Consider the following 60,948-nt stretch of genomic DNA (forward strand, 5'->3'; position numbering starts at 1 on the left):
GCGGTTCTCACCCGTCAGTGGGGCTCCTGCCCCTTTTCTAACACTATAAAGAAAACCACATGGAAAGTGGAGTGGACAGTAATTAAAAGCTGATTAACATGTGGTCTAATTTTTTTTTAAGATTTTATTTATTTATTTGACAGACAGAGATCACAAGTAGGCAGAGAGGCAGGCAGAGAGAGAGAGGAGGAAGCAGGCTCCCTGTTGAGCAGAGAGCCCGACGCAGGGCTCGATCCCAGGACCCCGAGATCATGACCTGAGCCGAAGGCAGAGGCTTAACCCACGGAGCCCCCCAGGCGCCCCTAACATGTGGTCTAATTAAGTGCACTAAGGAGAGGTCTGAGCGGTCTGCAATAGGCAAGGTTGTACGGGAAAGAATTCTCCTTCATCAGAGCCCGTGGAGCTCAGAATGCTCAAGTGTGACTTCTCCTCAGACCCAGGTCAAATGGCCGCAGCATTGCTGGTGAAGGAAACGCCAGCCAACAGCCAAAGCGTGCTCCCTGGGAACCCGAAGGTCGGCCTGTCCCCGGAGCAACCACAGAGGTCCGTAGCCGAGGCTGCTCTAACTCCCCCGGGAAGCGGCATGGAGGAACCAGCCTGGAGCTTCTCATCGGTCACGGAAGCAAGCACTGGCCCTTGGGCCTCCAGCTTTAAAGGGAAGGTTGAGGGGCGCCTGGGTGGTTCAGTGGGTTAAGTCTCTGCCTTCGGCTCAGGTCATGATCCCGGGGTCCTGGGATTGGGCCCCGCGTCAGGCTCTCTGCTCAGTGGGGAGCCTGCTTCCTCCTTTTCTCTGCCTGTCTCTCTGCCTGCTTGTGCTTCTGTCAAATAAATAAATAAAATCTTAAAAAAAATAAATAAAGGGAAGGTTGATTTCAGGAAAGAAAAGAAGAATCTGAAAGATATTCCTTCACCTGGATATCCACTAACTCAGCCAGCGGAGGCTGACTTGGGGAAATTCTCGGGAATCTTTAGAACCATTTCCTTCCTCTAGCGAATGCAGAAGACATACAACAAAGATCCCCAAAGATCCAAGTATAAAAAGAGGCACAGGAGAGGACGTTTGCCGTCAATAGTCACTGGAAAGGAGAAACTGGAAACTCAATTTTCCATGAAAAAAGCAAAAACAAAAACAACCGGTTCAATAAACTATATCCATACCACGTAGTTCTAAGTAACCATCAATAACGAGGACATGTGTATCGACTGGAGAAGACCAAGATGTCATTAAAAAGGCAGGCTGCAGAAAAGGCCCAGGATGACGTCACTGAGGTTTCTGCAAGGTCGCCAACAGTATGTGTTTTCATGCAATCTTGCAATAGGAAATGTAGATCAGGTACTCGTGTTTTCCCTGTACAATTTCCAACCAGCTCTTGACAGCCTTAAAGTGCCATCGGCCGACTGGGAAGAGGTAGTGACCACACAGAACCCCAGTCCCTCTGTTCTTTCCTCTCCCTGTTCCGTCTCCTTGGTTAGTCTACTTCGCAAAGTCGATGCATGATTCATCCGTGTCCCTGAACAAAGAGCGAGTGTTTATTAAGCACGTGCCATTACGTACACACTCAGTGTTTGGGAGCGAAAGGAATGCTCTGGGAATTAGCAGCAATGGGGAGCAAGGTTTGGGGGGGCAGCACAGGGGAACCCGTCAAAAGACTCCGTAACGGGCCAGGTGTTCCTCGTCCTGTTCAAAGCCATTTGGGGCCTCCCCAAAACCTGTAAAATAAAGGACAAATTCCTGAGCTTAATATCCAAGACTGTCCACAGTCCGGCCTCCAACATTATTTGTCTGATCTCTTCTACTGCTTCCTCCCATCGGAAGGCTCCCGTCCAGTCCGGCTTTACTCGGGGCCCTGACCACTGTTCACAGTTACTTTTCCATTCGACCTTCCCAAATGTTGCCTCATTCGAAAATAGACTCCAGGTTGTTGTTTAATGGGTGTAGAGATAGTTCTGGAAGACGGAGAGTTCTGGAAGTTGGCTGCCCAAGTGTGAATGAAGTCAACACCGTTCAACTGGACAGTCATAGATGGTTACGGTGGGGGGTGCCTGGGCGGCTTGGTCCACTGGGCGTCTGCCTTCGGCTCAGGTCATGATCCCAGGATCCTGGGATTGAGACCCGCATCCGCTTCTCCCTCTCCCACTCCCTCTGCTTGTGGTCCCTCTCTCGCTGTGTCTCTGTCAAATAAATAAAATTGTAAAGAAAAAAAACAGACTCCAGTGGTAGTCCCCCCGTTCTCTCTCACCCAGCCCTCTCTCTCCTCCGAACTCCTAGAGCTCTCATCTTTACAACTCATGGCTTTCGACCATGCACAATCTTACAGGTGTTTCATAACTATTTGTCTTCTCATCTCTCCCCGCCAGTTTGATCGCATGCATTTTTTTAAAGAATTTTTTTTAATTTATTTATTTGACAGACAGACATCACAAGGAGGCAGAGAGGCAGGCGGCGGGGGGGGGGGGGGGCGGGTGTGACAGGCTCCCCGCTGAGCAGAGTTTCCCGATGCGGGGCTCAATCCCAGGACTCTGGGATCATGACCTGAGCCCAAGGCAGAGGCTTTAACCCACTGAGCCACCCAGGGGCCCCTGGTCGCACACGTTGTAGCAGCGGTGGATAAACATCCGAGACGAAATGCCTGGGCTCAGGACAAAAATCAAAGCAGCGGGGAAAATAACAAACCACAGTGACTGTTTTCATGTTAAAAATATTTATTTTTCTAAAAGATCACACAAAAGTTGAGAAGAGAAAGGATGACTAGCCTACATCAAAATCGGGGCTGGAAGGACGAAGAGCTGCCTAAAGAAGCTGGTGGCTGAGCAAACTGCAGAGATCAGGGTAGCCGCGGGCTGTCGGGACCCGCAGCCTGGGTCAGCCACACTCATGGGCACCACCGGCCCGCGGCGGGGCCAGCACGGCGGCTGGCTCCCACGGTTCCTCCTGGTCGGGAAGGGAGAAGCAGGAGCTCACTCCTTAGACATGTTCTTGATGGTCTTGTGCTCCTTCATGGCCTTTTCCCAATCGGTCCCGTTGAACTCCTCGATGACCACACTCCGCACGGTGCCCTCATCCAGGCAATGGGGAGCGATTCCTGGGGGAGGAGACACAGAGAAAGGTCCGGGGTGTGAACGAGAGCGGGTACTGGCCTGGCTCGCAGACAAACCCATACCCGCGAGCACCAGCGGCGATCACTGTTCAAGCTTATGACCCTGCGACGGCAGCCTCCCGGTTCCCTTTCCTTCCTGGCTTGTGGGGAGGGTCAGACTTCCTAAGCCGGGGATGCCAGGGCTGGAGAGCACTCGGTACCACGCTGAGAGCACACAGTACCAAGATCCAAGCCTAGAACAACCTCAGACTGGCATTGTGACGAGTTCACCGGCCCTGTCCAGGGTTTTGATAAAACTTTCTAAGTACTAAACACCTGCCCGGCTTTATAGGATTTTCTGCTTTCCAAAAGCCTTTCTTGAGTCTTAAGGCAGGCAGGAAGGCCTCTCCACGTGGCGGATGAGGAACCCAGAGGAGCTGCTAAAGAAATGGGGAGGGGGATGGGGGCGCTTGGCTGGCTCAGGCCACGGAGCACGCAACTCTTGATCTCAGGGTCGTGAGTTCAAGTCCTACGCTGGTTGTAGAGACTGCTTTAAAAAATTTTGGGGGGACACCTGGGTGGCTCAGTTGGTTACACGTCTGCCTTCAGCTCAGGTCATGATCCTGGGGTCCTGGGATCGAGTCCGGCATCGGGCTCCCTGCTCAGCGGGGAATCTGCTTCTCCCTCTGCCTGCGGCTCCCCCTGCTTGTGCTCTGTCTCTGACAATAAACATATAAAATCTTTAAAAAAAAAAAAAAAAGAAGCAGGATTTCTCGACTATCTCTTTTCACACCGCAACTGGTGTCATTCTGAACAACCATCTCGGGGCTGTTTACTGGACTGAGATCCAAGTTGGACCTGATGAGGAGGGGCTTGGGGATTCTCACTGTTTACGTTTTAAGCAAACTGAAAAAAAAATTTTTTTAAATGGAATCTTTTTTCACACCATTGTCAGTTCTCCCCACTCTCTGAACCAACCTCGGGGTGAAAATCCCCTCCCCCGCCACCCTGCCCCTCCCCCCTAAGCAGGCCCCTCCCCTCTCCTCCATCATGTCTACCCCCATCATGGTCCCCCCATGGTCCCCCCCAGGGACCAGCAAATGAAGACAGGATCTGGATGGGTGACCAGAGCCAATCTTCTAACCCATCTGGAAAAGAGCGTTGCTGAATAGCCATGTGCTTCTGAGACCCCCAGTCCACGGGCCCGGCCAAGCAAGAGGCAAGCGGGATAGGCCAGCGCCCAGCCTAGCAACTGGCAAATGAACCCAGGGCAGCCGCAGGTGTCCCCGTGTCCCCCCACGGCACGGGCAGCCGGCTTCCTTCACTCACCGAAGCCTCCGGGGTTGGAGCGCGGAGTGTAGAAACTCTGGACGCCGCATCTCTTACAGAAGGTGTGCTGAGCTTTGTGTGTGTTGAACGTGTAAGTGGTTATGCTCTCGGCTCCCTGCGGGGGATCGGGCGAAAGAGATGTTCCCTTTTGCAAAGAAATTCTTTCTCTTTTCTTTTTCTTTTTTTTTCATAAAAAAATCCAGTCTTTTCAAAGGCTCCATGGGGAGGGGACGCCCTTCTGCAGGGCTCTCCGGGTTATGAGGACATGTCCAGTCTCCCACGCAGACAGAGGCATCGCAAGGACAGGGACCCGCCCACACTGCCCAGAGCCACCTCAGGCCGGAGCACAGAGGCCCGGGGTTTGTCTTAGTCAAGTGCACACAGGACAACTCAGCCTCCAGCTGTCTCAGCTCCGTGGCAAGGCAGCGCGCCCTGTCCACGCCAGGGAGTGAAAAGGAAAACGCCTGCCTCCTAGGCCTCAGAGGGGAGACTGACCCTGGCGATGGTCTCTTCATGTCCCCGAACAGCCCTGCCCAGGATCTGAAGACAACTATTGACTGGACTTGAATTCACGTTACAAAGGACAAACAAGGAAAACAGTATTTGCTAGACCGGCGCCTGCGTGGCACAGGTCGCAATCTCAGGGTCCTGGGATCAGGCCCTGCATCGGGCTCCCTGCTCGGCGGGAGGCCTGCTTCTCCCTCTCCCACTCCCCCTGCTTCTGTTCCCTCTCCCGCTCTCTCTGTCAAATAAATAAATAAAATCTTTAAAAAAAAAAAAAGAATATTTGCCAGACATCACGGTCACAAGGCTCATTTCCTTAATGGAGAAGATAAATGGGAACCTGGGCAAAATGACAGAGAAGAAGGAAAACAAGTCACTCTTTCACCTACGAAATGAGAGGCACACCCAGAAACGGCAATGAGGTTTTTTTTCTCACTGTCAGGAGGACACAAATAAAAAACAGTGGGACAAACAATACGCTCTCCAATACCGTAGGAACATAAACTGGTAGAATTCGGCAACATCTACCAGCGTTTGAAAATGTACACCTCCTTTAACACGGCAATTCCACTTCTAGGAGTTTATCCTACGATCAAACCTCATACGTGTCCAGTGACATGAATACAGATATTCCAGCACTGTTCAGAACAAGGCTAAAGATTGGGAAAAACTGGAAACAGCCATCAATAGAAGACTGGTCAACGCAATGGTGGGCACTCACGAAACTGGGACACTCTGAAACTTTTAAAAAGATTGAGACAGTTCGGGGCGCCTGGTGGCTCAGTCTGGTGAGCGCCCGACTCTTGGTTTCGGCTCAGGTCATGACTCAGGGTCGTGAGATCAAACCCCATGTCGGGCTCCACGCACAGTGCGGAGTCTGCTTGACATTCTCTCTCGCTCTCCTGCCCCGTCCAACTTGCTCTCTCTAAAAATAAATAAAATCTTTTCTTTTTCTCGCGGTCCCCCTCCCAGACGCAGAGAATCTGGAGCGGGGCCCCTAACACGCCGTCCACGTGATCATGCACTCACTGAAGGTCTAGAGCCACTCTAAAATAAATCGCGATTATCTATTTTCTCTCCATCTCCGTGTCCACCACCCGAGTCCACGTTCCCATCGCCTGTCACCTGGCCACCCCAGCAACCTCCTAGCCGCCTACCTGTCTCCGTGGCTACCTCCCCACACTGCAGCCAAGCCAGCTTTTAAAACGCTAAAGCAGGGGCACCTGGGTGGCTCAGTGGGTTAAAGCCTCTGCCTTCAGCTCAGGTCATGATCTCGGGGTCCTGGGATCAAGCCCCGTGTCGGGCTCTCTGCTCAGCAGGGAGCCTGCTTCCTCCTCTCTCTGCCTGCCTCTCTGCCTACTTGGGATCTCTGTCTGTCAAATAAATAAATAAAATCTTTAAAAAAAAAAAAAGCTAAAAAAACAAAAACACATAAAAACACCCCTTCGACAGGCTGGGGCCACGGACGGTGCCGTACGGCACCAGGAGAATGTACTGATGAGCAGGCCCAAGGAGGGAAAAATGGGAAAAAAGTACCAATTCCGAGACCCAAGAGCTGAAGGCTGTACGTGGTGGCACCTTCAGGAACCATCGGTCGTCACGGGCGCTCGGGGCGAAGCTGGACTGGGTCACAGCCTCTAGCACGCTTCTGAGCAGAACACACCGGCATCCTCTGGCTTTATGGGGAATATGGGGCCAGCGTGCGGCCCAAGGGTCCCCCTCGTCTGCCAGGCACCCACACAAAGGATCAACAGGCAGACGATCAAGAAAAGGAGACGAGGTGGCCCCAAGTGTCCAGGATTCAATCTCACTCAGTAGGAGAGACCAGGACTCACGCCTTCCTTCACTCAGTTAGGGGCTAACCTGCGAGGCCGGGAGCTGGTCAGACGCGACAGAAGACGGCACTCGGAGACCGCAGCGATTTCACGGAGGAGACAGACGTGGAAACACAGCATCACAGCAAGGGCACAGCGAAGCGCGTCGCGCCACAGTGGGGGCCCGGGGAACCCACCATAGACCAGCCCGCCCCATATTAGCGACAGTGTACCAAAAGCCTTTTCTTTTTTCGATTTTATTCATTTGTCAGAGACAGCGAGAGCACAAGCAGGGGGAGCAGCAGAGGGAGAAGCAGGCTCCCCGCTGAGTAGGGAGCAGGATGCGAGGCTGGATCCCAGGACCCCAGGATCACAATTCAAGACAAAGGAAGACGCTTCACCGACTGGGCCACCCAGGCGCCCCCAAAGCTTGTATTCTTTGACCAGCAATTTTATTTCTAAAAAAATTGACCCGAACGAAATAACTTCTAAATTATTAGAGATTTATGCACAGAGAGATTCATCGCAGTGTTTTTTATAATTGGGGAAAAAAATGGCACCCGACCTAGAAGTTCAAACAGAGCAAACTGCTTCTGGTCCATTCACATGAGAAAATATGCTAAAAAAAAAAAATGCTGCAAGTACAGGAATAAGAGCATAAATAAATTAGGAAATGATGGTGCAGGAGGAAGATCTGGGGACTGAGGGACAACGGAGGGAAGGTTCCCTTTTGCACCTTTCAAAATCTGTGCCAAGCACAAGAAAACTCCCCGGAATAATAAAGTTACGATTTTTTTAATCAGCAAGACCCATCAATATGCTGCCTATGAGAGATTCACTGCAGACCTAAAGACAGATGCAGACGGAAAGTAAAGGGATGGAAAAACACTGACCGTGCAAATGGAGGCAAAAGGAAAGCGGGGAGAGCAAAGCTGACATCAGACCAAACAGACCTGAAAACAAATACCGTTAAGGAGAGACGAAGGACGCTACGTAAGGACAAGGGAACAATCCGACAAGAGGATGTAACGGGGGCGCCCGGGTGGCTCAGTGGGTTAAGCGTCTGCCTTCAGCTCAGGTCATGATCTCAGGGTCCTGGGATCGAGCCCCGCATCAGGCTCTCCGCTCAGCAGGGAGCTTGCTCCCCCCGCCCCCCCACCGCCTGCTGCTCTGGTTACTTGTGCTCTCTCTCTGTCAAATAAATAAATAAAATCTTAAAAAAAAAAAAAAAAAGAGGATGTAACAGTTGTAAATAATGCACCCAAAGTGGGGGCACCTAGATCCATCAGGCAACCATTAAGAAAACTCAAGAAACAGACAGTAATACAGTAACACCAGGGTGCGTTAACCCCTACTTCCATCGATGGGTAGATCACCCAGACAGAAAATCAACAAGGAAACAGGAGCTTTGAAACGTAATTTGAGCTAACTGCAGTGAGTCTACCACCGCACCTCGATTCTCTTCTACGGATCCACATCTCTCTCTGACCAAGTGACCACTCCCTCGATGACCATGTCCACGGAAGAAGCTTCCATACCGAGTGCAGTTAGTTTCTCCCACTTCATTGTTCTCCGCGGACATTAATTTAGCTATTTGGGGGCCTGTGTATTTCCAAATGAATTTTACAGTAATCTTGGGGCACCTGGATGGCTCAGTCGGTTAAGCAACTGGCTCTTGGTTTCAGCTCAGGTCATGATCTCAGGGTCATGGGATCGAGCTCCACCTCGGGCTCCACGCTCAGCAGGGAGCCCTGCTTGAGATTCCCTCCCTCTCCCTCTCTCTCAAATAAATAAATAATAAGTCTTTAAAAAAAATGTATAGTAATCTTGTATATGTCTACAAAAGCCTTCCTGGGATTTTGGTAGAAATTGTATTAAACCCATAAACAGTTTGGGGGGAACAAACATCAATACTGTGTTGGGTTCCCAGTCTATAGACACATGGTATCTATCCACTCATTAAGTTCTTCTTCAGTAACTTCCTCGGCTTCCCGTAATATTCAGTACAGAGATCAAGGACATGTTTTGTTAGTTGAACACCTACGTATTTAATTTTCTTTGCATTTCTTGAAATGGTACAATGGTAGGATGCCTGGGTGGCTGTCATTAACCATCTGCCTTCGGCTCAGGTCATGATCCCAGAGTCCTGGGATCGAGCCCCACATCGGGGTCCCTGCTTGGCGGGAAGCCTACTTCTCCCTCTCCCACTCCCCCTGCTTGTGTTTCCTCTCTCGCTGTCTATCAAATAAATAAATAAAATCTTTAAAAAAAAAAAAAAAAAAAAAAACAAAGAAAGAAATGGCACCACGGTTTTAATCTCAGTTTCTTAGTATTCATTATTGGCATTAGACATGCACTTGATTTTTAAAAATTGAGATATAATTCACATGCCATGAAATTCACCATTTTAATGCCAGACCAGTGGGGATGGGGGCAAAATGGGTGAAGGAGATCAAAAGGTATAAACTTTCAGTTATAAAATGGCATGGAGGGGTGCCTGGGTGGCTCAGTCAGTTAAGTGTCTGCCTTAGGCTCAGGTCATGATCCCAGGGTCCTGGGAGCCAGTCCCACATCAGAATCCTTACTCAGTAGGGAGCCTGCTTCTCCCTCTCCCTCTGCCCTCCCCCCACTTGTGTGCTCTCTTCCGCTAGCTCTTTCTCTCAAATAAATAAAGTCTTTAAAAATAAAATGGGTGGGTGCCTGGGTGGCTCAGTGGGTTAAGCCTCTGCCTTCGGCTCGGGTCATGATCTCAGGGTCCTGGGATCGAGCCCCAGATTGGGCTCTGTGCTGGGTGGGGATCCTACTCCCCCCTCTCTCTCTGCCTGCCTCTCTGCCTGCTTGTGATCTCATTCTCTGTCAAATAAATAAATAAAATCTAAAAAAAAAAAAGTCCTCATCACAAGAAAAAAAATTATTTTATAATTAATTACATTTGGTATCAAACTAGACTTAATTGTGCTGATCATTTTGTAATATATACAATATTGAATCATTTTGATGTACCCCTAAGACTAGTAATGTTACATGTCAGCTGCACCTCAAGAAAATTTTGAATTCACCATTAAAAAGATTTTAAGTCATATATTCTTCATTGGGAAATAATAAAAGTCGGTCATAGAACAGAACGAAAGACAAAATCCTACTCTGATAATGACATATACAATGTCATCATTATTATTATTTAGCTGCATTTACCAGGTAGAAAATAATGCACAAGGATAGATACCCAAATAAATCAGTGGTTACTTTTGGTAGATTGGATTTGAGTGATCATATTATTTTTTGATTGTCTTTTGATGTTTCCACAGTACTATCAAATATGCCTCGAAAACATATAGGGGGGGAAATAACATGACCTTGCAGAAACACGCATGAAACCCGGATGACAAGGACAATCGAGGAAGAGGTCCCGCTCTGCTCCCTGCCGCCTGCACACACACAGGCCCTCTCCCCCGCCCCGGGGCACCTGCCAGAAGCCAGGGACTCCTCCCGCCTGCTCTCAGCACTAACCTTCAGGAGCTTGAAGCGAGAAGCCGGGACAATGAAGTGTCTATTCTGTTTCTTCTTGCAAATGCTGCAGCTACAAAAGACAGAGGAATTCCAAGGCTGTGAACAGCATCAAAAGCTCCAATGGGGCCCCGCCCAGCCTGTCTGGAGAGGCGGCCCACTGCGGAGGGGAAGCCCCTTTTGGCGCCATTTGGGGAAGGGGGAGCCCAGGTGGATGGACAGGCGAAGCCACGCAGCCCTGGGAAAACCATCGCAACCACATCCCTGCTGCCCCCCCCCTCCCCAGTTTATCACAGCGAAGGGAACTGCTGGATTCTTACAAAACAAGGATCAGGCACAGCTACGGTCTGAGGCCTCTGGGATACCCACACCAAAACGCACAAGGAAGCTTCCGTTGTTTCCCGCTTCCCACCTCCGTAATCACAGAAAGCCGAGCTCCGAGTCACATGGGCCCTCCAAATTATCACTTTTGGGATGAAATCTAAACCCCCTTCTCAGGCCGCCTTGACCAAAATTCCCGACTTCATACAGAGTTCTCTAACAGGACTGGATCCTGGTGAATCGTGAGTCGTATGCTAACTATTGGTTCAGAAGTCACTGTCCTTGTTCTATCACAACGCCTGGGAAAGCGCTCAAAGGCAACCCTCCACAGATCCTGGCAGAACCATCTGCCTCATCCAGAACAGAGCCAGAGGGCCTGGAACATGGTAAGCTCCCCGGGATGCACACCCTCCGCTCATTTCCCCTTTACCTGCGCCCAACTCTGGATCCCTAGGAAGACTGTGTCCACCCAAGGCTTCCCGTTCAGTACCCAGACTGACCTATGTCCAGCGACCACCACTCCCCGTCAACCCACCAACGGTATGGTCTGGGGTGACGCTGAGTGGCAGAAGCTGGGGGACCCTACTCTGCGTCCCCGGGGGGGCCTCTGCTGTAGAAATGCTCTCTTTCACACACACACACACACACACACACACAGCAGGCCAAGTTATTTTTAGCCCCCCCCCCAATGTTTTAAAAAATCTTATTACTGAACACATCCAGCACATACAAAAGGAGGGGGAAAAAAAGAACAATGAACACTTATGTCCCTGTCACCTGACGCCAACAATGATCAGCTCCCCGATGCTGTTTCACCGGTACCCTGACTCCCAGATGCTGCTTGAGGCGACCCTGTTTGAACTAAGAAGTCCTTCCCAGCAACTTGGGGAGAGAAACACTCACTTGCAGTCGAAGATGTGCAAGTCGGCCGAGGCCCAGACTTCGAAGCGAACAGCTCCACAGTGGCAACCTCCCGTGTGTTTCACCAGGCCCTGGTACTCGCTAAATGAAACCCAGAAGAAAAAAAAAAATCAGAAAGATAAGCATTTCTGAACATTCGGGCAGGACCTCGGCGCCCGGCTCCTGCTTCTTCTCTCCCTCCTTGTTAGAAGGAAGCAAGATGGGACCAAAGTCTTGTCTATACGACAGCCCCTTCCACGTATTTCGCTTCAGAGGCGGGACTGGCAATTAAATAAATAATAGAAATAAATAAAAGAAAGGATTCAGAGCCTTTTCTCTGACCTCTCTTTTTTCTATTTCTCATATTCCGTTAAGTGGTGAGAAAGAAAACATGCCAGAGACATGGGAAATGGGAGTTGGATGAAGGACCTAAGCCTACGACTTACACGTTGCAATTTACATGTCAAAAACCGACTCAGAGGTTTTCGGAGCTAGGCACAGGAGAGCGAGCAGTAAACAGGGCACAGCACACGTGGTTCCTGGCCTTACCAACCTCATGCAGTCACCAAACAAATGACCCAAGCAATCTTTAAGGGACTGTGATAAAGGCAGCGCAGGCTGTTATGAAAAAGTAAGACAAGGGGCCCTGAGTCTGGTGGTTTGGAAAAGCCTTCTGAGAAAGGCTCTTGGAATTTTGCTATATTCCCCTCCAGGATTCTGCATAAACAAGGCTCTTTACAGAGCGATACGCACACATTACACGCTATTTTAATCCTCTTAAAACATATAAGCCAGACCCTTAGTGGAACATTATTAAGTTTGAAAAATGTCAAACTGACCTCCAAAAGGGCTGAAGCTTCTCAGTAATGAGAGAACATTTCACCGCACCCGCTCAAGCAATGATTACCAGAAAAATAGCTTGAAGCCAATTTAATTTGCATTTTTTGGATTATTAAGACTGAATGTTTTTCCCCGTTTCCTTCCAAGTTGAATCGGTTTCCTTGATGTATTTAAAATCTTTTCTGCATACACAAATAATGCTCGTTGTAAAAAAAAATTAGAACATTACAATATTTGATGATGTTAAAAAGGAAAGTCTCTGATAATCTTAACACCCGGAGGGATCCACAGTTAACTACTACCTATATAATCCTCCAGACTTCTTTCTATACAATAACAACAACAAAAACAGTGCAGAGTTATACATTCTTTTTGCATAGAAGTTGAGCGAGTGAGCTCTGGTTGGTTATTTAAATAAATGTATGCACTCACGCCAATCTGATAGGTTCAAAAGAAAATCTTGTCTTTTATCATATAAAATGTGTTTTATCATGTAAAAATCTCTTTCTTGACCATTTATCAAGTTTGTTTTAAAGTCGGAATTTACTTCAAATTCGAGTTTTACATTTCTGAGAATCTTTATACCACCTACAACTGGCGGCTCACCACAGAGGCTCAAACATATTTAATGATGAATATAAAAAAACGTTCAGCCCCTACCCCAAGATAAATCAGAAAGTGAAGCTCACAGGAAACCAAGTATTCTATCTCCGAGAAGACTCATCCTAAGAGAACTTCTTCCGGATTAAGGACAAAGGAACGTTTTTGCTCGAGAAGAGGAGTTACCCTCAGGTTGTTATGCAAGTGTTGGGTTATCCTCGGGTTTTTTTGTTTTTTTCCTGTGGTTTTGATCGCCCTTTGGAATTCACAAAAGAATGGGCGCAGAGATAGATTATTGGGGCACTAAAATATTTCTCTGTAGCACAACTGTTCCACAGGGCAGGGATCTAGATGCTGTCACATGTGGAGAAAAGAGGGCGGCCCTTGCCAGAGTTAATAGCTCATTTCGAACATCCCGCAGACACCCTGAAATCCTCCCCTGGCCATCTAAGATCTGGATGGAGGTCCTTCTCCGGCAGGAGCACAGCTGGGGGCGAAGGAAGGCGAGCCACCCCGGAGCACCACCCGGCAGAGAACCGAGGCCTCCCCTCCCCCTGCCCCGGGTACCGCGCCGCGGCTCCGAGCACCGAGCATCTCTGCGCGCGCTTCTCCCGGGACCGCTGCCCCCTCCCCCGCACTCCCGCTCCCCCCGAGGGAGCGCCGGGAACAATAACCGGATCTCGCCTCCCGGTGGGTCCAAAACTACTGGAGCTTTTCTCCCCCTCTCGCCACCTCGCCCTCCCACCCACTCTGCACAAGAACACGTGCGCAAATATAAAAAGCGACTCAGGTAGGCGCAAAGTCGAGGGGTTTGGCTTCCGCTCACTGAGAAAGGCCCCCGCGCCCTCGGCGCGCCCGGAGGAGGGACAGCGTCCCAAGCACGATGGCTGTCCCCGGGACAGACCCTTTGTGTCCCAGGACGCGGCGCGGCTCTCCACACGCTCCCGGGGCGCAGCGCCCTGTCCGGTCCAGGGCCGCACCAAGCCGAGGCACGCGGCCGCGCGAATGAGGGGCGCGCCCGGGGCGCCCGCGGGGCCACGCGTCGGGCCCGTGCGGGAAAGAAGCGGAGTGGGAAAGCCGGCCCGGCCCGCGCGACAGCCGCTCCCGCACCGAGGGGGCCCGCGTGGCGCCGGCTCCCGCGCCCGGCCGCACTCACAAGGTGTCCAGCAGCAGCTTGGCGGCGCCCTCGAAGGTGAGCCTCTGCCGCTTCTGGAACGTCTCCCAGCGCTCCCGCTGGTCGCCCAGGTCGGGCAGAGCGGCGGCCGCGGGGGCGGGGGGCGGCGGCGGCGGCGGCAGCTCGGGTGGCGGCTGCCCGGGGCCCGCCTCCTGGGCCCGCGGCGACGACTGCCTCGGCCGCCTCTTCGCCGACGGCTGCCTCGCCGCCGCCCGGCTGGCGCCCCCGGCCTGACCCGTGGAGCGCCGGGCGCGGCTGGCGCTGGAGGCCGAGGGGGCGGCCGCGGGGGCCCCGGCGGTCCCGGAGGCCCCGGGCCGCTTCTGCCCGCGTGGCTTGGCCGCCGCGCTGCTCCTCGCCCGCCGCATGGCTCCCGCAGCCGGGCGCGCAGGCCTCAGCGCCCGCGCGTCCCCGCCGCCCCGCGCGCGCCCCCGAGCCGCCCCGCGCGCGCCCCCGCCCGCCAGCCAACCGGCCCGCCCAGGGGGCGCTGCACCCGCGCCCGCCGCACCTGGCTGCCGCCGGGCTGCGAACAACAGACCCAGCTCGCCCGCGCGCGCGCGTCTCGGGGCCTGCACCTGCCCGCTGCGCCGCGCAGGCCTGCCGGGACCGCGCCTCCGGCCCCCGCTCCCGACACCCAGAGCCCACGGGCACCTGCGGAGGCGCCTCCGTCGCCTCTGAATCCAGAGCGCTTCTTCCTACCTTCCTGGTCTGCGGAGCCCAGGGTCAGCCCTGATTTCACAGCCGCACCCCGAGCGGCCAGGCTGGGTTAACTTCGTCTCCAAGACGAGGGCAGGACCTACCTTAGGGGAGCCGTCGTGCCCCTGAAGTGTACGAACGTGCGTGAAAGGCCAGGCACCTGCTCTCTGCCACACACGTGGCAGCTGAAATCTGCTGTACCTCTTGGTCTCTCTTACCAGATCATAAAACCGTGGCTTGAGGATTTCCATGTCCAACAGATTCTTTAACATGTAAGAAATGAAAGAACCTCACCAAGTTCCATTGCTATGGGAACGCAGCACGGAAGTTTCGAGACAAAAATCACAAGAACGGCTGATGGAACCCAGGTATTTTCAAAACCTGTTCGTTGCTCTATGTTATTCGTACCTTCAAAGAAATCACATTTTCTTTTATTTGCTTTTCTACTGTTTCATTTTATGCTTCCTTACTTTCAACTTTCCTCTATTTAAACGCTATTTTTGCTTATCTTATTGGTTTAATAGTTTATTGGATTAAGTACACTTTCTTTATTTTTAGTATTTTTTTTGGTAATCACAGGATTAATGAGTATGGATCTTCCTCTGAGTATGGCTAAAGCTGTGTCCATTAGTGTTTCATATGAATTGTTTTTTCTTAAAAATTTCTAGACGATCTGTAGTTTGTTTTTCCTGTTTTCTTTATTGAAGGTGTAGACAGTTTACATAAAGCAAAATGCATGTTTTTAAAAAGATTTTATTTATTTATTTGACAGACACAGTGAGAGAGGGAACACAAGCAGGGGGAGTGGGAGAAGGGGAAGCAGGGCCCCCACTGAGCAGGGAGCCAGATGCAGGGCTTGATCTCGGGGTCCTGGGATCAGGACCTGAGCTGAAGGCAGACACTTAACGACTGAGCCACCCAGGTGCCCCAAAATGCACATTTTTAAAAATTTGAGAGCGAATGAGAAAGAGTGGGGGGGGGGAGGGGCAGCAGAAGAAGCAGACTCCCTGCTGAGCAGAGAGGCCAACTCAGGGTTCTATCCCAGACCCAGAGATCAGGACCAAAGCCCCGCAAATGCCCCCAAACACGCATGTTTTGAAAGCAAAGCCTGTGTAGCCACCACCAGTTCAAACCTAGAACGTTGCCAGGGCTCCAGAGAAAACAGGATCACTATCCTGACTTCTATCCTATAGGCTAATTTTACCTATTTTTGAACTTTATTTAAAAACAGCTTGGGGCACCTGGGTGGCTCAGTGGATTAAGCTGCTGCCTTAGGCTCAGGTCATGATCCCAGGGCCCCGCCTCAGGCTCTCTGCTCAGCAGGGAGCCTGCTTCCTCCTCTCTCTCTGCCTGCTTCTCTGCCTACTTGTGATCGCTCTCTCTGTCAAATAAATAAATAAAAAATCTTTAAAAAAAAATAGAAAAAAAAATAAAAACAGCTTGTTGGGCGCCTGGGTGGCTCAGTGGGTTAAGCCTCTTCCTTCCGCTCGGGTCATGATCTCAGGGTTCTGGGATCAAGGCCACATCGGGCTCTCTGCTCAGCGGGGAGCCTGCTTCCCGCCCCCCTCTGCCTGCCTCTCCGCCTACTTGTGATCTCTGTCTGTCAAATAAATAAATAAAATCTTTTTAAAAAATAAAAATAAACAGCTTATTTGGGTGTGCCTGGGTGGCTCAGTTAAGTGTCTGCCTTTGGCTCAGGTCATGATCCCAGGGTTTGGGGATCTCTCTTGACTCTCTCGACTTTCTGCTGGGGGTGGGGAGCCTGCTTCTCCCTCTGCCTCTGTCTCTCATGAATAAATAAAAATAAAATCCTTTAAAAAAAGCTCGTTTCACATCTTTCACTCAGCATAATGTTCTTGAGACATCCCTATTGTTCTGTGTGCCGATTGTTTCTTAGTCACTATGTAATATTTGATTAATAAATACAAACAGTTTATTCTCCTGTTGAGGGACATTTGGGTTGTTTCCAGCTTGGGGACAACTATGAATAAAGCTGCTGTTTACTTTCGTGTAGAAGTCTTTTTGTGAACTCATTCCAGTATACACTCGGGAGTAGAGCTGCTGGGTCACGGATTATATTTGTATAAGGATCGCCCAACAGTTTTGCACAGTGCCTGTACCATTTTATACTCGGCTAGCAATGGGTGTGTGAGTGGTGGTTGCGCCACACCCTCGCAACACTGGGCATCGTCAGTCTTTTTAAGATGTTACTTATTTATTTTTTTATTTGTGGGAGAGCGAGCAGAAGCAGCAGGAGCGGCAGGCAGAGGGAGAAGCGGCAGGCAGAGGGAGAAGCGGCAGGCAGAGGGAGAAGCGGCAGGCAGAGGGAGAAGCGGCAGGCAGAGGGAGAAGCGGCAGGCAGAGGGAGAAGCAGGCTCTCCCCACTGAGCAGGGATCCCGATGTGAGACTCTATCCCGGGATCATGACTTGAGCCAAAGGCAGACACTTAACCGACTGAGCCACCCGCGCACCCCTTGTCAGACTTTTTAAGTGTAGCCTTTCTGCTGTGTGTCTAGTGATATCTCCTTGTGGTATTCTTTGCATGTCCTTGACCTGTAGAGACGTGAAGCTTGGGATAGCTTCTTTTGTAAAGTGCCTGTTGACAGACACTCCTCTGAGAATTAGCCCATTTTATAACCTGGGTTGTTTGATACATAGGAATTTTTCATGTCTGGATAAGAGGTCTTTGCCATACGTATATATTTAGAATATACACTCCCAGTTGTGGCTTTCCTTTTCCCTCTAATATCTTTTGATGAGTGGAGATGTTTTTATTTTAGGTTAGTGTTTTTCATGTCACATTAAAAGGAAAAATCTCCTACCCCAAAGGTCATGAAGAATTTCTCTTATATTTTCTTCTAGAAGCTTTTGTACTTAAGTGTATGATCTATCTCAAATTAATTTTTGTATCTAGTGTGAGGCAGAGGCCAGATTCATCTTACTTTCATATAGATATCCAGTAGATACCTACTTACCTTTTCTTACACTGACCACTCTGTCTTATTTAGCTTGCTTAGTCTTGGAATCCCAGTAAGCCCTCCAGATTTGTTCTTCTTTGAGATTGCCTTAGACTTTCTAAGTCCTGTGCGTTTTCTTTTTTTCTTTTTTTTTCCAAACCTTAAGCTTTTTTTTTTTTTTTTTTGGAAGATTTTATTTATTCGTTTGTCAGAGAGAGCCCAAGAGCACAAGCAGGGAGAGCGGCAGGTAGAGACAAAGGGAGAAACAGACTCCCCACTGAGGAGGGAGCCCGATGCAGAACTTGATCCCAGAATCTTGGGATCATGACCTGAGCCCAAGGCAGATGCTTAACCAACTGAGCCACTCAGGCACTCACCACAGTCCCAGTCCTGTGCATTTCCAGATAAAGTACAGAACCAGCTGTGAGGGGCGCCTGGGTGGCTCAGCTGAAGGCAGGTGAGCAGCTGCCTCCAGCTCAGGTCATGATCCTGGAGTCCAGGGATCAAGTCTCGCATCGGGCTCCCTGCTCAGTGGGGAGTCTGTTTCTCCCTCTGCCACTCACCCAGTCTCATGCTCTCGCTCTCTTTCTCTCTCAAATAAATAAATAAAATCTTAAAAAAAAAGAATCAGCTGTTAATTTCTAGAAAAAAATCTGCTTGATACTCTGCTATCAACCATACTCCTATGAAAATCACTCAATTCTTTAAATATTCCTAACTTTGTTCCTTTAATTTTTATTCTCTCACTACTACTCATCTGGAGGGAGACCAACTGCCTTTCCTATTATTTTAATCACTCCCTGATTGAATCAAGTCTGCTTCATTCCTAGAGTCAGACTGTCCCAGGCACACATCTTAAAAAAAAAAAAAAAAAAAAAAAAAGATTTTATTTACTTATTTAAGAGAGAGAGCGAGCAGGAGGAGGGCCAAAGGGAGAGGTAGAGAAACAGATTCCCTGCTGAGCAGGCAGCCTGACGCAGGGCTCCATCCGAGGACCCTAAGATCACGACCTGAGCCTAAACCAAGAATCTGATGCTCAAAAAACGGAGTCACCCAGGCACCCCCGGGCGTACACCTGCTTATTTTTTTAAGGATTTTATTTATTTATTTGAGAGAGAGAACATGAGGTGGACGGCGCAGAGGGAGAGAGAGAAACCGACTCCCCACTACGCAGGGAGTGGGTCGCTGGGCTCGATCCCAGGACCCTGAGATCATGACCTAAGCTAAAGGCAGAGGCTTTAACCCACTGAGCCGCCCAAGTGCCCCTATATATTTGAATATCAAAAAAAGAAAAGGGCCACCTGGGTGGAGGTTAAGACAGTTAAGCGTCTGCCTTTGGCTCAGGTCATGATCCCAGAGTCCTGGGGTCGAGCTCCACGCTCATGAGGGAGTCTGCTTCTCCCTCTCCCTCTGCCTGCCACTGCCCTTGCTTGTGCTCTCTCTCTCTGTAAAAGGGTATAAGTAAGGGCGCCTGGGTGGCTCAGTTGGTTAAGCATCTGCCTTAGGCTCAGGTCATGATCCTGGGATGGCTCCCTGCTCAGCAAGGAGTCGGCTTCTCCCTCTCCCTCTGTCCCTCCTCCCACTCTCTCAAATAAATAAAAATATTTTTTAAAAAGAGAATAAAATAAAGAGAATAAAAATAAAAATATTTTTTAAAAAGAGCCTGGGTGGCTCAGTGAGTTAAGCCTCTGCCTTCGGCTCAGGTCATGATTTCGAGGTCCTGGATCAAGCCCTGCATTGCGCTCTCTGCTGGGCAGGGAGCTTGCTTTCTCCTCTCTCTCTGCCTGCCTCTCTGCCTACTTGTGATCTCTCTCTATCAAATAAATAAAATCTTTAAGAGAGAGATAAATAAAATAAAATCTTAAAAAAGAAAAAAATAAGGAAAAAGCCTGCTGGGATCCAGGATTGAAACTGCATTGAATCTCCAGACCAACACGGAAAGAACTGACTTCTTATCAACACTGTCTTCCAGTCCATAAGAGTATGTCTCCATTTATGAGAGTAAAGATACTTACTTAATTTCTGTCGACAATGTTTTGTAGTAGATTTAATACATCTGTTGCTAAATGTGTTCATAAATATTTTGATACTGTTACAAATGGTCTTTAAAAATTTCATTCTCCAGGGGCACCTGAGTGGCTCAGTGGGTTAAGCCTCTGCCTTCGGCTCAGGTCATGATCTCAGGGTCCTGGGATCGAGCCCCGCATCGGGCTCTCTGCTCAGCGGGGAGCCTGCTTCCCCCTCTCTCAGCGGGGAGCCTGCTTCCCCCTCTCTCTCTGCCTGCCTCTCTGCCTACTTGTGATCTATCTGTCAAAAAAATAAAATCTTTAAAAAAAATTTTTTTCAAAAAAAAAATTCATTCTCCAATAGTTTGTTGCCAATATATAGAAAACAGTTGGGTTTTGGTATACCGACCTTGCATCCACTGACTTTGCTAAATTCACGTATTTGCCCTAATAATTTCGATTATCTCTTAGATCTGAGAAATTGTTTCTTAATTCCCAAGCAAAATTTTAGAAAACCATTCTGTGGTTAATTTCTATTTATATTGGGCTATAATTAAAGTTTCTGAATTACAGAATCTCCTGGGATTTTAAAATTTGTCATCATATTCTTTTTTTTTTAAGATTTTATTTATTTACTTGACAGAGAGAGAGATCACAAGTAGGCAGAGAGGCAGGCAGAAAAAGAGGGGCAAGCAGGCTCCCTGCTGAGCAGAGAACCCGATGCGGGGCTCGATCCCAGGACCCTGAGATCATGACCTGAGCCGAAGGCAGCGGCCCAATCCACTGAGCCACCCAGGCGCCCCTAAGATTTGTCATCATATTCCTTACGGCCAGGTACATAATTGATTTCTATGGACATAAAGTGTATATTCTCTGTAGATTAGAAAGTGTTCTTGCTGTTAAATCAACCTTACGGACTGTATTATACAATTCCTCGATGATCTGCTTTTTTGCCAAATTAAATGAAATTCAGTTAAATTGTGAAAATGAATATTATTTATTCATTATCCATGTTTGGTGCATAAACATCTATGACTCAGGTTGTCTTTACAGATTATGGATCATTATTAATTTTACTTACAAGTATGAAAAATATATCATGTTACGTTATACAGTATTACATGTTCTTATTAAATGATAGACTTTTTGAACTTTTTCATGTATCTGGTCTTAATTTCAATTTTATCTGATGACAATATCTCATTCCTGCTTTCCTTTTGTCTGTATTTTTTAAAAAAAACTTTTATTTATTTGTTTAGAGAAAGAGCACAGAGGGACAAGCACACTCCCCACTGAGTACGAGAGCCTGAGGCAGGGCTCCATCCCAGGACCCGGAGATCAGGACCAGATGCTTAACCGACTGAGCCACCCAGGTACCTCTTCTTACTCGTATTTTTATGATCTGTATCTGTCCATGACTTTGTTTTCAAAGAGAGGGAGAACAAGCAGGGGAAGCAGCAGAGGGAGAGAGAGAAGCAGGCTCCCCGCCGAGCAGAGAACCCGATGCAGGACTCCATCCCAGGACCCTGAGATCACGACCTGGACCTGAGGCACCCAGGGGCCCCTTTTTAACACTTTTCAATGCAAATCATTAATAGGGGGTTTGTAACAACTCAATCTGTTGTCTTTGGCTTTCTAAATAGAAGAATTGGGCTTATTTACACTTACTAACCTGGAATGGTTGTGCTTTATTCTATCCATTAATTTGCATCCGTTTTAAATCTTAGCTTTAAACCTTGCATTTGCTTTCAACCTTCAGCTCTGGTCTGATCCATGCCCAGCAGGGAGCCTCCTTCTCCCTCTGCCTGACTTTCCCCTTACTTGTGCCCTCTCTCAATCTAACAACAACCCAGAAAACCTTAAAAAAATGAATTATTACAAGTACTGCACTCTTCCTCTACCGGATATTGAGATCGCTTTTCTAATATAATTATCAATTGGCTAGAGAACTTTGAGTATTTTCCTTCGCTAGCATCCACGGACAATATATTGAGCCCTTGAGTATCGAAGATGGTCTTTCTTGAGTCCCAAAAGATGAATGACATTTTGTCCAGGAATAGGACTTTGGGCTCTGAGTTGCAGTTTCCCTTCTGTTTGTAGATATTACTTTCCATTTCCAGTGCAGCAAATGAGACTTCTCATGCTAGTTTTATTTGCTTTCCCCCCCCCTTTTTTTTTTTTGACAGAGAGAGAGTGGAGTGGGGAGGGGCAGAGGGAGAAGCAGACTCCCAGCCGGGGAGCCCAATGCAGGGATCCCAGGCTCCAGGATCCTGGTTTCATGACCTGAGCTGAAATCTAGGCAGACACTCAACTGAATGAACATGAGCAGCTTTCCCTACCAGGAATGACGCTGGGGAGCCTGGCTGGCTCAGTTGGTAGAGCACGTGTGACTCTTGATCTCAGGGTCATGAGTTCAAGTCCCACGTTGGGCGTAGAGCTTACTTAAAGTAAGAACAGAGCAGAAATGACCTTAAACTTATTCCTGGATTCAAATTCATAGGAACAGAAAGTAGAATAGAGGTTACCAGGAGCTGGCGGGTGTTGGGGTGGAAGATGGGGACTTATTGTTTAATGGAGACAGAATGTCGCCCTCTAGATGATGGAAAACTTCTGGTAATGGACAGTGGACACAGTTGTTACTTCTGCCACTGAATTAGGTAAAGAGTTAAAATGCGGGCACCCGGGTGCCTCAGTCCGTTAAGCGTCTGCCTTCGGCTCAGTCCAAATCCAGGGATCCTGGAATCAAGCCCGCATCTGGCTTCCCGCTCAGCAGGGAGGCTGCTTCTCTCTCTGCCCTTCCCTCCCCAAGCCTCACTCACACTCTCTTTCTTGCAAAAGTAAATAAAGAAAATATATTTTTTTAAAGTGAAAATGGGGGGCGCCTGGGTGGCTCAGTGGGTTAAGCCTTTGCCTTCAGCTTGGGTCATGATCCCAGAGTCCTGGGATCAAGCCCCTCATTGGGCTCTCTGCTCAGCAGGGAGCCTGCTTCCCCCTCTCTCTGCCTACTTGTGATCTCTCTCCCTCTGTCAAATAAATTAATAAAATCTTGTAAAAAAAAAAGTTAAAATGGTAAATCTTATGTATATTTTACTGCAATAAAAAAAACCTTCCTAGATTTTTTTAAAGATTTTATTTATTTATTTGACAGGCAGAGATCACAAGTAGATAGAGAGGCAGGCAGAGAGAGAGGAAGGGAAGCAGGCTCTCTGCTGAGCAGAGAGCCCGATGTGGGGCTCGATCCCAGGACCCTGAATCATGACCTGAACCGAAGGCAGAGGCTTTAACCCACTGAGCCACCCAGGCGTCCCCTTCCTAGATTTTTAGGGCACAAGCGAAAAATATAAAGTGAAGAACTCGGAATTTGCCCATGGCAGATATTTACTATGACAGCAGATTCACAATACAAAAGCACATCTGAGAAACTCAGAAGTGGGCATTTTTGTGCCTAGAGTAGCCCAATTCATAGAGTCAGAAAGCAGAACGGTGCTAGGAAATAAGGAGTTTAGTGAGGACAGAGTTTCTTTCTTTTTTAAAAAAAAAGATTTTATTTATTTATTTATTTTAGAGAGAGACAGTGAGAGAGAGCATGAGAGGGGGGATGGTCAGAGGGAGGAGCAGACTCCCCATGGAGCTGGGAGCCGGATGCGGGACGGACCGACCCCTGGACTCCTGGCATCATGACCTGAGCCGAAGGCAGTTGCTCCACCAAACAAGCCGCCCAGGCACCCAAGGACAGCATTCCGACCGGGGAAGATGGAAGGCATCCCGGAGGCGGATGACGGTGATGGTGTCACAATAGCGTCAATGTACCTAATGCCACTGAACACTGACTCAAAAATGGCGACAATGGGGACGCCTGGGTGGCTCCGTGGGTTAAAGCCTCTGCCTTTGGCTCAGGTCGTGATCTCAGGGTCCTGGGATCGAGCTCCACATCGGGCTCTCTGCTCGGCAGGGAGCCTGCGTCCCCCATCTCTCTGCCTGCTTGTGATCTCTCTCTGTCAAATAAATAAATAAAATCTTTTTAAAAAAATGGTGACAAGCATAACAAATGACATGGAGGACATGGGGAGATGGAGAGGGGAAGGGAGTTGAGGGAAACTGGAAGGGGAGATGAACCATGAGAGACTATGGACTCTGAAATACAACCTGAGGGTTTGAAGGAGCGGGGGCAGGAGGTTGGGGGAACCAGGTGGTGGGTAATAGGGAGGGCACGTACTGCATGGAGCACTGGGTGTGGTACAAAAACAATGAATACTGTTACGCTGAAAAAAATAAATAAATTTTTAAAAAATGGTGACAATGATAAAAATTTAAGTTCTGTACATTTTACCATGACCTTTAAAAGTTGTGTCAAGTGGGCATTTGGGGTTCTAGCGTTGGCCCTCTAAAACAAACACCATGAAGTCTCTGGTGACTCAGGATGTGGAGAAGAGATGCGGTACGTTTATGTGCTCACGGAAGAGGGACACACACAACACTCAGCTCCAAGGGGAAGACACAAAAAACCAGGGCAAATTTGTATAGAATTTAAAAAAAGAAAAGAAAAGAAAAGAAAAATCTGGAGGGGCGCCTGGGTGGCTCAGTCAGTTAAGCCTCTGCCTTCAGCTCAGGTCATGATCCCAGGGTCCTGGGATCGAGCCCCATGTCAGGCTTCCTGCTCAGTGGCGAGTCTGCTTCTCCCTCTCCCTCCGCCCCTACCTCCTGCTAATAAATAAATATCTATAAAAAATAAAAATAAATACATCAATGGAATCTGAAAATGGTATTGTGTGTTTGATTTGCTTTTTTTCCGAAGGGAAAGGTCCCTTATTTATTTGACAGAGAGATATCGAGAGAACAGAATTTGGGACAGAATTGCTGGAAGTCTATGGAAGCAGAAGAGAGTAAATAACGGTGCCCTCGTGCGCAAACGTGCTTTTCAGGTATGATCTGTCTGTGACCAGTCCCTGGCCCTGCTCCCCAGCCCAAGGAATTAGGGACCCTTGAGCTCCTAGGAGTGTGCAGAATCCCCTGTGGCCAGCAGGGAGCAGGAGACCCCGTGTGGTAGCGATCAGGTAGGAGCTGCCGCAGGGAGTGAATGCTCGTGGGGGCATCATTTTGTACCCTCAGGCTTCCGGGGGCCGCGGACACTCCAGCTCCCATCAAGCGGGAAAAGTAGTTGTCGGAAATTCGGGTGCACGGCCCATTCTGTCCTCTCTCTCAACCCCCAGGAGGAGCACCCAAATTTCTCAGCTCCTGTGACAGACCTGATTTCTTTCCCTGGTGATTTTTATCTCAGTACCGAGATCCCGCCCGCTTAGGTGCCCGTGGTAAATTCTGTTTCCTGAGCATTTTCAGGGGGGACCGCTAGTTTTTGTGCCAGCTAGAGAAAGAAGTCTGTTCTGGGCAGACAGGGCTGGCCGGCAAAGCATTTGGTGAGCCGACTGATGGTTCTCAGTTCGAAAAACATCCCCTTGGGGCGCCTGGATGGCTCAGTGGGTTAAGCCTCTGCCTTCAGCTCAGGTCATGATCCCAGAGTCCCGGGATCGAGCCCCACATGGGCTTCTGCTCAGCTGGGAGCCGGCTTCTCTCTCTCCCTCTGCCGCTCCCCCTGCTTGTGATATCTCTCTGTCAAATAAATAAGTAAAATCTTTAAAAAAGAAAGAAAGAAAGAAAAAGATCCGCTCTTCCTGAGCAGCCCTCGGTGGGGGTCCTGAGTGCTTACTGAGGACCAGACACTGTGCTGACGGAGGGTTTCAGCTGCCTCCGTTTTGACCTCAGACTTGCTCGTTGGGTGCTCCTTTCCAGCTTGGCTCTTGGCTCATCCCCCCATTCCACCTCCCCAGCACGGGAACCGAAAACTACCCCCTCCAACACTAAGGACCTTCCTAAGCCAGCAAGACCCTGGCCACGACTGACCCCAAGGCAGTGATCCAGGATTTGACTTTCGCCGCCTACCCGCACGCCTCCTTTTCCTACATAAACCCAGAGGTATTTTCACCACTTCGGGGAGACGGTCTTCGAGGGGCTAGTCTGCTGCCTTTGCGGTGTTGACCTCACTGAAATAAACCCTTCTCTTGATTCACCACCACTGGACTCTCTGCCTTTGGATTTTGTCAGCCGCGAGGGATGGAGCCTGGTCCATTTGGAACCCCCGGGTCTTTGCACCCACACCTCGTCCACTCTTGTGAGATAATCGGTCACCACAGGGCAGGCACTACTACTGTCCACGTTTTTCTGATAAGAATCTGGGTGTGGGTGTGAGTAGCACTCGGCCAGCAGGTAGAGCTCACGCCAAAGGGAGGAGCAATGACCTTGGTTGCCCTAAACTTCTCCCCCGACCATTGCACTAGGGGGAGTCCCAGCTGTTGCAAAAGCCTGTCCCAGGAACTCTCCGCTTCCCCCTCCTCCCCGGCTACCCCCCCACTACAGTAAGAGTGATTTTTTAAACTATTGTTATGCTAATGATGTAATAATGGATTTGTAGTGTTTGGGTTATAATAATAAAAAGAATGTCCACCTAGGCTAAAGAATGAAGTTTTATCAATTCCTCCGCTGTTCCCTCACATCATCCTGGCCTCCTAGGAGGTAACTACCATCTCGACTTTTGCGCTGATCTTTCTTTTTTTTTAATCTCTACACCCAATGTGGGGCTCAAACCCACTAATCTTTATCACACGTACCTGTATATCTAAATAATAAGATATTTAGTCTTGGGGCGGCTGGGTGTCAGGCTCTTGATTTCGGCTCAGATCATGATCTCAGGGTTGTGAGATCGAGCCCCGTGTCAGGCCAACGGGGACCCTGCTTGATCCCCTCCGCCTCTCCCTGCTCACATGCTCTCTCTCTCTAAAAAGAAAAAAATTAAAAATTAAAAATGTATATGATATTTAGTCTTGTCTCCTTTTGTACTCTATAGAAATGAAAGGACACAGTATGCATTCTTCCGAGACGATCTTTTCGTGATTTTTCCCCGCTGATGTGTATAGTTAGAACTGATGTGTTCGTTGTTGCATAGTATTCCATTATATGAACATTCCACAATGTCCTTTTTTTTTTTAAGATTTTGTTTATTAATTTATTTGAGAGACAGAGAGACCGAGAGAGAGAGCAAGGCAGAAGGAGAGGGACAAGCGGACTCCGGGCTGAGCACAGAGCTCAATGTGGGGCTCGATCCCACGACCCTGGGATCATGACTTGAGCTGAAGGCAGATGCTTAACCTACCGAGCCACCCAGGTCCATTTCCTTTTTGGCAGATATACATGTTTAGTTTTGGCTACTGTAAACAATACTGATTTAAACATTCTTGCTCCTATCTCCTTACAGACGTGCGCAAAGGCTTCTCTAGGATACAAAGCGTTTACAAATCTCTTCGGACCTTTTAATTATGAGCATGCGCCAAGGTTTTATTATAGTCTTACTGTAACAAGAAAGGCTTCTGACAGAGCAGGTCAAAGATTTCTCTCTTGGTAGAAACACCTAAAGGGAGAAAAATGACTAGGTGATTTAAAGGGAAAAAAAACTTTTCTGTGTTTCTCCTTTACCCTCAGTACTTCAGTACTTCTGACACCAGGTGGGGAGGGAGGATCCCATACCAAGCAATTCTCTGACACCAGCTGGGGGTCCTACTATTTAGCTCAATTCTGACGCCATCTACCTGAGGTTACCCCACAGGTTAAGAGCTCAGCCCGCAAGGCGGTACCTGGGTGGCTCAGTCGTTAAGCGTCTGCCTGTGGCTCAGGTCATGATCCCAGGGCCCTGGGATGGAATCCTACGGTGGGATCCCTGCTTATGGGGGGCGGAGGGCCGTCTTCTCCCTCTCCCTCTGTCTGCCGCTGCCCCTGCTTGCGTTCTCTGCCAAATAAATAAAATCTTTTTTTTTTAAAGATTTTATTTATTTATTTGACAGATAGAGATCACAAGTAGGGAGAGAGGCAGGCAGAGAGAGAGAGAGAGGAGGAAGCAGGCTCCCTGCCAAGCAGAGAGCCCGATGCGGAACTCGATCCCAGGACTCTGGGATCATGACCTGAGCGAAAGGCAGAGGCTTAACCCACTGAGCCACCCAGGCGCCCCTAAATAAATAAAATCTTAAAACAAACAAAAAAAAAGAGCTCAGCCCACAAGATAGTCCCCTCCCCACCCCATGTCAGATGCCAACAGCAAGTGCCAACTGTCACCTGTACAGATCGGCTGGCTATACTCAGAAGTTCCCACTAGCGGTTCAATGAACTTCTCAGATCGGCTCTCAGAACTCACAAAAACGGTAGACTTCAGACAAACAAAAGAAACGGTATACTTACTGGATTGCCAGTTTATTACAAAGGACCTAAGTCAGGAACAGCCAAACGGAAGAGACGCATCGGGCGAGGCAGGTGAAGGTACAGAGCTTCCACGCTCCCCTGGGCACACCACTCTCCGCCTCCGTCTGTCCACCAACCAGAAGGTCTGCGAACCCATGACTTTGGGGATTTTTATAGAGGCTTTATTCCATAGGCGTGATCGATGAAATCATTGGCCATTGATGATTAATTCAACCTCCAGTCCCTCCCCCCTTCCCCAGGGATGGGGAAGTAGGGCAAACATTTGGAACCTTCCAGCATGGTCGGTTTCCATGCAGTCAGCCCCCCAATTTAGGGGTTTTCCAAAAGTCGCCTTGATGTGGGAAGCAAAGGCAGAAGAAAAATTATTAAATTTCTTTACTACCTGGAGTCCACTGACAGGTCCTTGAAACAGGTAGAGTGACAGTCTTCTAGGGACTCAACTGCCTCCCTGTCAATACTTTGCTAAGGGCAAAAGGCAATCCTAGTCTGACGCCCCCCTCCCCCAGGATCCTGTAGTCTACTTTCTTTTTTCTTTTTCTTTTCCTTTTTTTTTCTTAATATTTTATTTATTTATTTGACAGAGAGAGATCACAAGTAGGCAGAGAGGCAGGCAGACAGAGAGGGGGAAGCAGGCTCCCTGCTGAGCAGAGAGCCCGATGCGGGGCTCGATCCCAGGACCCCGAGATCATGACCTGAGCGGAAGGCAGAGGCTTAACCCAGTGAGCCACCCAGGCACCCTATTTTTTAATTTTTTATTCTATTTTATTTTTTTCCTGTAGTCTACTTTAACATATAAAACTTCCTTTAGAAATTTCCTTTATCTCTAAACCCTTCCCCCACGATACGTGTCGGCAATCATCCCCCAAGCATCTGGCCCACCGATATACACCTGAAGGGTCTTATGACTAATTCCTTAGAGACATATGCTATCCCTAACCTTCTCCAGACTTGAAAGTATATCATGGGCCACTACTCATGACCCTGGTATCTATGGGTCCTGTCCCTGTGCTTCAATAAAATGACCTTTTTGCACCAGGAGCATCTCAAGAATTCTTTCTTGGCCATAGGTTTTGAACCCTAACATTCTTCCCTCCCCCCACCGCAACAATCTCATTAACATAAACTCTGGGGTTGGTTGAAAGGAGCTTGTTATGAATAACAAAAGACATCTTTGCCACACTGACCACTTAGGAAATTCCAAGGGTTTTAGGAGCTCTGTGATAGGAACTGGGACTGAGACGAATTTTTCTTTTTTTTTTTTTTTTAAGATTTTATTTATTTATTTGATGGAGATCACAAGTAGGCAGAGAGGCAGGCAGAGAGAGAGGAGGAAGCAGGCTCCCTGCTGAGCAGAGAGCCCGATGTGGGGCTCGATCCCAGGACCCAGGGATCATGACCTGAGCAGAAGGCAGAGGCTCTAACCCACTGAGCCACCCGGGAGCCACCTAAGATGAATTTCTTATGATAAATCACATCATAGTAATTATCATTAGATTGTATACAGAAGAAATGTCTCATTAAAGGTCTTTTGACTCTTGGGGTTGCCTGGCTGGCTCAGGCATAGAACATGTGACTCTTGATCTCAGGGTTGTGAGTTCAAGTCCCACGTTGGGCACGGAGCCTACTTTAAAATCAATCAGTCAATAATCTTTAGACTCTTGACTGATAGCTGGCAGTCAATTAGCAGATGGGTATTTAGTTTCTCAGAAGAAATCTTAATTTCACTATAATCCTCCATAAAATTGCTTAAATATTTTATCAGCAATGCTACTGGCTTCCCAGAGAGGGCTGTGACTTAGCATCACCCCCCTGCCATGTTTAAGACAATTTTTCTTTTCTAATAATTTAAGTGTTAAATAACAAAAATTCGACCCTGTAGATTGAAAGATCTCATTGGCTTAATCGGCTCATGAATCCGGCAGCATCCCATCAAGCAAGTGGAGAACTCCCAGGAGCTGTATGAAATGGAAGAGACCATCGGCCAAAGAAAAGAAAAGATTATTTCATATGCCTCGCCTTAGGCAGGAAGGCAGGGGTCTTATTAGGTGGGTTGCCTTCATCTTCCTTTGTTGGGGTGGGTGGCAAGATTGACGTGACAAGATTTCCTCATTGGTGCTGACCGGAAAATTCCTGACTACTAGTTCAGACTACATTCTGGGGGACACCTCCGTGGCTCTGTCATTAGGTGTCTGCCTCTTGCTCAGGTCATGATTCCAGGACCCTGGGATCGAGCCCCACACCAAGCTTCCTGCTCTGTAGGAAGCCTGCTTCTCCCTCCCCCGGGGTGGGGGGGGACAGGCTCCCCGCTGAGCAGAGATCCCGATGTGGGGCTCGATCCCAGGACCCTGAGATCATGACCTGAGCTGAAAGCAGAGGCTTAACCCACTGAGCCACCCAGAAGCCCCATAAAATCTTTAAAAAAAAAAAAAAAAAAAAAAGACTATATTTCTGGAGGAGGTTGAGAGTGTATTTGGGTTGGGTATTAAGACCCAAGTTTGGTAATATGGCCTAGCATTAGTGAACCCATTTGGGATCTTGGTTTTCTTTTTAATAGAAGCGGAGTTGCTGGATCTAGGAAATACACATGTTCAATTTTATGTTCCAAAGGGGTTGTATCAATTTATACCCTAACCGCTGTGGGTGAGAGTTCCTGTTGCCCCACATCCTATCCAACAATGGATATTGTCTGACTTTTTGATTTCTGCACATTTGGAGGCTGTCAAATGATCTCTCTTCGTGGTTTTTTTTTTTAAGGATTTTATTTATTTATTTGACAGACAGAGATCACAAGTAGGCAGAGAGGCAGGCAGAGAGAGAGGAGGAAACAGGCTCTCCGCGGAGCAGAGAGCCCAATGTGGGACTCGATCCCAGGACATTGGGATCATGACCTGAGCCGAAGGCAGAGGCTTTAACCCACTGAGCCACCCAGGCACCCCCCTCAATGACATTTTAAACTTTTCTTTATGGTGTCTAATAAGTGAAATTTATTTGCTGTCAAGTCAAAGAACGATAGCTAGACAAAAGATGGAGATGGTTTTATAGGTTGATGTGTTGTTTTTGTGAGCTGTTGAGAACACTTCAACATACATCAGATTTATTGTGGGAGCTGTCTTGGAAGCAGCCCTTGCCGCATTTTGGTCGGTTAGTACATCTTCTAATATATAATACGATCTCTGAACTGGAAAGGAATTACCCCACCTCACATTTGAGAATGCAGCCGATATGCACGTGACGTCAGCCTTTGTGTTAGTCTGTTCTCATAGGTATATATTTACCACAACAGATTTATTTGCCATTATCATAATTTTCTCCAAGCAACTACTTCTGGAGGCTGTACGCTCTTGAATCGTGAGCCAAGAAAAAAACAGTGGGTCTGCGAGTTCGCTCATCCATCCAGCAGACATTTGTTCAGCAATTTCTGGGTGTAGGAAACATTGGGATTGCTGACTGGGACTTGGGCTCCACCCAGGAAAGTTCTGGTCTCAGCGCCAGTAAGGGGGTTGTTGTGAGGACTTAGAGTGTGTACCTCAGAGACTTGTAGGGTGCAATGAGTTCATGCACGTCAAGAGTGGAGAAGAAAGCCTGGCACATAGGGAGAGCTCCATGAGCGTTAGCCGCTGTCCTCAATCTTGAAAGGCAAAAGGCCTTCGTGGTTAAAATACAAACTGGACTGTCTGGGTTGGAATCCTGACTGCTGTTTCCTCATTGTGTAACTGGGGATGAATGATGTAACTTCTCTGGACCTCTGTTTCTTCATCTGTATCGTGTATCGTAGAGCCAGTAACAATTTCTTGCTCATGGGTGTTTTGAGGATTATAAATGGACCTGCCTCATAAAGTGGAGTATACAGATTAAGTGCGTGGAATAGTGCCTGCCGTATAGCAAGCCCTCAGGAAATGCTAGCTATATGAAAAACCAGGAAGTACATACAGACTTCTACGAAGGCCCAGAGGAGGAAGGAGCAGTCTGGTGCCTGGAGGAGGGGAGGAGAGGAACCCAAAGGTGTTGTTGGAGGTATTATTTAGAAACCCAGTCACCAGGAGTGGTTGGTCCTCATTTGGCCTGACTGGCCATCAGGAGGGAGCAGGTGAAAAATGAGAAGGGATGGTGTGTTGAAGAAAGAGTGGGGTACCCTGCATGTCTGGGATTTAGGGTGCCTACGTGTGGGTCTGTGGTTTGGGAAATGAGGCTGGAGAAGCAGGCAGAGCTCAACTGTCCAGCAACCTCTGTCCCTTCTGCCATACCGGCCATCCAAGCTCTCTCCCACGTCTGGACCTTTGTACTTGATGTTTCCCTGGCCGAGAGCCTTTCCCATGGCCGTTTCTTTGTCATAATTCAAGCACTATAAATGTCACCTCCTCGGGGCACCTGGGTGGCTCAGCTGACCCTTCAGCTCGGGTCGTGATCCCAGGGTCCTGGGATCGAGCCCGGTATCGGGCTCTCTGTTCCGCGGGGAGCCTGCTTCCTCCTCCCTCTCTCTCTGCCTACCTCTCTGCCTACTTGTGATCTCTGTCTGTCAAATAAATAAATAAAAATCTTTAAATAAAAAAAATAAATGTCACCTCCTCGAACGGGCCACCTCTGCCATCCACCCCTGCTCTCAGAAGTCAGTCACAGCACCCTGGTTACTTAATAACAATTTCATGTTTACCCAGTTTATAATCACATGGCGCACATTTTTTTTTTTTAATCTCTGTTTGTCTCCCTGCTAAAATATAAATTCCATGAGGGTACAGGCCACATCTCTCCAGCTTGTCACCATGCCTCCAAACTTAGCCAGCTAGCACAGAGCCTGATACATAATCAGTGCTCAGTAAATATTTGTTGAAAGAATGAGTGACTAATGAGTGGCCTTATCATGCCAAGGACTTTAGATCCTTTGGGTAGGTGTTTTGTGTGGGAATGACATGATCAGATTTCTGCCGTAGAATGATAGTCTGGTGACATCATGGCAGGTGAACAGAAGGGAGATGAGCTCAGAGACCAGGACTCCAGAGATGGCGGCAGCTGTCTGATCAGGAAATGAAGAACACCTGTAAGTAAGTAGACCAAGTCAACAAAATCCAGCATCCCTAAAGAGAACAGGAAGAAGGAAGTGATGAAATCAAATAAAAACTGGACATTATGTAGTTGTACCTGATCCTATTTCAGAAAAGAACCGAGATGACTGACTTAAATGTACGTGACAAAATGAAAAGATAAGAGAATGTGGGAACTTACAACAAAAGAAGAAAGAAGAGGGGCGCCTGGGTGGCTCAGTGGATTAAGCCTCTGCCTTCGGCTCAGGTCATGATCTCAGGGTCCTGGGATCGAGCCTCGCATCGGGCTCTCTGCTTCATGGGGAGCCTGCTTCCTCCTCTCTCTCTGCCTGCCTCTCTGCCTACTTGTGATCTCTCTCTGTCAAATAAATAAATAAAATCTTTAAAAAAAAAAAAGAAGAAAGAAGAGAAAATTAAGTTAGTGAGATGAGTATAGAACATGCTGGCGTTGAAGTCTGTCCTTTGGCTAGCGGTGGGCCACAGGTTTAGTGTTTTGTTGTAGTTGTTTTTCCAGACAGTTCCCCCCGCCCCCGACAGTACGGAGAGAGATAATTACGTAAATTCATCCGATAAGAAAAAGTGTAGTATAGCCATACAATGGAATACTACTCAGGACCCTGAGATCATGACCTGAGCCGAAGGCAGCGGCCTAAACCACTGAGCCACCCAGGCGCCCCTGGAATACTACTCAGAAATAAAAAGAAATGAACCATGTAGACACATGAGAACATGGATGAACCTCAAGATAATTCTAGAAAATGCAAACCAATCTCTCAAGAGGGAAAGCAGATCAGTGGTCACTTCGGGATGGAGGCAGGAAGAAGGAGTGAGGTGGGATGGGTTATAAAGGCTGGAGAAACTCTGGGAGGGTGAGGGAAATGTTTACTATCTTGATTTTGGTGCTTGTCCAAACTTATCAATTTATATAGTTTAAATATGTGCAATTTGTCGTGCATCATTTATACCTCAGTAAAGCTATAACAAAGTTAAATTAAGCAAACATCTGGCAAAGCAAATCCCTGAGATAGCTCAGGTAAATCCTTGAAGAGCACGAAGATGTCTCAGGAAGCGAAAGGAGACTGATTCCAGCAATAAAAAAAAAGATTAAAAATGGTTCTTAAGGGGCGCCTGGGTGGCTCAGTGGGTTAAAGCCTCTGCCTTCGGCTCAAGTCATGATCCCAGGGTCCTGGGATCGAGCCCCACATCGGGCTCTCTGCTCCACGGGAAGCCTGTTTCCTCCTCTCTCTCTCTGTCTGCCTCTCTGCCTAGTTGTGATTTCTGTCAAATAAATAAGATATTTAAAAAAAAATGGTTCTTAAAAGACAGATGTTACAGGGGCACCTGGGTGGCTCAGTCGTTAAGCATCTGCCTTTCTCAGGTCCTGATCCCAGGGTTCTGGGATGGAGCCCGTGTTTGGCTCCCTGCTGGGCGGGAAGCCTGCTTCTCCCTCTCCCACTCCCCCTGCTTGTGTTCCCTCTCTCACTGTGTCTCTCTCTGTCAAATAAATAAAATCTTAAAAAAATAATAATACAGTCTCCTTTTCTAAAACACAAAGACGTATTTACCCGGTTTGAGACTTACTACGTTAATGTTTCAGATATTAGAGTCACCCTGATAGATCTTCTCTCTTTGAGTTTATTTGACCCCAAAAGGAAGCTAAAGAACAGGTTCCTTAATTACTGTGGAATTAAGAACTGCCCTTTGAATCCAAACAGGTCTGTTGTCAGAGGACATATCAGAAGACATGAATAGTAACAAGCGTATGATGCCCAAATGACCAAGGGTCACCCTAAGAAACAAATGCCTGATCAGGATGTGCTCCATTCCATGTTTCCTTTTTTTCCCCCTTTTTTTATTTAAAGATTTTATTTATTTATTTGACAGACAGAGATCACAACAAGGCAGAGAGGCAGGCAGAGAGAGGGGGGGAAGCAGGCTCCCCACTGAGCAGAGCCCCATGCGGGGCTCGATCTCAGGACCCTGAGACCATGACCCGAGCTGAAGGCAGAGGCCCAACCCACTGAGCCACCCAGGCGCCCCCATGTTTCCTTAATCCTGTGAGATGCTATGCCGTGTGTGTCTTGAGAGGGAGAACTGTCCATATGCAGATTTAATGAAAACTATGGTGTTTTCTGGAGCTTCTTATCTATACCTCTAGAAAAGGGTATATATAGCAGATTTTTAAAAAATGGCTAATCAAAATCAAAGTAATTTACACATTTCTGAGGTGGAAAACGTAAGTGTGTTGCTTCATCTTAGAGCACCCAACTGGTTACCGTCCAGTAAAAGGACTGCAGTTTTGTTGATAGCGTGCCAGGCCCTATGCTTATCATCGTATGCCCTAATCTTACCAACAAAGTCACTTCCCAAAGTAAATACGGTGATTGTGCCTGTTTTTACACACGGAAAAAAACCAAACAAACAGGTAAGTGGCCTCTAGTCACATGGCTAGGAGGGGCAGAAGTGAGATTTCAACTCGGGTTTGCCAGAGTCTAGAGCCCTCTGAATCTCTGTGCTGATGGTCTCCACGGGTCCTTTATGGTTACTAGATAAAGGCCACAGATTCAGTGCTAAGCTTCCTACGTGGCCAAAGCAAAGAGGAAAACATGATTAGGCATATGTCACACTGTCCCTAATACAGACAGATGGATTTGTTCAAGAGAAACAGAACTTGTTCTTAGACAAATGTCTAATATAGGTTTTTTTTCCCCCACCCAGATTTTATTTATTTGACAGACAGTAAGCAGAGAGGCAGGGAGAGCAGGCTCCCCGCTGAGCAGAGAGCCCGATGCGAGGCTCGATCCCAGGACCCTGAGACCATGATCTGAGCCGAAGGCAGAGGCCTCAACCCACTGAGCCACCCAGGCACCCCTATAATATAGGTTCTTACGAAGAGTGTAATCTGTGGCGAATGGATAATGCTTTCTGGGGCATTCCTCCAGGGGAGGGAATCCAGAATTCTGCTGCACTAAGACAGAGAAGTCCTGGGGTTCCATCTAATGTGGAGCATGTTGACTAGAGTTAACACTTCTCTATTGTACACTTAAAAGTTGCTGAGAGTAAATCTGAAATCATCTTGATCATCATAAGTCATCACGTTGTATACCTTAAACTTACGCAATGTTATTTGTCAATTAAAGCACAGCTGGGAAGAAAAAAAGAATTTTACTACAGTGATTGATTACCTGTGCTGGTCCTTGATGGAGAGACTCGAGTCTCGCTGGTCTGGGAGGGTCCAACCCAGCTGATCCAAGATCTCGGATGCTGCGGCTTGGAACAAAGAAAACACTGTATTTGGGTGGAGCTGGGCCATGTATGCCCTGTGGTTGATCCACTGAAAATGCGTTGTCAAAAGCAGTCTTTGTAAGGATGGGACCGCAAAGAATTGCTCCAGAAACATTCAAATCTCCTCATACTTAAGGTTGTCTTTGATCATACCCCCCATAGATATTCACCCAACCAGTCATCTGTGACCCCAGCATACAGCACAGTTACACATCTTGGTGTCTTCCCTCAGGTAGCTGTAAATGACTCCGACACCGTATGAGAAACACTGGAGTGGAGGAGCTTATAAGAAACAGGGGTGACATAAAGGACGTATCAGCCACAGCTGGTAGGAGTGTGAAAGTTTTCCTTGGGCAGGCCCTTGAGTTGGATTCACCGGGATGTCAAGGTCAAGTTCAAACCTCCTAGCTCAGACACACAGCCCCAGTGTGGGCTGATACCCGGGTAGGTAGCCACAGGTTTTGAGGGCTCATTGTTTATTGGGAGGCGTCTACGATCTCATCGTTCTTGGACTCCCTAGCCATATCGGAGATGGTTTTTCTTCTTTTTTTTTTTAATTTATTTTTTAAAGTTTTATTTATTTGACACAGAGAGATCACAAGTAGGAAGAGAGGCAGGCAGACAGAGAGAAGGAAGCAGGCTCCCGGCGGAGCGGAGAGCCCGATGTGGGACTCGATCCCAGGACCCTGGGATCATGACCTGAGCTGAAGGCAGAGGCCCAACCCACTGAGCCACTCAGGCGCCCGGAGATGGTTTTTCTGATGCCTCTTCTGCATTCAGGCCTCCCAGCCCCAAGTCAAGGACAGTGCAGTCAGAGTGGGCACGGTCCGTCATTGGAGATCCAAGAAGTCCAGTTACATCACTCATGGCCTGTCACTTCTCTGCTTCCTCTTACACTACAGTGAACTCCAGACTCCTTACCATGGCCTACAGGCCCAGCACGGTCAATGCATGCCGCCCCCTCCACTTCAACCGCCTCCACATCCCCTTCAGTCCCATTCCCCCTGCCATGACAACCCTCCTTCCGTCGGGCGGACCAGCCAAGTTCGTGCTCATCGTAGGGCGTGTGCTATTCCTCCCCTTTTTCTCACCTACTTGGGGAGGAAGACATTTTCCTCTCTCCAAGGCTCCAGCTGGACTAAGAATTAAATTTACCCAGATTCCGGTGGCGGAGTGGTGGGGCACCCTGTGCCTGCAAAAATGGAGCTCGAGGCCACCAGCAGATACACGGGCCCAGTGAACCCTGCTGTCTTCCCCCATCTGACCGTGGTGCTGTTGGCAATTGGCATGTGCTTTACTGCCTGGTTCTTCCTTTATGAGGTCACCTCCTCCAAGTACACTGGGGAGTGTAGTGTGCGCCTCATCTCCTTGGTGGCCTTGCTCTTCATGGGCGTTGGAGTCCTCTTCCTGCTGCTCTAAGTTGGCATCTACGTATGAGCTCCCAAGGCTTCCGACCGGCTTCACTGAACTCCTGCTTTAATAAATTAATTTTTCTACTGTTACTGGAAGTGTCCCACCCGCTGCTCCCAATAAAGGCAGATGTGTGACCGTCCGAAAAATAAAAATAAAGAAATTTAAGCAAGACAGATTAACAGGAGAAAATAAAATTTAGTTTTTCACACGGGGAATCCACACTGACATGAAATTCCCAGGAGTGTCAGGCAAAACGAGGCATCTCCGTCCGTCATCCTGGGCTCAGGAGCTGGGTGGGAGTCTGGGAGTACAAAGGAGAAGGCGGCCATTAGCAGGAAGGTGAAAGGAAAGGCTTGGAAAAGGAAGTTTGCCCGAAGCAGATATGTCTCTTAGATCAGTTCAGGGACTCCCGGGTGGCTCAGTCGGTTGGCTGTCTGCCTTCAGCTCAGGTCATGTTCCTAGGGTCCTGGGATCGAGCCCCGCATCGGGCTCTCTGCTGAGTTCCGCGTCAGGCTCCTTGCTCAGCTGGGAGCCTGCTTCTCCCTCTGCTTGCCACTTCCCCTGCTTGCACTCTCTCTCTGAAAAATAAATTTTTAAAAAATCTGTTTAATACCTTTCCCTGGTACACATCCTTTATCTAAATTCTTTTTAGGCATTTGTTCATGGGCACAGAGGGGTGTAGGTCAAAGTTTCTTCCTGAGTCTTTTGGACCTTGATTGTTTTCAACTGAAAATAATGGGCATGTCATTGTGGACCATCTTGGGAGTGGCCTGGCCTCGGCCCACAGCATTCGTCCACAGTATTGAGGACAAAAAAATCCTTGGTTCCTGGTTGAGTGAATTAATATGGAGGCCATAGGACTCTGAGGGAAGCCTCAAGGAATATAAAAAAGGCCAGTCATTAAGGGGACCAGTGGGGGTTCAGGCCCCATAATGCTCCCAAGAAACCACAGGACTAAAAAACAAGAAAGTGATTACAGAGGAAAAGGAAACTGACCTTTTTTTTTTCTTAATATAACCAAACCTCAATTTTAGACATCTATTGAAGTGAGGACTGAAAACAGGGATGGTTATGGCCCAGTTAACCATACTCATCAGCCCTAAACAAGCTGGAATAAGAATAAGGAAAGAAAAATCTATTAATTTGCACAAATGTTTACAAATCGAAGCATTCAGCGTTAAGATGACAATTCTCCCCAAATTTATCTATAGGTCCGTCCAATGGAATCCCAGCAAGATTTTTTTTAAAAGATTTTATTTGTTTATTTGACAGAGATCACAAGTAGGCAGAGAGGCAGGCAGAGAGAGAGGAAGAAAAGCAGGTTCCCCACCGAGCAGAGAGCCCAATCCGGGGCTCGATCCCAGGACCCTGGGATCATGACCTGTGCCGAAGGGAGAGGCTTTAACCCACTGAGCCACCCAGGTGCCCCTTTTTTTTAAAGTTTTTTTTTTTTTTAAGATTTTATTTATTTGACAGACAGAGATCACAAGTAGGCAGAGAGGCAGGCAGAGAGAGGAGAAGAAAAGCAGGTTCCCCACCGAGCAGAGAGCCCAATCCGGAGCTCGATCCCAGGACCCTGGGATCATGACCTGAGCTGAAGGGAGAGGATTTAACCCACTGAGCCACCCAGGTGCCCCTTTTTTTAAAAGTTTTTAAAGATTTTATTTATTTATTTGAGAGCAAGAAGGGAGCGCAAGCAGGAGGGAGAGGGAGAAGCAGACTTCCTGCTCAGCAGGGAGCCCAGTGCGGGCACAATCCCAGGACCCCAAGATCATGACCCAAGCCGAGGGCAGATGCTTAACCGACTGAGCCACCCAAGTGCCCCGACCCCAGCAGGCTTTTAAAAGTTAGGAATTGGTGGGGCGTGTGGGTGGCTCAGTGGGTTAAGGCCTCTGCCTTAGGCTCAGGTCATGATTCCAGGCCTGCCTCTCTGCCTGCTTGTGATCCCTGTCAAATAAATAAATAAAATCTTAAAAAAAAAAAAAAAAGCTAGGAATTGGTGAGCTGACCCTAAAGTTTATATGGAAATTGAAAGGACCTAGAATAGCCAAAAATGAACAGAGTTGGAGTCCTTACCTGATTGGACGCTTAGTTAATCAGACTCAGTTAATCAAGACTGTGTTGTTGGCATAAGGATGGAAATAACAGATTAATGTAACAGAATGAAGTCCAGAAATAGATCTTTCCATGAAAAAAAATAGTTTATTACTTTTTTCAGTAATCCTTTACACCCAAGATGGGGCTCGAACTCACGACCCCAAGATCAAGAGTGTAAGCTCTTCGTCCTGAGCCGGCCAGGCACCCCAGATCTTTGCATTTATTAGCAACTGATTTTCACCAAAGGCTCCGAGGAAGTTTAATGGAGAAAGTGTGAGGCATCCTGATCTGGCAAAGGTTGGTGGGACGGGCCCTGAGAGAGTTCACTCAGGGCAAACAAAGGACATAGAAGTTTACTGAATAATCTGCACTGGAGGGGACAGCAAAGGAGAGACATCTGCCACGAGGTGGTCATGAGAGGCCCCAGGTATGGCAGAGTGAGGGAATATGGGATCATCTGGAATTTTCCCTTTATTGGTAACTGGGCCTGGTCGTAAGTAGCCCACGGGTCGGTTAGGGCCTATGACTTAATGAACCTGTTTGCATTCAGCTTGGCAGTCCCTATGGGCCTTTCTACCTCGTGCTCCCATTGCTTAAGACTGTTGCCTAAAAGCAGCTTCTACAGAAGGGATTGTTGGGCTCCCTGGGTGCCTCAGGGGGTTAAGCCTCTGACTTCGGTTCAGGTTGAACCCTATGTCGAGCCCCACATCGGGCTCCCCACTCGGTAGGGAATTGGCTTGTCCCTCTGCCCTTCCCCTAGCTCATGCTCTCTCTCAAATAAATAAATGTCCTTTATTTATCTTATAGATTTTATTTATTTACTTATTAGAGAGAGAGAGAGAGCACAAGCAGGGGGAGCGGCAGGCAGAGGGAGAAGCAGGCTCCCCGCTGAGCAGGGAGCCAGATGCGGGGCTCGATCACAGGACGACCCTGAGATCATGACCTGAGCCAAAGGCAGACTCTTGAGCGACTCAGCCACCCAGGCATCCTATAAATCTTTTATTTTTTAATTATTTTAAGATTTTATTTATTTATTTGTCAGAGAGAGAGAGTGAGTGAGAGCACAAGCAGGCAGAGGCAGAGAGAGAGGAGGAAGCAGACTCCCTGCCGAGCAAGGAGCCTGATGCTGGACTCGATCCCAGGACCCTGGGATCATGACCTGAGCCGAAGGCAGAGGCTTAACCCACTGAGCCACCCAGGCATCCCCCCCCCCCCTTTTTTTTTAAAGAAAGGATTATTCCAAAGGAATAGTGTTGGAGCAACTGGATATCCCAAAGCAAGCAAACAGACCTTGGTGTTGCACCAGAAATAACTCAAGACGGATCGTAGACCTAAATGTAATGAGAACTTTAAACCTTCTGGAAGAAAGTAAAAAGATTTTGTGATCCTGGGTTAGGTAAATTTCTTATAAAACCACAAATGTAATCCATGAGATATTGATGAATCGAACTAATTAAATCCATCTGCCCATCCAAATATGGATGACATATTTGCAAACAAGACTCTAAAACCATGGGTGCGGCACCTGAGTGCCTCATTTGGCTAAGCAGCTGCTTTCAGCTCAGGTCATGATTATCAAGGTCCTGGGATCGAGCCCCACATCAGGTTGGTAGCTCAGCAAGGAGTCTGCTTCTCTCTCTCCCTCTGCCACCCCCAACTCACACTCTCTCAAATAAATAAAGTAAAATAAAATTTTTAAAAAAGAAAGAGGAAAAATAAAAAATAAATAAAAAATCATTCGGTGCTTAAATATTTTTGGGAAATCTTTAGGAATTGGTACAACTTGGAAGAGATTTTATTAAAATTGGTAAGCACTAGCCAACTATTTCTAACACTTATTTATTTTTTTGTTTTAAATTTTTATTTATTTGAGGGGTGCCTGGGTCGCTCAGTCGTTGGGTTTCTGCCTTTGGCTTCGGTCATGATCCTAGAGTTCCGGGATCAAGCCCAGCATTGAGCTCCCTGCTCAGCAGGAAGCCTGCTTCTCCCTCTCCCACTTCCTCTGCTTGTGTTCCCTCTCTTGACATCTCTCTCTGTCAAATAAATAAATAAAATCTTAAAAAAAAAAAAAAAAAGATTTTGAGAGGGAGCACAAGATGGGGCGGAGGCAGGAGGAGAAGCAAACCCTGCTGTGCAGGTAGCCCGACACAGGGCTCGATCCTAGGACCCTGAGATCATGACCTGAGCTAAATGCAGGTCATGAGCTGAGCTGAAGGCAGACGCTTAACCCACTGAGCCACCCAGGCACCCCACTCAATTTTTTAAAATAATTTATTTTAAAAAAAAATGTATTTATTTGAGAGACAGAGAAAGAGCATGAGGAGGGGAGAGGTCAGCGGGAGAAGCAGACTCCCCACTGAGCAGGGAGCCCAATGTAGGACTCGATCATGGGACTCCAGGATCATGACCTGAGCCGAAGGCAGTCGCTCAACCAACTGAGCCACTCAGGCGCCCTACTCATTTATTTTTAAATCATGTCTTAAAGATGTTTTTAAAAGATTTTTCATCTATTTGCTTGTCAGAGAGCTCGATAGAGAGCCCGAGCAGGGGAGGGACAGAGGGAGAGGGAGAAGCGGAATCCACTGAGCAGGGAGCCAGACTTGGGGCTCCATCCCAGGACCCCGCGATCATGACCTGAGCCAAAGGCAGACAGTTAACCTACTGAGCCTGCTGGGTGCCCCTATGTAGTTTTAATTATAATCACATACTGGTGAAGGAGAGTTGGAAGAACGGCAGGCAGTGACAAAGCTGTCCCCCGCCCTAAGGGGAAACCACCCTTAAAAGGAGTTTACGCCACCTAGCAAGGAGCCCTCCACCCTTTCCCACGTGACAACCTGATTGGACGACAGGCACAAGGAGTTTTAATCATTTTAAAACCACCCAAGGATCGGATAAAAACCCACAGATCCAGAAACTCCTGTGGCAACCCTCTCGAGGCCCCTCCCTCTTCAGGAACTTTGTACTGTCACTGAATAAACTTCGCTGTGTTGTCCACAGCGGATCTTCGTCGGATCCACCTCTGCATTCTTCAAAGAGGCGTGACCAAGAACCGTGGACACTAAAGGAAAAGAAATCCTGTAACACCGTGACTAGCAGCTTCCATAATGATAATGGGTAGCCCAGATCTAGTTATAAAGGACAGAAAAGAAGAAATAGGACGGAATAAACACCAGTCGCTCAGTCAAATTGGTAATCAGGAATACACAAATTAAAACCATGATGAGGGGCGCCTGGGTGGCTCCGTGGGTTGGGGCCTCTGCCTTCAGCTCAGGTCATGGTCCCAGGGTTCTGGGATTGAGTCCGGCATCTCTGCTCGGCAGGGAGTCTGCTTCCCCCCCTCTCTGCCTGCCTCTCTGCCTACCTGTGATCTCTGTCAAATAAATAAATAAAATCTTAAAAAAAATAAAAATTAAAAAAAAAAAGTCATTGAGGGACACCTGGGTGGTTCAGTTGTTAAGCATCTGCCTTCAGCTCAGGTCATGATCTTGGGGTCCTGGGATTGAGCCCCACGTTGTCTCCCTGCTCAGAGGGGCATCTGCTTCTCTTCTCTCTCTGACCCTCCCCCACTCTCGTGCTCTCTCTCAAATAAGTAAATAAAATATTTTAAAAAATAAAAATAATAAATCATTAGGGAAATGCAAATCAAAACCCCAGTAAGATATCACCTCACACCCATTAGTAACAAATATTGGTGGGATGTGGAGAAATTGGAACCCTTGTACATGGCTTGTGGTTAGGTAAAATGGTGCAACCATTATGGAAAACTTAAAAACAGAATTGCCATAAAAAATTAAAAACAGAATTACCATATAATCCAGCAATCCCACTTCTGAGTATATATCCAAAAGAATTGTAAGCAGGATCTCAGAGAGATACTTGCACACCCATATTCATTGCAACATTTTTCACAACAGCCAAGAGGTGGAAGAGACCCAAATATCCACAGATAAGTAGATACACACAGTGTGGTATATACATACAATGGACTATTAGCCTTAAAAAACAAAGGAGTTTGTCACATGTATGAACGAACCCCGAAGACATTATACTAAATGAAATAAGCCAGTTGCCAAGTAAAAACAAATACTAGGGGCACCTGGGTGGCTCAGTGGGTTAAAGCCTCTGCCTTCAGCTCAGGTCATGATCCCAGGGTCCTGGGATCGAGCCCCGCATCGGGCTCTCTGCTCAGCAGGGAGCCTGCTTACCCCCTTCTCTCTCTGCCTGCCTCTCTGCCCACTTGTGATCTCTATCTGATAAATAAATAAAATCTTAAAAAAAAAAACAAACAAATACTATATGAATCCACTTTTATAAGGTATCTAAAGTGGTCAAAATCATAAAAGCAGAAGGTAGAATAGTGGTTACCAGGGCCTGGGGGTGGGGAGAAATGGGGAGCAGTTGTTAAGTGGGTACAGGGTTTTAGCTTCGCAAGATGAAAAAATTCTAGGGGCCCCTGGGTGGCTCAGTCAGTTGAGCATCTGCTTTCTGCTCAGGTCCTGATCCCAGGGATCATGCCTCGCATTGGGTTCCCTGCTTAACAGAAGAGCCTGCTTCTCCCTCTCCCTCTGCTGCGCTCTCTCTCTGTCAATGAATAAAATATTTTTTTTAAGTTGAAGAAATTCTAGAAATCTACAAGTCACAATAATGTGAAATACAATTAATACCACTCAACTGTACACTTAAAACTGGAAAGAGGGTAAGTTTTATAGTATGCTGGGTTTTTTGCCCGTGGGGGGTGGGGAGCTGAAGCAAATAACAAAATGTTCGGATTTAATAAAGTTGGGTGTTGGTTATGTGGTTGGTTATATAGATTATCTCCAACTTCCATTTATGTAGTATTCCATAGTAAACATTTTAAAGTAGCTATGTTTTATTGGACAGATTTCATAATTTTAAGGCCCAAATGTAAAGACAACACAGACTTTCTCCCTGTGTTCATTTGCACATTGAATTTCAAAGTTTCTAACTTGCTGGTAATGAATCAGGAGTTTCATGATTCTATTGAAATAAACAGCCAAACGAGGAAATGACAGACCCCTGATTAACTCTGTATTTTAATTATCAGATGATAATGTCAAGAAAACAACTGTGAATTTAATCATTGGAAGCACAGTTTTCGCACAGATTTTTATTAAAAGACATCTAGCCAAGTGAAATTACTTAGAATCTTTGTTTTTTTCCAAAGGAACTGCCTACGCAAAAAACATTTTGTCTATGGAAAATTAACTCTGGTTTTTTGCTTTGTATTTTGGTGCCTGAGGCTGTCACTAAATTGGGGTGTTTTCCCCCCAGTTGAACAAAGGTAAAACTGCATAACATTTGCGGAACATGTATTGAACACCATGCCAAGTACTGTGCTAAATTATCAAATTCCTGGTCTTTGGGATTTTGTCATTCTATTCTCTAATTTGTTTGCAGATCATCTTTTACAATTTACTGCCGGCAATGACATTATGACTAAAATGTTCACTTATAAACAGACCATAAAATATTCACCTTGGGGCACCTGGGTGGCTCAGTGGGTTAAGCCTCTGCCTTCGGCTCAGGTCATGATCTCAGGGTCCTGGGATCGAGCCCCGCATCGGGCTCTCTGCTCCGCGGGGAGCCTGCTTCCTCCTCTCTCTCTCTCTCTGCCTACCTGTGATCTCTGTCTGTCAAATACATAAAATCTTTAAAAAAAAACTCACCTTGTTTTACAAGGACAGCACTTGTCTTCCTTCTGAAAACATTTTGCTTTGTTGAGGTTACCAAATGCCCCACTCTGGGAAAACATTAAACCAGGAAGCCGCATGACTAACTTGGTTCTGGCAACTGCTTGGAGCTCCACAGGAAGTCATCCTACCCGGCAGGAGCTCTCCATTCTAGATTATTCTACCACCCAAACTCCATGACTCAGGAGAAGCTGCCAGTTCGTGACGCGAGCGGAGACTCATTCTAAGTTTAACAAAAACAAAAATTTTTTTTAAATCCCACTTTGTGACAAAGAAGGCTTTCATCAGCGACCTCCAAGTCCAAAATTAATGTAAAGAAACGTATTTTTATCAGTTATTCTAGTACACAGACCTTCCCAGTTTTAGCTCATTTAACTTAAGCTGTTGTTAAACTCGTCATTTACCTGTCTATACTGTTAACTCAGGAACATCGTTTTGGACAGGGACGCTTAGACACGCTGTTTCAATGACTGACGACCCCTTCTGAGGGTGTCGCTGATTTGCATCAAGGTGCTCAGCGCGGACTCCTCACTTAGGGCCGTCGCTCACTGCGCCACAAACAACCCTCCGCTTGTTTATTTCCTCCCCCCGCTCCGTGACTCAGACTCTGGGCCACGTGTCACCCCGACCCAACGCCCCTGCCTTAGTGGCGTTCCTCGGGTTATCTCCTTGCGGGACACGGGGCCGCACCCGCGGCGTAGGGAAACCAGCTAGACGGGTCGTAGCCGGGAAAGGCCACCTTAGACCGTCACACGTTTAGGGGAGAAACACTATTTTCTTGTACACGAATGCCTCGTCTCCCGAAGCGGGTTTCCGGCTTCCCGATCCGCAGCTCTTTTTCTTCCCCCAACCAGAGTTCGGGGAAAGAGCAAGGAGGGGAAAGAGACTGCAGGCTTCAGCCCACCGTCGTGGTCGCCGGGAGCCGGAGCCGAGTCTCTCCGGGCCTCCGGGGGGGGAGGGGAGGCGGTCCCCACCCCACATGTCCCAACCCCAGAGTCCAGCGTACAGCTTCTCCTCGGAGCCCCAGCGGGAAATGAGAAGAACAAAAGCATTCTGACTCTAAAAAAGTGCCATTAAAGCTCCTTCATCCTGCTGTAACCAAGGGCGAAACTGAAACCAGCCCCTACGGGCTCGCGTGAAGATGGGGGCGGGGAGGTGTGCTTCCGCCGCAGACACTGACAAAACCACCGGCGGGCCGCGCCGCTCCTGAGCGCCTCCGAACCCGAACCGGGGTGGCCTTCCCGGGAAAGTCGCCGCGGAAGACCCTTTTCCCCCCACCTAACGCCAGAAAAACCTAAAACTTAGGGGGGTTTGGGACTTCGGGAGCAAGCACCCCCTCCTCCCCCACCGGCCGGAAGTACCCCTCTCTCTCAATGGCGCGCCTCTGTGGCGCACGCGCACTGAGTTACTTAGCAACGTCGGCGCTAACCCACCCCAGCTTGGAGCCCAGCAACAACCGAGCCGCCGCGTATCCCACCAATCAGCGCCGGCCTCGCCTTCACACGCTTCACCAATCAGTGCCGGCGCTGCAAGGAAGTTTCGAGAGCTTTCGAGGAAGGTCCCCTTAACTCAAATCCATCCGCCAGATAATTTTCCTACTTTTTCCTAAGAGAGGAGAAGGGTCACCTGGAAGAGAGGGGAGCTGATTTTTCAGGGTTTTTCCTTCGGCTCTGAGGAACTTGGGGCTCAATGAAAGGGCCTAACCGGGCCGCGGGAGGTGGGGCCGCGCGAACTACTTTCAGCAGCGTACGGACACGGCGGCTACGTAGGCAGTGATAAGTGACGCAACAGACGCCGCATAAATTTCAGCCCCGGGGAGCCGAGAGCGTTCAGGAGCGGCTGGGGCTGGCATTGTCGGGTGTGGGTGTCTTGGCGGCTGAGTGACTCGACGTGATTGCGTTCAGTGGCCTTCCACTCGCTCACAGGTACCGGCCGGCGGCTTTCGAGACCTGGGAGGAGTGGAGAGGGGCTCTCAGTGAGACCAGGCTGACGGACTGGGAGGTTGGGGGGGGGGGCGCCTCAGGGAAAGGGGTTGGGGGAGGGGAGGGCGAGGTGACGCGGCGCTGCGGCGCCGGGCCTTTCCGGAAGAGGGGCCTTGTTTACGCGGAGGGAGCGGGGGCGGTTGGCGCGCGCGCCCAGAGACCGACCGACAGTTAACCAATGGAGATTCCGTCGCGTCGGCTTCAGAGGGGGAGGGAGGAAGAGAGGTGGTCTAGTGTGCTTTCTAGAACTGCCTGAGTTGAATCCCAGCGCGGCGAAAGGGCCCCGCCTCACCTTTTTCTTCGGACGGTAATTTTTATTTACCGAGATACGTGCGGGTTTGTTTTTTTTTTGTATTTTAGTGTTTTTTGTTTTTTTTTTTTTTTTTATTCCTACGAATCCTCAGGTTTGGGGGAAATACAGAGGGTGCGGGGGAAGACGATTTAGCGAAGACTAAATTAGGGTTCTGGGTATTAACCTTCGGTGTTTTTTTTTTTTGTTTTTGCTTTTCCGTTTAAGTTGAAGCCTTGACTAAATTTCGCATTCAGCGGCTGATTCAGGAATACTGAAGGGGGCGGTTGTGAGCGACGTTAACGTGGTTAGCGCACTTTGGAAGATGAAGTTAATTGCCGCTTTGGAGAATGGGTTATAGGTGTGGGTAATAGAAAGATTTTTAAGATTTACTTATTTTAGGGGCGGGTGGGGGGAGAATCCCAAGCAGGCTCCATGTTCAGCGCAGATCCTGACTCTCCCGGCTCTCTCCCACGACTCTGATGACCTCAGCGGGTGTCTTGAGTGAAGGCACTTAACCCACTGAGTCACCCAGGCAGCCCGCTAATACAAAGATCTTGAGATGGTACGCTGACATTTTTCTTAAAATTTTAGGTCAAAATGCAGATCTTCGTGAAGACCCTGACCGGCAAGACCATCACCCTGGAGGTGGAGCCCAGTGACACCATCGAAAACGTGAAGGCCAAGATCCAAGATAAGGAGGGCATCCCCCCCGACCAGCAGAGGCTTATCTTCGCCGGCAAGCAGCTGGAAGATGGCCGCACTCTTTCTGACTACAACATCCAGAAAGAGTCCACCCTGCACCTGGTCCTGCGCCTGAGAGGTGGCATGCAGATCTTCGTGAAGACCCTGACCGGCAAGACCATCACCCTGGAGGTGGAGCCCAGTGACACCATCGAAAACGTAAAGGCCAAGATCCAAGATAAGGAGGGCATCCCCCCCGACCAGCAGAGGCTTATCTTCGCCGGCAAGCAGCTGGAAGATGGCCGCACTCTTTCTGACTACAACATCCAGAAAGAGTCCACCCTGCACCTGGTCCTGCGCCTGAGAGGTGGCATGCAGATCTTCGTGAAGACGCTGACCGGCAAGACCATCACCCTGGAGGTGGAGCCCAGTGACACCATCGAAAATGTGAAGGCCAAGATCCAAGACAAAGAAGGCATCCCCCCTGACCAGCAGAGGCTTATCTTTGCCGGCAAGCAGCTGGAAGATGGCCGCACTCTTTCTGACTACAACATCCAGAAAGAGTCCACCCTGCACCTGGTCCTGCGCCTGAGAGGTGGCATGCAGATCTTCGTGAAGACCCTGACCGGCAAGACCATCACCCTGGAGGTGGAGCCCAGTGACACCATCGAAAACGTGAAGGCCAAGATCCAAGATAAGGAGGGCATCCCCCCCGACCAGCAGAGGCTTATCTTTGCTGGCAAGCAGCTGGAAGATGGCCGCACTCTCTCTGATTACAACATCCAGAAAGAGTCCACTCTCCACCTGGTTCTCCGTCTGAGGGGTGGCTGTTAATTCTCCAGTTTTGAATTCATAGTGCCCAATGATGGCATTGTTCTGCACTATAGCCATTTTGCCCCAATTTAAGTTTAGAAATTACCAGTTTCAGTAATAACTGAGTCACTGGTTTTCTCAATAGCTGTTCAAAATGTTAATAAAAGTTTTGTTGCATGGTAGCATATTTGGTGTCTGTCGTGAAATTATGTAGTGGTGTGGGGACTATTTCCTGATTAAAACCATGTTCAAAGAAGGGACTTAGCATCCATAAAGTCAGTTTCATCAGCACTAAGTGATTTTGGATGAGAAAAGGGTGTGTTATGGGGAATTTGTCCTTCATTCAAGGTCTGTCTTAATGATTGTGATGTAAGGGCGAACCATTTCCTAAGTATTGCACAATAAAAAGTTGCTGAATGTGGAGGCTTGCTGGGGGGAAGCAAACTTGATTACCATCTTCCTCTCAAATAGTGGTAAACAAAGCTAATAAAGCATTATAGAGAGAAATGAAATTTTGGTTGAGGCTGCTAAGTTGTGTCGAGTATTTTGATTACTGGTTGACTGCTCTTGTTGGCTGTCAAGTGCCTTCTATTCAGGTTCTGATCATAGGTTATGAAACCCTAATTCTATACAGTACATGAGCTTCAAACCAAGTGGAGTCCTCGTCAACAGATGTGGAAGAATTCAGGTTTGAGGAATGACCTGATCCAAGGCAACTTGTTGACGTTGGTCTTAGGCAACAAATGAAGGTGGTTCCCAAAAGTAAGCTCTGCCTAACATGGGGTTTGAACTCTCAAAGCTGTTGAGATCAAATGGCATGTTCTGCCAACTGCTAGGCGCCTCACTGGTCCTTAATGATAAAGTCACATTTTTTTTTTTTAAGGAGTACCCAGTAAAATAACAGCAAATGAGCTGAGACTTGACAAAAACCTTCACTATGGAGTCAGCCAGATGCAAGTAGTTCTTAAACATCCATACCAATGAACATGTTGCCAATAAAATGTAAGGAGTAAGAACCTTATCTGGGTGGGAGGGTTCTCTATTGTTAACCATACCTTAAGTTCTCTCTCCTGCATTCACAATACCCTGTTGTGGAACTTCAGTAAAGAGCAAAAGCGATTTTCAACTTGGGGCAAAATTGGGAGTTGAAGGGAGTGCACTGTAAAGGGGAGAAGTTGGGAAGCCCTCTTGGGTTTTCCCAAATTGACACTAGTAGGAAAATAACTTCTGGTGCAAAAACGTGATCTCAAGTGTGCTGTCAGGAGTAAGAACAAGAACTTAAAGATAGAACAGCAGAGCAGGGAGAGAAGCAGAATGAGAAGTAGGCTTCCTGCTGAGGACTCCTGTCATGGGACTCAATCCCCATGCTCTGACATCATGACCCAAGCCAAAGACACACCTGACTGAACCCCCCAGACACCCACGGGAGTAATAACATCCAAAATCACCCAGAGGTGTGTTGACAACAAAGCTGTACGTTATGCCGAGAAACAGGCCTCAGTCTGTAGGTACACCCGACAGTGGCTGGCTTGCTGCATAATTTGGGAACTCTTAGCTGTAGTTGCTTAATTTTTGCCCTAGAAATTTACTTAAATTGGAGTATGAAATACTAAGTTGGAGTACTGAACCAAGGTTTTCGTTTTGAACTGGATTGTGGAAATGCTATTTAGTGGGCGGTTTTCAGTAAGTATTTCAACACCCTAGAATGGTAATGCTTGAGCTAGAAAGGGCAAGACATTAAGCTTTTGGAGTTTTGGAATTTGGAAAATTTGGAATTTGGAAAACTCATTTTAGATTGAAGGAAACAACATTGACTTTGAGATGGGAGGGATTTCGATATTGGAAGGTGACATCCTCTCCAGTCCCAGCATTTTATGGTTGCCTTGCTCAATGTCTGTTTTTTAGTTCAAGCCAAGAACTCAAATCCAAGTGTCCTGTCAACTAGGAGTTAGATACCTCAAAACTGACAATGTTTTAAGCATATATCCTCGAACTAGTGTTTTTTTTTTTTAAGATTTTATTTATTTATTTGACAGAGATCACAAGTAGACAGAGAGGCAGGCAGAGAGGAGGAAGCAGGCTCCCTGCCGAGCAGAGAGCCTAACGCGGGGGCTTGATCCCAAGACCCTGACATCATGACCTGAGCTGAAGGCCAAGGCTTTAACCCACTGAGCCACCCAGGTGTCCCAAACTATTGTTTTTAAGGTGGCGTTTTGCTGAACATTCAGCAGAGTAAGAACAGGCCTTTTTCTAGTGAAGCTGGGTTTCAAAGTTAAGTCTTGATTCTTTCCCAGACTTTCCTTTACACTTAATAAAACGCTTGATTAGAAAACCTAGAGAATAAAAGTATTTAACTGAATAAAAACCCTAGTGGTGGTTTGGGCATTAGGACTTGAACAGTTGTATCATTTCCCCCAAATCTTCACTGTCTTGACAGTTGGCCGCTCTACGTAGTCCTGTGGATCTCGAGAATGAAAGATACCAGCTTACACTGTTGAATTTTCTCAGGGTCTCTTCCGTAGGGGTTCCCCACGAATTCATGGTTTAGCAAATCCTCTCTGCACGTTTGGGAAATGAGTTTATCACTCGTGGCCCCAGACCTTGCTCTACATTGAACAAAATTGAGGCCAGTTGTAGTGTGTGGCTCCTGTTCGTTTCTCTTGACCACTGGTAAGGTACCGGCAATACCAGGGGGGAAATGTGACTGGGAGTGGGGTTTTGCTTTGGGAATGTTCTAGAAAGGGATGAGAGGGGTGATAAAGATGTGTTCATGTATCTGAATCCAAGATAACCCATTTTTATCACCTAGTCAACTTAATGTTCTTTGTCCACCTCGAGTTAGTTCCTCAGCTAGCTGTGAGAGATACAGTTCTCCATTGCACTGTTCGTCTAGATGCCAAAGAGCCCGCCGGAAGAAAGAGACCTGTATTCTGCCACAGCCTGTGGTCAAAGTACCACACCGGTCCCTTAAAATGTTTGCTCTCTACTTCGAATCCGGTGAAAGCAGTTTCTTTTAATACATTTCTTCCAAAACAGTGCTCATACCTGTGTGCAAAGATTTGCTAAAAGAGGGGCCCCTGGCTCATTCAGTCAGTAGAGCATGCGACTCTTGATCTTGGGAGTTGGGAGGTCGAGCCTCATGTTAGGGGTAGAGATTACTTAAGAGATTTAAAAAAAAATGGGGCGCCTGGGTGGCTCAGTGGGTTAAAGCCTCAGCCTTGTGCTCAGGTCATGATCTCAACGTCCTGGGATCAGCCCTGCATCAGGCTCTGCTCAGCGGGGAGCCTGCTTTCCCCCCTCTCTCTCTGCCTGCCTCTCTGCCTACTTGTGATCTCTGTCTGTCTAATAAATAAATAATTTTTAAAAATCTTTAACAAAATAATATTAATTACACCTATCTCAGAATAGTTAGGAGGATTACATGTCGAAGTGCTTCAAACAATGCAAAACCTTGCCTAGCGCTTATTATGCTGTTTAACGCAATAACAAAATTGAATATGACCTAATTGCCCATGAAAGGAGAGTGGTTACATCATCATAATGCAATAAAAAATGCAGGAGGTAGGAACTGACATGGAAAAACATTCAAGGAAGTGAAAAATGCTCTAGAGAATAACGTGTATGCGCGCATAAGCATGCGGAAAGGTGCACCCCTGTTTAACATTGGCTGCTTCAGGAGTGTATTTTAATTCCTTCCTAGGTATTTTTAATTCTACCACCTGTCAGCTTCCGGGAAGACTGAAGTCGTTTACAAACACAACAGTGTTGTTCACACACAGCCCCGGTTGAAGAACCAGTGATGTAATTCTGAAGTCAAACTGTGCTCCCGAAGGGGATAGAGTAAATTTCTTGCACAAGTCTCTTTCATTCTCTGTGGATCTACCAGGATCTCTAGAAACTACATCTCATGGGACTAACTGAACCTCCACACGTTTCATTTTCATTCTCCTCTGCTCATTCCTCAAAGAAACTGTAGGGACAAGCCATGACTCCCCTTTAATCAGGCCCAGCCCGCTCTGAATGGAAGCTACAGACCAATGGGGACTTGGGGAAAGGGTCTTGCACTTAGTGCAACAATATTAACAGAAAAATAAGTGTGGAGTTTGCTTCTTTTTTCATACTTTCTTGACCCCATCACTATCCTTATCCTCCTGTTTTCGGGGGCGGGGGGCATCCTGACAAGTTGAATGGGAAAGTGCACTCTCCAGCCTGTAGTTCTCACCCAAACTGCATAATTTATTCTCGTATCTACTCCTCTCTTCACCCAACACCTATCAAGACTCCTCTTAAAGAATATTTTTACCTTCAGAAAATTCTGGTTCCAGTGTTTCCCAAGCTTTGTCCTCCAAACCACTGTGAAAAAGATGCTGTGGTCACAAGAGCTCCGGAGGTCATTGTCTCCCTCCTAGACACTTACAGTGTGCCCTAGCATGTTAAAGGTTCCAGGAAGTTTAGCTTTGAAGAACTGGTTTGATGTTTAACACAGTGTTTTTCTGTTTCCAGTTTCCCTGGTGACCTCTCCCCTGCCTCCCTAACCACTGCTGATGGTGCTGGGTTCCAGTATTCATTTTGTTTAAGATGTTTGTTTATTTATTTGAGATAGGGAAAGAGCAAGAAAGCAGCAGAGGGAGAGAGAGAAGCAGACTCCCCACTGAGCAAGGAGCCCGATGCCAGGACCCTGGGATCATGACCTGAGCCAAAGGCAGATGCTTAACCAGCTGAGCCACCCAGGTGCCCCTAATTTTTCACTATTAAAACAATGCTGCAGTGAACATCCTCGTTAATACCTCTTGTGGCACATGGGCAAATATTTCTTCAGGCTCTACGTAGTGGTAGCAGTGGAAATGGAATTGTTGTATCAAAGCATAGGGCATTTAAAAACCCACGATTACTACAAAATTGCCCTTCAGAAAGATTGTGCCACGCGCGACGGAATATTATTCAGCCTCAAAAAGGGAGGAAATTCCGACACATGCTACAGTGTGGATAAGAGTTAGAGACGTTATGCTAGGGGAAATGACTTGTTCACAAAAGGGCAACTACTGTGTGAATCCCCACACATACAAAGTACCCAGAGTCATCAAATTCATAGCTGCAGAGTGGAATGGTGGTTGCCAGGGGCTTGGTGGGAGGGAAAGAAGAACTAGTTTTTAGTGCGTAAGTTTCAGTTTGGGGAGAGGAAAAAGTTCTGCAGATGGGCGTAGTGGCGGTCGCACAACAGGGTGAATGAACGTGATGTCACTGACGCATACACTCAAAAAGGATTAAAGTGGTACATTTTATGTTATTTATTTTTTATTATCTTTATTTTTTTTAAGATTTTATTTATTTATTTGACAGACAGAGATCACAAGTAGGCAGAGAGGCAGGCAGAGAGAGAGGGGGAAGCAGGCTCCCTGCTGAGCAGAGAGCCCGATGTGGGGCTCGATCCCAGGACCCTGGGATCATGACCTGAGCTGAAGGCAGAGGCTTAACCCACTGAGCCACCCAGGGGCTCCTTGTGTTATTTTTTCTACCACAATAAAAAACCATACCAATATACATAAGACTACCGCGTCCTCCATCCCCTCGTTAACATGCATTTTGAATCATTCTGAGTTTGGATACCTTGAAGGGCAAAAGCGACACTTTATTGTTTTAATTTGCACGTCCTTGATTAAATTTGTGGGATTACAGTAATCCCCTCCCCTTATCTGGGGTTTTGCTTTCTCTTGATTTCCGTTACCTCTGGTCAATCTCAGTCTGGAAGCAGGTGATCCTCCTTCTGACGTGTAGACGGAACATAAGTATAGCCTAATTCTCCATCAGAATACCTACCTCTTGACCTCACTTCATCTCATCACACACGCATTCTGCCTCCTCCGATTCTCACAAGAAGGCTGGGTACAGTACCATACCACGTTGCAAGAGGGAGAGACCACAGTCACTTAAATTTTTTAAAAGATTTTACTTATTTGACAGAGAGAGAGCACAAGCAGGGGAACAGGAGGCAGAGCGAGAGGGAGAAGCAGGTTCCACGCTGAGCGGGGAGCCCAGTGCAGGGCTTGATCCCAGGATCATGACCTGAGTCAAAGGCAGACTCTTAACCAACTGAGCCACACAGGCGCCCCTCATTCACATAATTTTTATTATAAGATATTGTTATAATTTCCCATTTTATTATTATTGCTAAGCACTTACTGTGCCTAATTTATAAATTAAAGTTTATCATAGGTATATACATTTAAGGAAAAAACACAGTGTATACACGGTTCATTATTATCTGCATTTCGGACATCCACTTGGGGGTCTTGGGATGTATTCCCCACAGATAAGGGGAAGACTTCTCTTAGACACCTTTTATATGGTTTTTTTTTTACATTATTTTTACTGCGAATTACCTGTTCACATCTTTGTCCAGACTTACTTTTAATGTGTAGGACCTTTTTATATAGTCTAAAAAGTAATAATCTAACTATTACAATTGTGGTAAACAGGGTCTTTCAGACTGTTATTTTACCCATTGCTTATGGTGTCTTATAAAAACATAAGTTTTGAATTTTTTTAAGCTTTTTTTTAAATTTAAATTTTACTCAGTTAACATACAGCGCAGTGTTGGTTTCCAGAATAGAATTCACTGATTCATCACTCACATACAATACCCAGTGCTCATCACAAAAAGTGCCTGCTTAAAACCCTTCACCCATCTATCCCAACCCCTCACCTTTTTTTTTTTCTTTTTTAAAGATATCTCTAGGGGTGCTTGGGTGGCTCATGGGTTAAAGGTTCTGCCTTCGGCTCAGGTCATGATCCCAGGGTCCTGGGATCGAGTCCTGCATCTGGCTGTCTGCTCAGCAGGGAGCCTGCTTCCCTTCCTCTCTCTCTGCCTGTCTCTCTGCCTACTCATGATCTCTGTCTGTCAAAAAAAAAAAAAAAATCTTAAAAAAAAAAGATATTTCTACATACAATGTGGGGTTTGAACTCACAACCCTGAGATCAAGAGTCCCATGTTCCACCGAGCCCGAGCCCACCAGGTACCCCAGGAAGTTCTGAATTCGAAAAACAATCTGGTGGGACCCCTGGGTGGTTCAGTTGGTTGAGCAAGCCACTTGTGATTTTGGGTCAGATCATGATCTCATGGTCATGGGATGGAGCCCTCGTGCTCAGTGGGGGTGGGGGTTGAGGTGTATATCTGCTCCAGATTCTCTTCCTTTGCCCCTCCCTCCTGTGTGCTCTGTCTCTAAAATAATAAAGAAATCTTTAAAAAAAGAAAAGAAAAGAAATTGGGCAATCTTTTTCTTTATGACTTCTGGGCCAGAAAAATAACCGAATATGTAAGGCTTTTAATAACTATTTATAACACACATTTTTTTAAAAAGGGGATTACATAATGCTTCTCACCATTCTGGGACAGGAGTGTTTCAGGAAGAGGAAACCACTAAACTCAGGATTTCCAGATCATAATAACGTTTTGGCCCCTAAGGATCAACAAATGAGTGACAGACTCTTTGGAGCCATTAAGTATCTACTGATTAATAGCTTCAATGTCAATAGTGACTTTGACATACACTTTATTTTTTTATTTTTATTTTTTAAGATTTTATTTATTTATTTGACAGAGAGTGAGAGACCCCAAGCAGGCAGGCAGAGAGAGAGGCAGAAGCAGGCTCCCCACAGAGCAGAGAGCCCGATGCAGGACTCGATCCCAGGACCCTGAGTTCATGACCTGAGCTGAAGGCAGAGGCTTAACCCTCTGAGCCACCCAGGCGCCCCAACATACACTTTCTTTTTTTTTTTTTTTTAAAGATTTATTTATTTGACAGATAGAGATCACAAGTAGGCAGAGAGGCAGGCAGAGAGAGAGAGAGGAGGAAGCAGGCTCCTAGCCAAGCAGAGAGCCCGATGCGGGGCTCGATCCCAGGACCCTGGAATCATGACCCGAGCCAAAGGCAGAGGCTTTTAACCCGCTGAGCCACCCAGGCGCCCCTACACTTTCTTTTTTTAAAGATCTTATGTTTGTATGTATGTATTTATTCAAGAGCGAGAGCAGAGGGAGGAGCAGAGGGAGAGTAGACTCCACACTGAGTATAGAGCCCAGCACGGGGCTCAATCCCACAAACCTGAGATCATGATCTGAGCCGAAATCAGGAGTCAGTGGCTTAACACACTGAGCTACCCAGGCATCCAAACATGTGCTTTTTATATTACACAACTGTACCTTGCCAAGTATACTGAACACTATTGTAATTGTTTACTATCGCTCACGTGATAGCCCCATGCTTCTTTATAAGTTAAAATAAGTGTGTTTCAAAATAGCACAACTTTGGGGCACCTGGGTGGCTCAGTCGGTTAAGCGTCTGCCTTCAGTTCAGGTCATGATCCCGGGGTCCTGGGATCGAGTCCCGCATGGGGCTCCCTGCCCAGTGGGGAGTCTGCTTCTCCTTATCCCTATGCCCCTCCTTCCTCCTTGTGTTCTCTCTCTCAAGTAAATACATAAAATCTTTTTTAAAAAATGGCATGACTTTAAAAAAAAAGGGGGGGGGGGCGCCTGGGTGGCTCAGTGGGTTAAAGCCTCTGCCTTCGGCTCAGGTCATGATCCCAGGGTCCTGGGATCGAGCCCCATATCGGGCTCTCTGCTCCATGGGGGGCCTGCTTCCTCTTCTCTCTGCCTGCCTCTCTGCCTAGTTGTGATTTCTCTCTGTCAAATAAATAAAATATTAAAAACAAACAAAAAAAAAACCAAAAAAAATGGCATGACTTTGCTATCTTGTCCTTACTGATGTTTTGGGCTTGAGTTTTTACTTTTTATTTTTTTAATGAAAACAGTCTGATTCATATTTGTTATCTTATTAAGGGACCAACACAACACATATTCATCATTTAAAAAAAATTAGAGGGCGCCTGGGTGGCTTAGTGGGTTAAGCTGCTGCCTTCAGCTCAGGTCATGATGTCAGGGTCCTGGGATCTAGGCCCGCATCGGGCTCTCTGCTCAGTGGGGAGCCTGCTTCCTCCTCTCTCTCTCTCAGACTGCCTCTCTGCCTACTTGTGATCTCTGTCAAATAAATAAATAAAATCTTTAAAATAAAAATAAAAATAAAAAAATTAGATAATCTAGAATGGCAAAAAGAAGAAAACAAAAAGATTTGAATTACCTGAATTCCCACCAACTAGAAGTAGCTATTCATAACAGATTTTTAAATTTTTTTTAAAGATTTTATTTATTTATTTATTTGACAGACAGAGGTCACAAGTAGGCAGAGAGGCAGGCAGAGAGAGAGGAGGAAGCAGGCTCCCCGCTGAGCGAAGAGCCCGATGCAAGGCTCGATCCCAGGACCCTGGGATCATGACCTGAGCCGAAGGCAGAGGCTTTAACCCACTGAGCCACCCAGGCACCCCCAGAACAGATTTTTTTAGAGAGACATTGAGCTCCAGCAGTGTGGAGAAGGGCAGAGACAGAGGGAGAGATAGGATCTCAAGGGGTCTCCAGCTGAGTGTGGAGCCCAAGGCGGGGCTTAGTCTCACCACCCTGAGATCATGACCTGAGCCCAGAAATCAAGAGTCCCATGCTTAACTGACTGAGCCACCCAGGTGCCCCTAGCTATGAACATTTTAAAAGCACATAACGCTTTATATGCAATTCTACTTCTGGGGATTTGATACTATTACAAACGTAGACAAAGAAACATGAACACAGATGGTCCCTGCTGTATTGTTAATAATAGCAATAAAAATAAACTAATAATAGCATTAAAAACAAACTACATGTGAATAGAACTGAGTAAATGTATTCCCACTTATCTGAACAAGAGGGTATTTATACTTTGATGATTTTGCATACACATAATATAATTCTAGAAGGATACATAAGAAATTGCTGACGGGGGGCACCTGGGTGGCTCAGTGGGTTAAGCCTCTGTGTTCAGCTCAGGTCATGATCTCAGAGTCCTGGGATCGAGCACCGAATCTGGCTCTCTGCTCAGCAGGGAGCCTGCTCCCCCTCCTCTCTCTCTGCCTGCCTCTCTGCCTACTTGAGGTCTCTGTCTGTCAAATAAATAAATAAAATCTTAAAAAAAAAAAAAAGAAATTGCTGACGGTGGTTGGTTCCAAGAAGGGAAGTGGGAAGGGATACATAGTTTCCACTATTTAATATCTTTTAAACTGCTTACATTTTCACCATGGGCAGATATTATCTATTCTAATAAATACATACTTAAAAATTCACATTTATTTGATGAGTGAGATTTAGCACCCTTTGTTTTTCCTTCTGTGAACCCTCTGCTCATATCCCTCAATTTAAAAAAAAAAAGGTATATTTATTTATTTGAGAGAGAGAGAGAGAGCTGGTAGGAGGCAGGTGGGGGTGGTGAAGGGTCAAAGGGAGAGGGAGAGAGAGAATCTCCAGCAGACTTCCAGGTGATCAAGGAGCCCAAGGCAGGGATTGATCCCACGACCCTGAGATTGTGACCTGAGCTGAAATCAAGAGTCGATGCTCAATTTACTGAGCCACCCAGGTGTCCTTCATAGACTCAATTTTTTTTTAAAGATTTTATTTATTTATTTGACAGACAGAGATCACAAATAGGCAGAGAGGCAGGCGGGGGGCGGGGGGGGGCGGGTAAGCCGACTCCCCGCCGAGCAGAGAGCCCAATGCGGGGCTCAATCCCAGGATCCTGAGATCATGACCTGAGCCAAAGGCGGAGGCTTTAACCCACTGAGCCACCCAGGCGCCCCATAGACTCAATTTTTAAATTTTTTTGTTCTGCAGTCTTATTGGTTTGTAAGAGCTCATTGTAGGTTAAGGATATTTATTCTTGGGGGCCTGGGTGGCTCAGTTGGTTGAGCGACTGCCTTCAGCTCAGGTCATGATCCTAGAGTCCAGGATTGAGTCCCACATCGGGCTCCCAGCTCAGCGGGGAGTCTGCTATAACCTCTGACTCTCCCCCCCTCCTGCAATCCATCTCATTCTCTCTCTCAAATAAATAAATAAGATCTTGAAAAAAATATATTTACTCTTTGCTGCAAGTATTGCAATTTTGTTTAGTGGTTGCATTTTAGAATTTCAGGAGTTTCCCATAATCATAAGGCATTTAAGGCCGTTTGCCAGGATCCTAAAGACACAATGTCACCTTTTCACGTGATTTTCCATCCACACCAATGGGAATTTGTATTTTTAGGTGTTATTTACCAGCTCCTTGAGAGGTCCCAGAGCTGCCCTCTTCCCTCCCTGCTCCTGGCACAGGAGCAAGGGTCTAGGCTCCATGGCAACAGGTGGCATCAAAGGATCCTGAAAAAAGGCAAGCTTGGCAGAGCCAGGCATCCTTCAGCTGCTGTAGGGATGGACGTGAACTTCCTGCCGGAAGACGGTGGGTGCGGGTGAGCGCTGGGACCAAGGGGCTGTGCTGGGACCAGCAGGCAGAGCTCAGAGACCCACACTTTAGACCCCTCCAATATATGGCCCAGGCTTTCTTGCTCTTCCCCCCGGAATCTGAGCGGAAGAAACAGGAGCATTCACCAAAGAGAATGTGCAAATCCCTGGGAAAGAGAAGGGCTTTTCAGTCTTATCCGAGGAAGTCTACGGCCACAGGAGAACACTGTCTCCCCACCATACCTAGCAGACCAAGGTCACCACCTC

The 60,948-nt window shown here is 47.4% G+C and overlaps 3 protein-coding genes and 2 long non-coding RNA genes across 8 annotated transcripts; 3 read left to right on the forward strand and 2 right to left on the reverse strand.

The window, feature by feature from the left end:
- Positions 1 to 2,686: 2,686 nt before the first annotated feature.
- On the reverse strand, positions 2,687 to 14,490 carry CENPV (centromere protein V). The gene is made up of 5 exons (XM_045984670.1): positions 14,049 to 14,490; positions 11,456 to 11,554; positions 10,235 to 10,304; positions 4,407 to 4,521; positions 2,687 to 3,083 (listed from the first exon to the last, which is right to left on the reverse strand). The coding sequence occupies exons 1-5, from the start codon at positions 14,429 to 14,431 to the stop codon at positions 2,959 to 2,961; spliced, it is 792 nt and encodes a 263-aa protein (XP_045840626.1). The 5' UTR covers positions 14,432 to 14,490; the 3' UTR covers positions 2,687 to 2,958.
- Positions 14,491 to 21,035: 6,545 nt separating this feature from the next.
- LOC123929240 lies at positions 21,036 to 26,589 on the forward strand. The gene is made up of 3 exons (XR_006815909.1): positions 21,036 to 21,096; positions 24,519 to 24,645; positions 25,549 to 26,589. It is a non-coding gene; the product is annotated as an uncharacterized LOC123929240 (long non-coding RNA).
- A 235-nt stretch (positions 26,590 to 26,824) lies between these two features.
- LOC123929239 lies at positions 26,825 to 46,734 on the reverse strand. Of its 4 annotated transcripts, XR_006815907.1 has the most exons (5): positions 45,974 to 46,734; positions 45,546 to 45,792; positions 36,249 to 36,333; positions 28,004 to 28,355; positions 26,825 to 27,182 (listed from the first exon to the last, which is right to left on the reverse strand). It is a non-coding gene; the product is annotated as an uncharacterized LOC123929239 (long non-coding RNA). The 4 variants fall into 4 exon arrangements; XR_006815908.1 differs by lacking the exon at positions 26,825 to 27,182 and having other exon boundaries at positions 28,000 to 28,355; positions 45,974 to 46,671; XR_006815906.1 differs by lacking the exons at positions 26,825 to 27,182; positions 28,004 to 28,355 and adding an exon at positions 32,633 to 33,096 and having other exon boundaries at positions 45,974 to 46,671.
- LOC123929238 (transmembrane protein 258-like) lies at positions 36,976 to 38,293 on the forward strand. Its single transcript, XM_045984675.1, has one exon. The coding sequence runs from the start codon at positions 37,549 to 37,551 to the stop codon at positions 37,765 to 37,767; it is 219 nt and encodes a 72-aa protein (XP_045840631.1). The 5' UTR covers positions 36,976 to 37,548; the 3' UTR covers positions 37,768 to 38,293.
- Positions 46,735 to 47,336: 602 nt separating the features above from the next.
- UBB (ubiquitin B) lies at positions 47,337 to 49,519 on the forward strand. The gene is made up of 2 exons (XM_045986493.1): positions 47,337 to 47,494; positions 48,435 to 49,519. The coding sequence occupies exon 2, from the start codon at positions 48,441 to 48,443 to the stop codon at positions 49,356 to 49,358; it is 918 nt and encodes a 305-aa protein (XP_045842449.1). The 5' UTR covers positions 47,337 to 47,494; positions 48,435 to 48,440; the 3' UTR covers positions 49,359 to 49,519.
- Positions 49,520 to 60,948: the final 11,429 nt, after the last annotated feature.

Source organism: Meles meles, chromosome 18, assembly GCF_922984935.1.
Source record: "Meles meles chromosome 18, mMelMel3.1 paternal haplotype, whole genome shotgun sequence".
NCBI lineage: Eukaryota > Metazoa > Chordata > Mammalia > Carnivora > Mustelidae > Meles > Meles meles.

Coding starts and splice junctions, on each gene's coding strand:
- CENPV (XM_045984670.1), bottom strand. CDS start 14,431: ATGCGGCGGGCGAGGAGCAGCGCGGCGGCCAAGCCACGCGGGCAGAAG. Junction 11,555..14,048: donor AAGCTGCTGCTGGACACCTT/GTGAGTGCGGCC, acceptor GGTTTCATTTAG/CGAGTACCAGGGCCTGGTGA. Junction 3,084..4,406: donor CTCCAACCCCGGAGGCTTCG/GTGAGTGAAGGA, acceptor CTCCTCCCCCAG/GAATCGCTCCCCATTGCCTG.
- LOC123929238 (XM_045984675.1), top strand. CDS start 37,549: ATGGAGCTCGAGGCCACCAGCAGATACACGGGCCCAGTGAACCCTGCT.
- UBB (XM_045986493.1), top strand. CDS start 48,441: ATGCAGATCTTCGTGAAGACCCTGACCGGCAAGACCATCACCCTGGAG.